At 37.7% G+C, this 62910-nt stretch overlaps 3 protein-coding genes across 3 annotated transcripts; 2 read left to right on the forward strand and 1 right to left on the reverse strand.

The window, feature by feature from the left end:
• The first annotated feature begins 18738 nt into the window (after positions 1-18738).
• LOC126694630 (uncharacterized) lies at positions 18739-19317 on the forward strand. The gene is made up of 2 exons (XM_050391006.1): positions 18739-18905; positions 19008-19317. Exons 1-2 carry the CDS (start codon positions 18739-18741, stop codon positions 19315-19317), a joined length of 477 nt encoding a protein of 158 aa, XP_050246963.1.
• Positions 19318-19392: 75 nt separating this feature from the next.
• Positions 19393-19944, forward strand: LOC126694634 (uncharacterized). The gene has a single exon (XM_050391011.1). It carries the CDS (start codon positions 19393-19395, stop codon positions 19942-19944), a length of 552 nt encoding a protein of 183 aa, XP_050246968.1.
• A 24889-nt stretch (positions 19945-44833) lies between these two features.
• LOC126712282 (probable jasmonic acid carboxyl methyltransferase 2) lies at positions 44834-48236 on the reverse strand. Its single transcript, XM_050411550.1, has 4 exons — positions 48036-48236; positions 47267-47671; positions 45584-45856; positions 44834-45317 (listed from the first exon to the last, which is right to left on the reverse strand). The coding sequence occupies exons 1-4, from the start codon at positions 48108-48110 to the stop codon at positions 44958-44960; spliced, it is 1113 nt and encodes a 370-aa protein (XP_050267507.1). The 5' UTR covers positions 48111-48236; the 3' UTR covers positions 44834-44957.
• Positions 48237-62910: the final 14674 nt, after the last annotated feature.

Here is a 62910-nt window from a genome sequence, read left to right on the forward strand (position 1 = left end):
GAGTAAATGTGTGCAAACAAATGATAAAATTACTCTAAGCCATCTTCATCAAATATCAACAATAAATGAAAGATTAAAGAGTAGGGAAGAAGGATGCAAACACAAGATAACATCGAGATGTGTCATTGAAAAGGAAACCGAAGAACCCGACTAAAAACCTCTTTGCCGCCCTCCAAGTGGTAAATCGATCTACTAAAGAATAAGTTAGAGTACACAAATAATAAAAGACTCTCCAAGCCTAGTCTACCCCATGTACTTGAGCCCTCCAAGCTCTTGCTACCAACTTGTTTGACGAAGCCTTATCTTCTTTAACTTTCTCGGATCACGCAATTCAACCTGATTGCATCCGCCAATGATTGGCTTCTTCCAAAGCTTCCCAGCAGCACCAAAACCTCACTTTACACTCAAATTGGGTGTGGTAAGTGTTTGGGCTATCAACCTCTCAAGGATGTGGATATGGAGAGGTAGGAGTAGAAGAAAACCATATGGGATTGTGTAGATGATTGTGAGTATAACAATCTCTAATTCTTAAGTATGTATGCTAGGGTTTTGTCTCTGAAAAACACTCCTTCCAATATGTGGGTAATGAGGGTATATATAGTGCGGGTAAAGACTTGGTAGAGCAGAAATGAAAAAATAGCAAAATAGAATGTTTCACGAGTATTTCGCGGGAAGGCCTTACCAGCAAAACACTCACGAAAACCAGGCTGTCATGACTCTTCACATTCCAATCATGTGCTCAACACATGGCTACTTCGTGGGTTAGCTTCTCACGAGCTTCTCGCAAGCTTCTTGCGAAATCCACTTGATCTTCAATATAAGCTTGAGTTTTCACACTCTCTCTCACACACAACCCTTACAATAAAAATCCCATATAAATACAGGGAAAAATGATTGAACAGAATTACAATCAAATTTGGCATGGAATTAAAGCCAACACAAAATAGTTGTAAATAACAACTTTACATTTACATTATATGATTATATCTTTTATTTCACCAAGCTATAATTAAAGAGCCAGTGGCTTATGGACCTAAGGCCTTACTCAAGGGAAAGGGTCCTCTAAGGGCTCTAGTTTCCTTTTGGTGCATTATGGGCTCTAGTTGGAAGTCCAATAAGTGGGCAAGAGACATAGGCAAGCATGGGCCAAAAATAAAATATAATTATTTTGTTGAGCTGGCATAATTAAACAAAGGACACAGATACAACATAATGGCAACAAATTCTACAATTATCTAACGTGACAAGTTATTAATTATAAATAATAAAGAAGTGTTAACAAAATATAATTATATTATCCAACTCACATAATTCAACAACAAGTCTAGAGATACAACATAATTATAACAATTTTCATAATTGTCTAAGGTGACAAGTTGTAAATGATAGATAATAAAGCAGCATCAGTGATGAGTCCATTTGAGAATCAATAATAACATCATCTCAACAATTGTGATTTGTTTTGTTTTTTGTTTTGTGAAAATGAACATTTGTGAAATCTTATTTTAAAAAGTTAAAAATTATTGTGTCTATAGTATTGTATCTCTAAAAATTCACATGAGGACCAATATAACGTGAGAGAGAATCATTTATATGCAAGAGTGTTAAACATGGATCAATTAATTTATCCTTTTTTTCCTGAATAATTGTTTGTTAGAACATACGTGAATCATGTGAAGAACATATGTCATTTAGAATTGGCTAATCCTTTGACAAAACACGCTTTACTTGTAATTGGGTAGATCTAAGATGTGTTTTATACTTCAGGGAACAAGAGTTCAAGTCTAAGTGTTAAAGTCATGCAAATCTGTCTAAGAATCAAGTGAAGAAGTGTTGTATTTTAAAACTCGACAGCTAGCTTGACAGATAGCATCTATCGGGTTTAAAAGGCATGTTTAGCCCGATGCTTGACAGCTACTCCATAGATACCCTATCTATCAAGATTTATGAAAATCAGTTTTTCAGATCTGATTTCACACATATCCATGTATACTTGTTTAGGCTTTCTTTTCTCACAACCCTAAACATATATAAGGATTATTTTAAGGGCCGTCACAGTTGATAAAACTTAATGCAAAGGTTTTGTTCAAGCATATTGTGACCGGAGACAATTTGCCCTAGTTCATCTTTCTCTTGAAGAAGCTGCTACGTTTGTATGCTGTAGAGTTTTGTAACCAAGGAGTGTTGCGATCTTCATTGTGTTGGTGAACTAAAGAACTTTGCAGCCAACATCCTTCTCAAGTAGGTGTGTTAGTCACGTATTTGGATCCGTGCATCGATTGGTTAGTCACATATTGGGAGCCATGCATTGAAAATGAGAGATTGTCACTATAGAACAAGTCCAATTGTGTATTGGGTAAAGGTTCAACTGTAGGTTGGTATAAGGTACTGAGATTCCTTTACTTGTAACCGCTTGTTGTGATAATAGTGGATTCTTAGGAGTGGTGACCTTAAATTCACTCGGTGGGGTTTTTGCCTTAGAGGTTTTCCCTATTCGTAAACAAATCACCGTGTTAACTTTATTTTCCGCTGCATATTAACTTAGTTGGTGATTTGTTTGTGCTGCTACGCATATTGCATGTTAATTGAATTAATTAATTAACTTGGCTAATTAATTAGTTAATTCATCATAAGGGATCAATACATTCTTGGTCTATCATTGTTTTCTCCACTTAATCAACCTTTGATTGCAATTTTACTTAATCAACCTTTGATTGCAATTTTTTTTTTATTTCTTTTGGGGTGTCAAATACCTTAAGTGCTTCATCGAGTATGACCATAGTGCTTCCATGTTCCCAGCCACTAGAAGTTTCCACCATTAGTTCATCGACCATTTTGATAAACATTGATATAGAAGTGGTGGAGAACAAATTGGTTAGATGGCCACGAATCATTTTGTGTTGTTGGAGAGATGCACATAGAAGGCTTTGATCTCCCACTAGTTCTGCAATTGACCTTATGTATTTCTTTGTGAATTTTCCCAATTCATTGTGTAGGATTACCTTTGCTGACTCTGCTCAAAACAAAAACATGCGTCTCCCTAAAGAGCTTGGTTCTAAAGCAGTTTCGGTACCTGTGTTTGAAAAAGGAAAAATCTTGACCATGTCTAAAGCAATACACAATACTTTTCTAAAAGTTATTTCACAACTTTATAAGTGTCAATAGGCTCTTATAAGTGTGCATTTGGTTCCATTTTAAGGAGCCAAAAAGCACTTTTTGAAGCTAAAATTTTATAATAAGCATTTGGTAACATAATGGAAAAGTGCTTTATGTTTTGAAATACAAAGGCTTTGCTTGTTTATGTGTGGACAACCAGCCCCAGCTATTGCAAAAGCCACAACACTTTATTAAATATTACCGTTGGAATGGTAAGATACAAAGTCTCCTCTTTCTTGTAGTAGAAAAGAAAACTCGTTATGTTAGCTCGTTGGGTAATAAAAAGTGTATGTGACTTCTAGGATTTTTAATTTCGTGCTCTAATTTTTAGTGGTTGTTTGACTAGAGTTTATAAGTTCAGCCTTTAACTTTTTATGTACAGTTTTTTAACACTTCATTTTTTTCTCACTTTTTTAAAATACAAATATATTTTAGCACACTTTTAACAAAAAACTAAATAAGTTGTTCCTAAACAGACATTAAGACTTCTAAGAGAGAGTGGTGCAATGTCACTTTTAGACAGCCCACTATTTTTTTTTTTTTTTAATAATTTGATAAATGGGAGAGGAAGGATTTAAATCCTAAATGTATCTGTCGGAAAAAAGTTACAACACTCTTAACTTATATGACCTATCAAATTAAGCATCAATGGCAAGTCACTGACAATCACATTTATATGGGACTAGAGTACATGACAACTAGAAGAAAGAGTAAAAGCTAGTAGGAGAAGGTCAAATATCATGTTTTGAGTGTATGCACCCACCCTCTCACAACACATAGGACTAGGGACGGAGTTATTGTTGGACGGACCCCCCAATTTTTTCTAAAAAAAGCTTATATATATTTATGAATTAATTTCACCAATTTGGTTCAATAAATTACACTTGACCCCTCCTAACAATATTATTGGCACTCTAAAAGGCCATAAATTTTTTTTTTTTATGGATCTAATCTATAAAAGAAAATTTAGCAAGCCCAAACAATTTAGCACAACAACAAAAATCACAAATAGCAAAGCTAAAGAAAATTTAACCCAAACAACCAAATTTTGACAAAAACAAATAGCCCGGCCTTTCAAAAATTCAAAACAAAACTAATCTTTCATTCCATCAAAGATTTAAAAAAACACACAAACAAACAAACAAAACCCTAAGCCTAACCAAGAGACTCAGAGGCTGACTGTTGAACTAAAGCTGTGAAGGGAGAGGCAGCAGTAGCACAGTAGCAACAGAGCCGCCAGCCCCGCCCCCTAGCAGCTAGAGCAAGAGATTCAAATCATCACTAAAGGTCGAGACAATATCTCTGTAACATGCCTGATGATTAAATTGTTTAAACCTTCATTCTTAGTGCATACTCCTTTGTTCCAAATTGTTAGATCTAGTTAGAAAACCCAACTATTTAGGAGAACATCATTAAATGTCTTTTCTCTTTATATAAACTAGTCGCTAACCCGTGCGATGCACGGGATAGTTAAATAAAAATTAAAAGTATTTATTTTGCTTAAAGGTTTATGACTTGACTTATTAAAAATGTATAACTTGAAAATGAATTAAATTAAGTAATATTTTACTCAATATAATGGTTTTAAAAAATTATTTTTCTTTTATATCATTGGTTCCACATAAGCAATTAAATCTACTATCCACCACAAATCTAATCTATGTTATCTTGATAATAGATCTACAAATTACATTCTCATATCCTCCATCATTTAGAAAGTAATGACTGTATGTAATGTATAAATTTTATTATTTTACAATATAAAATTATTATGATAGATGATTAAAATAATTAAAATAAAATCTAATGTTCTGGAAATTTTTTGAAATAGAATTTTAAATTTCTTAAAACTTAGTTAATAAAGTTTCTATTTTACCTAAAAGTGAAGATAACCATAGGCCCAATTTTTATTTTATAGCATAGGATGTTATAGTTAGCTCCGTACTATGTGTAATACGTTAGTCCATTATGATAGTTCCAAATAATATCCTAGTACCTATCTGTGGGGCCCAAAATCTGAGGTCCCAGCCCACTTTACATTCGGGGCCCAAACCCCAGGCCGAGGAGCCCTATTGCCGAGGACGTATGATGAAAGCCCCGCAAAGGCCCAAGGATGTGGCCGAGGATGATCTCACGCTCAACACCTCACAAAACGTCTGAAGAAAAGGACAAACTCAGTACAGGGGCAGGACAAGGGAGAAAACTGCCAACATTGCAGTATGGAGCCCTTCATCTGACAGGCCTATACTTCAGACCATGCTGTTTAATCTTTCCCAACCACCCCCAACCACTCGGATGTACGGATGGATAGGACGAGTCTATACCTCAAAAAGCAAAACTTACACGTGGACACAAAGGGGGGAAGTAAACACTAGTATAAAAGGGAAAGAAAGCTGAGAGAGGGGGGGGGGGGGAGAAAGATCCTACAAAAAAGAAGAATGGGAAGAATGTGATGCTCCTCGGACTAAGTCCGAGGACTCAAACCCTTCAAGCTACATCGATGTAAGGCTTAGCTATTCAGGCCAAACCTACCTTTGTATGAGCTTCCATAAAATCAGGACCAGACCGTTGCCCGACGACAAAGGGCAAGCCTTTCAAGCCCACTCTCTACAAATTATATTGTTCGGGCCCATTACATACGAACCTAATATCATTCTTGGGTTGTTAAAAATCGTGTCCCTACACTATCTATATGAATTTTCTTTTTAATGATGCCATAAAGGATGGAGTTTAATGGAAATCATTTAAGATCCAACGTATCTATAATGTGTGCATCTCAACTCTAAAGTTTTTCAAGTTTGGGGGTTCTCAAAAACAAAATCGCTTCATCTAAGGCAAAGCCGCATTGCTTTATATATACATAAGAGGGAGTCCTAATAGGATTACAGGAGTCTCTCTCTTTTTCGTTAATGTGAGTATTTTTTTTAAAAGTAAATTATATATATATATATATATATATATATATATATATATATATATATATTATTTTTTAAATATTGTGTTGTGCTGACGTGGAAAATTAAATTTTATTAGAATGAAAAAAATATTTACTAAACTATCTACTTAATTATCAATCATTCTAATTATAAACTATTAAGCAACAAAATTTGAGTAGAGGATCAACATCAATACCTAGGAATTCACTTTGTTTTTTTGATAGGTTAACCTAGAAATTCACAACCCTCATCGATCTCAAGAGCTAATAACAACATGAAACATAAAACCAAATTATAGAAATGCACATATATTCCCAAATCTATAGATTGTAATCCATGACTATTCAAATAGGGAGGAAAATCCCTTTTTTAATCTCAGACATTTTGTTGAATACTTTTAATGATGATGAGGCTAGACTCTCTTCATGTGTTTATAGGCCTTAAAATTTCCAGCTATTATAGGTTTTGCGAGGGTAAATATAAAATTCAACTACAAAATTTAGATTGAAATTGTAAACTAAATAATTGAATTTAACTAAATTCATTTGATAGGAGTATGTAGACTTTGAATATATTTAAATATTTATTAATTAAAGTTTATATAAATACCTAATATACCTATCTATTAGTACTTAAATTTCAGCATTAATAATAATAAACGTGGTGATATAATCAATTGGATTTGGATGATAACAACATATAATAATAAACACATTCTTTTTGTTACCAAACGAAAGCCTTTTTCTTTTTCTTTTTTTTTTTGAGAATCACACTTTCATGAAACCAAACGAAAGGCTTGTTGTGTAAAATCGAAATTTCCAACAGTTCTACCAAAAAAAAAAAAAAAAAAAAAACGAAAAAAAAAAATCTAAAAGTTGTTTCAAGTTTCAAAACAATACAGTAAATTCACATGAGAGGTCTAGATGGCTCATAAACCAAGAGCCACATAAAACAAAAGAAAAATAAATGATGGTCCAACCAAACTACCAAAGCATAAGAAGGAGAAGAATTAGAAGAAAGGCTTGAGGAGTCGGAGAGGGAGATGGCCGGCAACGTGGGGATGACAACTGGAAACGTGATAATCACATCAATGTGAGTTCTGCCACTAATTTCTCTTTTTTTTTTTTCCACGTTTTTGTATTGCCCGATTTAGATTTTCTGATACAGTCTAGTATCAAGTGGTACGTTTTAGAGGTAATTTGCTATCAGTTCACTGGCTAGAACAAAAAATATCGGCCAGTATGGCTGGTGAATAACCGGTGAATAAGGTCCATATTGCAAGGGTAGCTAGATATTCAGGTTTTATGGGTGTGGCTGTGTACGTCTCAACTCCGAAGTTTTTCAAGTTTGGGGGTTTTCAAAAACAAAATCGCTTCATCTAAGGCAAAGTCGCATTGCTTTATGTATACATAAGAGAGAGTCCTAACAGGATTACAGGAGTCTCTTTTTTGTTAACGTGAGTATTTTTTTTTGAATAAAATTATATATATATTATTTTTTAAATATTGTATTGTGCTGACGTGGAAAATTGTGGTGTCAGTAGAGACTTCGGTTTTATATATATATATATAAATTACCCTTAAACAAATTTATATAAAATGTGAACAACCACGTATGTAAATAAAAAAATAAAAAAAATTATGCCAAGCAAATTTTAAAGTTATTGTAGATTACAAACTCAATTCGCATATGAGCAAGTGAGCAACAAGCACCAAAAAAAAAAAAAAAAAAGTCTCTTAAATTGTATGATACAAAAGACAGAGAGTTCTTTCTCTTTTTAATAGACTTAAACAATGACTTAAAAAAAAAAAATAGTAGAAGTGAGTAGTGGTGGATTGATATCCACCCACGTGTTATGCTCTATGAGTTGAATTTTGTCTTTTTGTGCTTATATGAATAGCAATTTTTTTAATGGTAAATAGTTATGTTTGTCTGTTAGTGTCTTTTTTTAAAAGTAAAAATTGAGTTTGTTTGAAACTTTGAAATTAATTGGGAGTTGAGATATAATAAAGTTAGTGAATTGTAGTGTTGTGTTGTGTACATAGTGCAACAATGAATTTTTTTTTGGGTAAATTCCACTTACATCCCCTGAGATTCGGGCTAATATCAACCAGGTCCATGAGATTTCAAAATTGACCACTTTAGTCCCTAAAGAGAATTTAATCCTAACGGAGTTAGCTTCTGTTACTCATTTTTTTTTCTCTCTCTCTCTCTCTCTCCTCTCTTAACCATCATAATTTCACATACTCCGCCACTGGATCATGCATTTGTTTAGCCAAGTTAGGTCCTCCACACCACTCTCCATTGAGCCTAACACCATAGCGACATTCTTGAAGGCGATGGTCTCTTTGATGGTTGGCAATGGTCTCAAATAATAAATCTATGGGTTGAGTTGGATTTGCAGTGGGGGTGGTTGTGGATTCCGATGGAGTGGTGGGTTTACTGCATGTCTTTTGGATGAGTTTTGTTGAAGGATTTGGATTTTGTTGCTGTGGATTTGGTTGAGTTTTGTGGCTAGTGGTGGTTGTGGGTTGAGATATGGTGGTGCTGTGGTGGGTTTGTTGGGTTTTTTTGGATTTGGGTTTTGTTTCTAAGGTGGTGGTTATGGAAAATCTAAGGTTAGATAATGGGTATGTTTGTAGTGGGGGTGGTTGTGGGTTGAGATATGGTGGTGGGTTTGCTGGGTTTTTTGGATTTGGGTTTATCTGTGCTCAGTTTGCATTTTCATAGAGAGAGAGAGAGAGAGAGAGAGAGAGAGAGATGAGCAACAACCAAGCAAAAGAAGCAGAAGATCAAAAGGGCAAAGTCAAAATCGCAGTAGTAGATTTTCCCACAAACCCAAATGACAAAATCTCCAAACTATAAAAAAATCCGATCTCGCTTTCAATCTCCTCAATTCCATTCTGGCAGGTGCAATTTTTCTCTATTTTGAAGCACACCCATTTCGATTCCTTGCTTAGTTTCTAAGTTACAATGTGTTTCCTGTATTGAGGGATGAGTGAATTGAACAGAAGAGATCTAAGGTTAGAGAGAGAGAGGGACGAAGGAGGAGAGAGTTACCGTGAAGAGAGAAAAGAGAGAAGCTAACATAGGCTAATGGTGTTTAGGGCCAAAATTGTCTTTACGGACTAAAGTGGTCAATTTTGAAATCTCATGGACCTGATTGGTATTAGCCCAAACCTCACTCTTTTACTTAACACTTGTATCACTCTTTTTGATGGGAATGACTAAAAAATCCTAAGAGAAAGGCATTAATAACCATCTCACCACTGTTGCCCGCCAATCATAATATGACACCTGTATGTTTCGGCATAGCAAAAGTGCAGTGTCAATGACATTTGTGTGCTTAGGCATAGCAAAATTGAAATGTCAAATATCATTGGGTATTTCTTTTCTTTCTCTAATATGCCTATGCATGATATGCTTAAAAGAAAAATATGCAAAGAAAAATCAAAAGCAAAAAGATAAAAAAATGCTTTAAAAATGATTGCAAACGTGTATTCTAGGAGATGTGGGAGTTATAATATGTACCTTGAAGGTTATAGTCCCCATCAAGCAGTTATGATTGTGTGTGAGTTAAAGTGATTTTCTCATATCCCAAATCGTCATAACATGTATACACTTATACAATCTTGTGATGTTTTTCACACACAACATGCAATATTCTTTGCTATTCTTGATACATGTGCAGGTACAATGTGATTTGGCCATCACAAGGTTTTACATGTGTTAATGTATGCTCACTAAACTGTCTTGATTTGTTTTTGAAATATAAAATTGGTTAGACTTGTTTAGTGTGTGTGTGTGTGTTTCTTTTTAAAAATCCATGTACTTAAAGTTTTTATTGAGATATGATTTTGAGAGCTTAATATGTTGATTGGATCATTGGTTGAGTTGCATGTTAGATTGCATACATATCTGTGTTTTTCACATCTCGAAAAATTGGTTTTAAATGCTGGCTCGACACCTCCTCGATACCTTACTATCTGTCGAGCTTCTTCAGCTTTTTCTAATCGCAATCCCGACAGCTTTTCGATACCTGGTGGATCAATCGAGAATGGTTCTACATCCTCGATAGCTTCTCGACACCTGGTGGATCGATCGAGCTTCTGTTCTTGGTTTTGTTGGGTTGTTCCTCGACACCTCCTCGATACCTCAGCTGTTGATGACCTTTTTCTCGACACCTTTCTCGACAGATATCTCGATACCTTTCGACACTTGCATCTGTCGAATTTACTGCTGGCACTATTTAAGCTCCCTATGTGATCCGAAACTCATTTCACTCGATCTCTCTCTTGATACTTCTCCGTTTTCTCTCCCAAACTTTCTCATCTCACTCCAATCTTTGTTCCTCAAGGTTTCTTCAAGCTTTTTCAAGAATTTCTTCACTTGGTAAGCTTCTAATCCTTTCACATTCATGCATTTCAAGTTTTGAAACCTAGGTTTTGGGGTTTTTCAAAATTGATGAGTTATTATTGAAATTTTGGGATGGGTTTTCACTTAAATGAGTTTAAAACCTCATACATTGCATCACATTAGCATTCTAATGGTATTGTCATGCATTTAGATGTGTGCTATCTATTTGTGTGCTGATAGGTTTGGATTAGGCTGAGCCCATGATGCAATTTCTTTTGCATGTCACATGTTCATGCATTTTCTATGCATATGTACTCTTTTTCAATATACTTGTTATATTTGAAATTGCTTGGCACTTTTCTGATTGTCTTTCTTTCTCTCCCCCTCTTTCTGTTTACGTTAGTCATGTCTATGGCACCTAAGCGTAAATCCACTCCAGCCCGGAACCGTCTTTGTTCCGGAGCTTCTTCATCATCTGATTCTACACTATCTCATATTCGGTTCCGTGATGATGATGCCTTCAAGGCATTTTCGAAGAACTTTTCTAGAGGAGGCATTCATTCGGAACGCCAAGTCATTCTGTCGGACTTTGCCAACACCAACCTTCCCTCTGTCATTCACAGTAGGGGATGGGAGTCACTGTGTGACGTCCTGGTCACCCGTCCTCTCGTGCTTATCCAGGAGTTTTACTCCAAGATGCACGGGATTGATCGGTCAGTACCTATTTTCTTCACTTGCATTCGAGGTACGCGTATTCCTATCACACCGCAACTTGTCGCGGATGTGCTTCGGGTCCCTAGGATAAAGTTTCCTGACTATCCTAGTTGTGAGCGTCTGAGGATTGTGTCCAGGGATGAGCTCATGTTTGCTTTCTGTAAACGCCCTTCTGTTTGGGGTGAGCGTCTGTTTACACCATGTAGACCTTTTGCTAAAGGTCCTAGATTCATGAACATGGTGGTGACCTTTGTTTTGCATCCACTCTCTCACTACAACTCCATTACAGAGTCTCGTGCTCGGTTTTTGTTATCTCTTCTTGAGCATCTTACTATAGATTTCCCTTATCATTTCATTTTGTCTATTATAGATGTTCATCTAGATTCGGCGTCCCGTGCTAAGCTCATCTTTCCTTCCGCTATCACGAGGATCTTACGCCATTTTTCCATTCCTTTTCCCTCTTCCGACCATTTCACCGTCATGTGTGCCATAGATTACGCTACTGTTAAATGTAGCGAGGCCCAGCTTCGGTCGTTACAGTCGGATTCAGCAGCTCCTCCCTCCCGTTCGGCTCCATCCTATTCTGCTCCATCCACATCCACTCCTCCCTCTTCTTCGGGCGATGTGACTTTAGGAGACATCATGGCGCAGCTGCAGCGCATGAATGCTCACCTAGATACACTCTCTACGGAGTTGTATCAAGTGAACGTTCATGTCGGTTGTATTGCACGGCGACAGACATCCATGGGTGGTTTTACTCCTGAAGCTACTCCTTCACCACCTTCTCCTGTGGCTTCTGATTCTGAGGATGAGAATGATGATGATGATGCTTCGGATGATGCTGATGGAGATGCTAGCTCTACCGATGAGATGTCTGCTTGATACTCTTACCGTTTGTCACTCGTGACAAAAAGGGGAAGTAGTTTTGATATGAGATTAGTCATTCTTAGGGGGAGAGTTAGTATAGGACCATTTTGTTAGGGGGAGTGTTGATATGTTTTAAGGGATGTAGTGAGGATATTATGTATCTTTTCTTTTCTTTCTTTTTAGATACATTATTCTTGTACATTAGGTCTTGTGACCATTTATAGACATACTTTGTTCTTATCTCCTTATTTATGTTGATGTATGTTTTTCTTTCACCTACCCCTTCATGTGGTGTTTCTTTTCTCCCTTAATACACATGTTTATTATACTTGTATGCAATCTATTATTTCTGTTTCACACAAAGATGCCTTGATGAGTTTTATTTAAAGTATTTCAGAAATACAGGTTGTCAAAGTCTACTTGCCATAAACTCTCTTCTTGCAAAGTTTTTCAAGAGTTTGTGTTAGGATAGATTTTATTGTATTCAACAAGTGAATATGAGTTGAATGATTTATGACTTCTCTCATATGTTCATTTGTTTGTTATGGTTTTGTCACGGATTGCCAAAGGGGGAGATTGTTAGGACATATGTGTTTCACATGTTAAGAATATATGTCATGATTTTATATAATTGGCTTATCTTTTGACAAAACGCACTTTACTTATATTTGGGTAGATTTAGGATACGTTTAAATACTTCAAGAAACCATGTTTCAAGATCAAGTGTTGAAACCTTCAAGTCTGTCCAAGAAAACAAGTTGATAGTGCAAATTCATTAAAGCTCAATAGTTGGCTCGACAGCTACATCTATCGAGCTTAAGAAAGCTGTTCAAAGCCCGGTGTGCTCGACACCTGCTCGACAATTTCTCGACATCTGCTATTTGTCGAGGTTTAAGAATTTCAAAATTCTGATTTGATTTTCTTGGGATCCGTGAATATCTCTTTCGGCTTTCTTTTCTCCTAACCCTAGACATATAAAATGATTGTTTTAAGGGCCATCAAACAGTTCACAAGTTGCACAACCTTTGAGCAAACTCTGTTCAAGCAAATTGTGACCGGAGACGAAGTTCTTACCCTAATTCATCTCTTTCTCTTGAAGAAGTTGCCGTGTATGTGCACCGTAGGGTTTTGTGACCAAGCATTTTCTTGATCTTCATCGTGTGGATGAATTGAAGAACTTTGCAACCAATAATCTTCTTAGTTGGTGATTGAAGTCGCGTACTGGGATCCGCGTAATTGGTTAGTCACGTACTTGGGAGTCGTGCATCAGAAAGGGGAACTGTCACTACAGAACAAGTCCAATTGGGTATTGGGGTAAGGGTTCAACTGTAGGTTGGTAAGGTACTTGGGATTCCTTTACTTGTAACCGCTTGTTGTGATAATAGTGGAGTTTCGGGAGTGGTGACCTGAAAATCACCCGGTGGGGTTTTTTCCGTTAGGTTTTCCCTATTCGTAAACAAATCACCGTGTTATTTATTTTTCGTTGCATAATTAGTTTATTAGTGATTTGTTTGTGCTACTATGTTTTTGCATGATAAATTGATTAATTAATAACTTGGCTAATTAATTAATTAATTTCTATCACAAGGGGTTATTCAGCTTGTGGCCTATTAATACTGTAACATTAATTCTAACTTGTTGGAGAATTTGCACCGGACCCCACCCATGTGCCACTAGTTAGTTCTCACTTTTGTCAAAGTCTAAGTTCTCTGATGGATGAATTGATGGCCTTGGTAGTCTTTGCCTAGACTTTGACTATTCCCTAACACAATGAACCATTAGAGATCAACACATTTACAATTCTTTCAAAGGATAATGGCAGACTTGTTTCTTTTACCCAAATTCTATTTCATCTCAAAATAATGCTTAGATATTAAATACATTAGGGTCAATGATATTAAGTCCATGAACAAGTCATATTAGTTTTGGCCCACGGTTTTCATTGTGGTTATATGTTAAATCCTAGGTTTGCCCATAATGTGTATTTTAGAACAAAGTTATAGTTATAGAGCCTAATTCATGTTTAAGGTTTTACTTTTGTTTAGGACATTTATTAAATCCTACAGTATTAGTTGTTGACTCTGAGTTTTGATAAATTCAAGGAAACATATTCTTGGGTAGAGATGCTTTGCATTAGTGTTATCATTTAGTTCAGTAAGTATAATTTTAGTGAGTGAGGGGTGGCAGAATTAGTGGGAAGTCAATCAACAGCTAGACAATGCATGGTGGCAGCGATTGATCATCACGTTACTAAGTTGAGTTCTTCTGAAGTGTTCCCGAAGTTGTAGCAATCACAGTTCAGGTTACCAGCATCCTTGGACAATTCAGTATCGTGCGAGGAGTTGGAGAGGGTCATTATTGGGGTAGACATAGACAGATATTTTCAAGTCGAGACTCTACTCCCAGCAAAGGACAAAGCGCAACTGATTGATTTTTTGAAGGATAATCTTGATGTTTTTGCATGGAGTGCATATGAAGCACCTAGGATTAATCCTGAATTTATCTATCATCATCTAAATGTTAACCCTAGTACAACACTGAAGAAACAATTACCTCGACGGTCATCTAAAGAACACGCTGAAGCTGTAAAAGACGAGGTCCGTAAGCTTAAATAGGTTGGAGCAATCAAAGAGATTTTCTATCCTAAATGGTTGGCCAATATGGTGGTGGTGAAGAAGAAGTCGGGAAAGTGGAGAGTATGTGTAGATTTCACGGATCACAATAAGGCCTGTCCAAAGGACCCGTTTTCAATTCCCAAAATAGATTAGTTGGTGGATGCAACATTTGGACATCCTAGGATAGTTTCCTGGACACTTTTCAATGCTACAACCAAATCCCCTTAGCATTGTCGGATCAAGAGAAAACTGCCTTTCTCACTCCAATGGGAAACTACCATTATAGAGTAATGCCATTCAGACTAAAGAACGCTAGGTCTATGTACCAAAGAATGGTGATGAGAATGTATGAGAGTCGGTTGGGAAAGAATGTGGAAGCCTATATTAATGATATGGTAGTGAAAAGTAAAGAAGAGACCGATCATCAGTCAGACCTCGATGACATTTTCACAATCTTAAGAAAACACAAGCTACGTCTAAATGCTTCAAAATGCTCTTTTAGAGTTGGGTTAGGAAATTTTTTAGGCTATATGATAACCCATCACGGGATTGAGGTTAACCCTGATCAGATTAAGGCTATTCATGGTTTGCATCCTCCCCGGAACTCGAAAGAAGTTTAGCACCTAACTAGGATGACAGCGGCTCTGAATAGGTTTATATTAAGATTTGCAAAACAGTGTAGACCATTCTTCCAACTATTGCACAAATGGCAAGATTTTACGTAGTCTGAAGAATGTGATAGGGCCTTTGCAAAGTTGAAGGCGTATCTAGCCCATCCACTAGTCTTGTCCAGGCTAAAGAAAGAAGAGGTCTTATATGCCTATATGGCCGTGGCTCAGCATGCAGTGAGTTTGGTCTTGGTACGTATAGACAAAGGAGTTCAGAAACCAGTATATTACTTTAGCAAGTCCCTCCAAGAGGCCGAAGTCAGGTATCTCCATTGAGAAGGCAATTCTTGCTATCATCCATGCCACCAAGAAGCTGCCTCATTACTTTCAAGCGCACCCCGTGGTTGTTTTGACTCAATTGCTGTTATAGGCATTGCTCTGAAAATCAAATTATATGGGAAGAGTGGCAAAATGAGGAGCCATGCTTAGAGCATTCGATGTCAAGTATATGCCCCGAACAGCCGTGAAGGGCCAAGTTCTGGCAAATTTAGTGGCGGAATTTACCGAGGAACTGGGAAACTTGGTGGAAGGGGTAAGACCTGAGGAGGCAATGCATGTGGAGATTGTAGTAGTTCAACGCACTTGGAAACTATTCGTGGATGGTGCAACCAACTAGAAGGGATCAGGAATAGGAATCATGATGATTTCACCATATGGGATTACTTTGGAGAAGTCACCCAGGCTCAGTTTTTTGGCAACAAATAATGAGGTGGAGAATGAGGCTTTATTAGCAGGATTGACTGTTGTGCAAAAACTTGGGGGTAAGACTTTATGAGCATATTGTGATTCAAGGCTCGTAGTTGGACAAGTCCAAGGTGAGTACGAGGCGAAGGATCCGAGGATGCTTTGGTACTTAAATCGAGCTAAGTTATTGTCGAGGGACTTTCATTCCTTTACGCTTAAGCAAGTCCTTCAAGGCAAGAACTCCCATGTTGATTTGCTTGCAACTCTGGCTATGGTTAGTAGGGAGAACCTGCCTTAGATCGTACTCATTGAGAGTTATGTGTTGCCTGCTTATGATGAACCGCCACTAGTAGGAGTTAATTTTCCAAGGATTGGCCCTAGTTGGCAGGACCCGTTATTTGCATTCTAGAAAGATGGGATTTTACCCAAGGACAAAGTTGAGGCGGAGAAGGTTCGTAGAAAAGCGCCATGATTTTGGCTTTCTAAAGACCAAAAATTGTACAAACACTCATATTCAGGACGATGCTTGTTATGTGTTCATCCCAAAGTAGTAGAGATGTTGCTGGAAGAACTACATGAGGGAATTTGTGGTAGCTATTCGGGAGGCAAGTCACTTGCTCACAGAGCTTTGACAAAAGGATATTGGTGGTTGAGCATGCAGAAAAGCTCGTAGGATTATGTCAAGAAATGTGACCAATCTCAAAGGTATGCTCCTAACATTCATCAGCTAGGAGGACTATTGAATCCACTAAGTAGCCCTTGGCGGCCTTTTGCCCAATGGGGTTTGGACATTGTTGGACCTTTCCCTAGAGCCACAGGGAATCATAGGTACATCCTTGTTGCAACTGACTATTTCAATAAGTGGGTGGAGGCTGAACCACTGGCAAACATCCGAGATCAAGATGTGAAAAGGTTTATTTGGCAGAATATCGTCAAAAGATTTGGGGTCCCGAGCACTCTTATTTTGTATAACAGACTTCAATTCAACAGCAAAACCTTTTAGAGGTACTGTTGTGATTTAGGAATAAAGAACAGATACTCTACTCCATCATATCCCCAGAGTAATGGGCAAGCAGAGGCCACAAATAAAGTTATTGTGGATGGTTTGAAGAAAAGATTGGAAGAAACAAAGGGAAAGTAGGTGGACGAGCTACCTTATGTTCTGTGGACCTACTGCAAGACACCCAGAATATCAACGGGTGAGACCCCTTTTTCCATGACCTATGGATCCGAAGCGGTTATTCCTACAGAAACAGGATTCCCAACTCTAAGGTCCGACCAACCTCTTGGTGACGACAACGAGCAATTCCTAGCCCATAACCCTGATTTAACTAAGGAACTAAGGGAAGTTGCTGCAGTTAGATTGTCGCAGTACCAACAAAAGCCAAGGCGGGGGTTTGAGTAAAGGGTAAAAGTTAGGACTTTCATTCCAAGAGATCTAGTCTTGCGAAAGGTTGTTGGAAGTGCAAGGAATCCCTCTTGGGGAAAATTGGGCTAAATTGGGAGAGGCCTTATCAAGTAACTTCAGTAGCAGGAGTGGGGGCTTATCGACTAGAAGATTTGGATGGACTTGTTGTACCTCGTTTATGGAATGTGAATTGTACAGCACCGAGGTTCCCAGACCCAACTGGGCCCTAGGTTCAGGCCCAATAGCACGGCCCCATTACTTTAAATTCTACTTAAAACTACCTTCACAAACTACGAGTTTTAAATCTCGACCCCTAACCAATGCTCGGCATAAATTTCCCGAACAAGTAAGAAAGTCTTGTCCAGACGTACCATAGGGTGCTCGACAGTTCCAGGAAACATCACTACCGAGCATATTAATCTGAGTTGGAACCAAGTTTCAAAGCCATAATCTCAGCATTCCATTCTCACCTAAACACCCACTTACAACAGATAATATTGGACCTTTGATTGCACTAACAATGGTAGTAATCATGACCTTCCCACTAACTTAGATCTATAAATAGTAGAAGTTGGGGAAGAAATGGGGGTAAAAAAACGGAGGGAGAAAAAACAAGAGAAAGAGAGAGAGAGAAGGAAAATTACTTTGAGTCTCTGTACTGAGAACGACTCAAAGTAGGAAATCCACAAACCCACCTCATAAATAAGTTGTGAGCCCAAGTGAAGTTAGATCCAATAATTTCATTTCTGGCGCACACAATTGACGCCCACCGTGGGGCCATCCTACGAAGCTATGGTTCGACTAAGACTCAAACGAGGGAAATGTCCGAGGGGCGTTCGGGAGGGCATGCCGAGAGCGGTTCGATAGGATCTTCTTGGGGTTCCACATGGCGGGAAAGAAGACAAAAAAGGCGTGAGGATAGGGAGCGTTTGCGAGGAGAAGAAGAATCTGGCCTAGGAGAGGGATCGGACCAGACTCACCAAACGATGTCTAGTGCCTCGGGACACGGGCAGTGTGATAATAGGGATCGAGAGCTGGAGTGGTTGCGCAGACTGGTAATGGATCTAGAGTTGGAAGCAAGGGGTCGGCGCCAGGGAAGGAACCGAGACCACCGACAAAGGAGAGATGATAGCATGGGAAATCGAGGAGAAGAGAGCTCTAGCCAGTCCGATCCCCAACGATTCCAGGATCGGTCATTCTCCTGAGAATCACGCCGACATAGGAACCACTCACACTCCTGAGAGACACGTCATCATTGGAATCGTTCACGTTCACGTGGATACGACGACCGAGGCTCGGATTCACCAGAGGAACGGCGAACCCACAATGCTGCCATGGACGCCATGAGCCGGGCCTTACGAAGAGCTGCTCGGTCACCATTCTCCAATGAAATTGAACAGGCCCCTATGCTGAGTCGATTTACACGACCACCATTCAATTCCTACGATGGGAAAACGGACCCTGTGAAGCATGTCAGTCATTATATCCACATGATGTCCTTGTATGCACACAATGATGCGCTGATGTGTAAGGTATTCCCCTCTAGTATCGGCTCCATGGCCCTGAGAAGGTTCAATGGGTTATGAAAAGGTTCCATTCGCAGCTTCACCGAGCTGATCCAAGAGTTTGGTAGTAGATTCGTGACATGCAGCCGAGTGCCGCAACCAATGGATGCGCTACTTTCCATAAAAATGAGGGTCGGTGAAACCCTTCGGAGTTACGCCAGTCGATATTGGGAACTATATAACGAGATCGGTAGGGGAAATGAGAAGATAGCAGCAAGCACCTTCAGGATGGGGTTTCCCGAGGATTCTGAACTACGGGAGTTGCTGACGAAAAGACCTCCCGAGGATATGAGGCAACTTATAAGGTGCATTGAGGAGTATAAGCGTCTCGAAGATGATCGGCTGTAGAATAAGGGGAAGGCCCCATTGCTCAGCAGATCTCTGCAGGGCATTATTTCGGCAAGACCAAAAAAGGATTTCAGGATGCAGGAATCAGAAGCGCAAATTTTAGGAGTGAATGTGGCGTTTAAAGAGCCGGTGCACAAAATTCTGGATTGGATTAAGAACGAATCGTTCTTCAGGTGGTCGAACAAGATGGGGGGTGACCCATCTCGAAGGAATCAAAATTTGTACTGCACATACCACAGGGATAAAGGGCACACCATCGAGCAGTGTTGGGTATTAAAAGATCATCTGGGGCAACTAGTAAAAGCAGGGTATCTAAAAGAGTTCATAATGGATTCTATAGACCGAGATGTCGGCCAGGGTGTTCAACAGAAAAGGAATCCCCTCCCACCACCACTGGGAGTGATCGAAGTCATCCACGCTACCCCGAGAGGTGCGGCCACAGTTAAGGGAGCATTGACAGTGGCCTGCGCGGAGGGAGAATCACCCCAGAAAAGGATGAAAGTTGGTTGGCTGACGATCTCTTTTGACGAGGAAGATTTGGAGGGGACGATCCAACCTCATGATGATGCATTGGTAGTAACAGCACGGATAAGCGAGTTCTTGGTGAAAAGAGTGATGATAGACTAGGGAAGCGGAGCTGACGTGATGTACCCAGATTTGTTCGAGGGGCTCGAATTGAAGAGCCAGGACTTGGTGAAATATGATACGCTGCTAGTCTCGTTTGACGGAAGAGTCGTGATCCCCGAAGGTCAAATTTATCTTTCTGTGGACATGGAAGGCAAGGAAGTAATGGTGACCTTCATAGTAGTCAGATTGTTCTCGCCATACACTGCAATCCTGGGAAGGCCGTTGATTCACGCAATGAAGGCTGTTCCGTCCACCCTGCACGTGAAAGTTAAATTTCCCACCGAGTATGGAGTCGCCATGGTACGGGGGAACCAACGAGTGGCTAGGTAGTGTCTTGTCGCCGCGGTCAGGTGGAAGGGTGAACAGGTTGGACAAACATAAACCACCGAAAGAGAAACTTTATAGCAATTATAGAAGCTCTGAGGAGAAACAGGGGCGGATGGTGCTGAGGAGGTTTTGAAGGTTAGAATCTTTCCAGATATTGACAGGTATTTCCGAATAGGCACGAGCATGAATGATCGAGAGAAGATAGAGATGTTGTTATTCCTTTTGTAGAATGTGGATGTTTTTGCTTGGAGTCCGTACGAAGTGCCCTGCGTAGATCCTGAGTTCATTGTCCATAAGCTTAACGTGGATGCATCATTCCCCTCAAAAAAGCAAAAACCGAGAAGAGCATCGAAGGAGCATGTTGACGCAGTAAACTTGGAAGTCCAGAGGTTGAAGGAAGCAGGAGTGATAAGAGAAGTGTTCTTCCCAGAATGGTTAGCAAACACATTGGTAGTAAAGAAAAAGAACGGTAAATTGAGGGTTTGTGTGGATTTCACAAACTTAAATCGAGCATGTCCTAAAGATCCGTTCCCAATACCCAAGATTGATCAATTAGTAGATGCCACATATGGGCACCCGAGGATGAGCTTCTTGGATGCTTTCCAGGGGTATCACTAGATCGCCTTGTCGCCCGAGGACCGAGAAAAGACAGCATTTATCTCCTCGGGTGCAAACTATCACTATGAAGTCATGCCATTTGGGTTGAAGAATGCCGAAGCCACTTACCAGCGAATGATGACAAGGACGTTTCGAGAGAAAATTGGGTGCACGGTAGAAGTATACATTGACGATATGGTGGTAAAGAGTAGACAGGAATTACAACATACGGAAGATCTCTTGGGAGTGTTCGAGATACTTCGGCAGCATAAGTTGCACCTGAACGCCGAGAAGTGTACTTTCAGTGTGAGGGCTGGTAAGTTCTTGGGGTATCTGATCTCTACTCGAGGGATAGAGGCCAATCCCGACTAGATAGAGGCCATGAATCGTCTCAAACCGCCAAGCAATCCCAAGGAAGTACAAGTGCTAACTAGGATGTTAGCCGCCCTAAATCGATTCATCTCCAAATTTGCTGATCATTGCAGACCATTTTATTAACTTTTAAAGAAGTGGAAGGGGTTTCAGTGGGACGAGGAATGTGACAAGGCCTTTTGAGACTTGAAGGAGTACTTGGCGCAAGCGCCCATGTTAACGACCCCGGAGTCCAAAGAGGATTTGTTTATATACCTCTCAGTGTCCAACCACGCCGTGAGTGTTGTGTTGCTAAGGTATCGAGGAGTGCAGCAGCCGATGTATTACATAAGCAAAACCTTAGTAGATGCTGAGACAAGATATCTGCCCTTGGAGAAGTTAGTGTTGGCTCTGGTGCACGCCACGAGGAAGCTGCCGCATTACTTTCAGGCTCATACTGTGTTCGTCCTCACCGAGTATCCCTTGCAGTCATTGTTAAAAAGATTAGACTTCACGGGCCGAATAGCCAAGTGGGGAACTCGGTTGGGTTCATTCGACATAAGGTACCGGTCGCGAAACTTGGTGAAAGGACAAGTTCTTGCTGATTTCATTGCAAAATTCACTCCTAAGAATGATGGGAAGATAATCTGTAATGTAGAAAGTCGCTCGTGGAAGGTATTTGTGGACGACGCTTCGAATGCTATGGGGGCCGGAGCCGGTATTGTCATAACCATCCTGGAGGGCATACGACTAGAGCATTCCTTCAAATTGGGATTCAAAGCCTCTAACAATGAAGCCGAATACGAGGCCTTTCTAGCCGGATTGAGGGCCGTATTGCACCTGGGCATGAAGGATGTGGATATTTATTCAAATTCTCGGCTGGTTGTTTATCAAATCCTAGGAAGCTTTGAAGCTCGGGACTCTCGGATGAAAGCTTATCTGAGCACAGCTAAGCAAATCCTTAGCAAGTTTGGGACAGTGAAGGTGGCTCAGGTAGGTTGGGCACAAAACAGACACGCTGACTCGCTAGCCACGTTGGCCTCGTCGATTACCGAGGAGATTTCTCGGCTCATCAAAATAGAACTTATAAGGGAGCCAAGTATCAATATGAAAGATAATTGTAACTCGGCCGGGGTTGAGGTGGCCATGGTATCAATAGCCAATCCGTGTTGGATGAACCCAATCATAGATTTCCTAGCCGAGGATAAAGTTAGGGACGATGAAAAAAAGGCTAAAAATATTCGTTGAGTGGCTCCTCGGTATTGGCTGTCGGCAGATCGCAAATTGTATCGGAGGTCTTCCGCAGGCCTGTACCTTTTATGCCTACATCCCGAGAAAGTAAATGAACTTCTGACCGAGCTGCATGACCAAGTGTGTGGTGGCCATGTTTGGGGGCGATCTTTAGCACACAGGGCGATGACTTAGGGGTTTTGGTGGCCACAGATGCAGAAGGATGCCGCGGAATATGTCTGGAGGTGTGAACAATCCCAAAAACATGCCCCTCTAATCCATCAGCCGGCAGGTCGTCTAAACCCCGTTAGCAGTCCATGGCCGTTTGCACAATGGGGGTTGGACATCCTCCGCCCTTTTTCTCGAGCAACAGGTAACCGCCGGTTCGTGTTGGTGACAGTTGATTATTTCACAAAATGGGCGGAAGCTGAGGCCTTGGCCAATATCCGGGATATTGACGTGAAAAAGTTTATATGGAAAAACATAGTCACAAGGTTTGGGGTGCCGGACTCACTGATATCAGACAATGGGCTACAATTTGATAGCAAAGGTTTCCGGACCTTTTGCAGTGATCTCGGCATTAAGAACAAATATTCTACTCCGGCGTAGCCTCAAAGCAATGGCCAAGTTGAGGCAGTGAACAAGACGATTTTGAACGGGTTGAAGAGAAGGTTGGACGGGGCAAAGGGGAGGTGGGCCAAAGAGTTACCTAACGTTTTGTGGGCTTACCGTACAACTCCCAGAAGATCCACGGGTGAGACCCCTTTCTCCTTGACATATGGGACAGAGGCCGTGATACCGACTAAAGTGAGTCTATGCAATGCACCGGTTGCAGGATTTGACCCCGTCCAAAACGCCGATTTAATGATAGAGCACTTGGACTGGTTAGAAGAATGCCGGGAGGCAGCAACCATACGGCTCGCGAAGTATCAACAGAGACTTGCCCAAAGATACAACCGAGATATAAAGGGTAGGGAATTCAGTGCGGGGGACTTGGTGTTGAGAAAGGTCGTGGGAAACATGCGGGACGTAGCTACAGGGAAGCTAGCTCAAACGTGGGAGGGACTGTACAGAGTTACCGCCATTGCAGGCGCGGGGGCTTACTACCTGGAAGACCTTGACGAGAGGCCACTCCCCCGGCCATGGAATGTCCACAACCTAAAGAAGTTTTATCCGTGACCATCCATACACAGGAATGTAAGTCCAAATCTTGTACTTTGCTAAAATCAAGTTAATGATAAAGTTACTTGTCTAAGCTGTTTTCGATTCCATTATTGCACTTTAAGTAAATTGCATATTTTGTACGAATAAAAAAAATAAATAAAAAAAACAAAAAAAAAAAACTCTAAGGATAGAAACCTCATTCTCGGTTCAATCAAAATTGCCGAGCAGGTGGAAACCTTATCGTTACAAAAAAAAAAAAAAAAAAAAAAACCTCTAAGGATAGAAACCTCATTCTCGATTCGATCGAAATCGCCGAGCAAGTGGAAACCTTATCATTAAAAAAAAAAAAAAAAAAAACACTCTAAGGACAGAAACCTCATTCTTAGTTTGATCAAAATCGCCGAGCAGGTGGAAACCTTATTGTTACAAAAAAAAAAAAAAAAACTCTAAGGACAGAAACCTCATTCTCGATTTGATCAAAATCGCCGAGCAGGTGGAAACCTTATTGTTAAAAAAAAAAACAAAAAAAACAAACAAAAAAACTTTAACGAAAGAAACCTCATTTTCGATTCGATCAAAATCGCCGAGCAGGTGGAAACCTTATCACCCTTACAAAGACTAACGTCTGGAATTTCATTCTCGGTTCGTCCAAAATCGCCGAGTAGGTGAGAACTGTGCGCCAGGTTTTGGGGCACCATGCCATTTACACTCTCAGGAAAACGAACACATGTTGTATAAATGGGATATATTGGGGCATGATTTAACCCATTGTGCAGGCAGCTCCCTGCCAAACATGCGACAGAATAAATAGCAACGAAAAAAATAGATAAAGAAAGACAACACCGAAGGTCAAAGTAAAGCGCTCGCAGACATGATCCAAACAAACACACAATGAATAGATGGTCATTCAAAAAAGTTAAAAGCAGAATTAATGTCTCATCGCCAAAACTCGACAACTGTTTACGGGTCATCCCTGCGAAATAAGAAAATTGTTCAGTCACCACAACCCGGTGACGTAGGCAAATTTACCAATTTAAAAAAAGAGAGAGAAAAAATGAAGTAAAAAGAAGTAAAAGCATAAAAAAAGCAGTACGGCAAGTAACTTAGTCAGGTGGAGGGTCTAGTCTGATCTGCTGCTTCAGGCTACTGCTAGTCAACCATGGGAAAATGCAGGTCCCTACCGAGCAGGTCTTGTGCATTTGGGATGCTGGTGGTTCCATTTCATCTGGCTCTGCAAGAGCATCAATCTGTTCCATCAGCTTCCTCATACTTACTGTTTCTTCCTCCTCAACGGGCACTAGGGGATCCTGTATAGCAGTAACAGGGCTCGGAAAGGGAATCTGGCCGGGGTCTTTCAGGGGGGAATCCTCGGGAACACCTAAAGCTTGCAGAGTGGCAAACCACCAAGCCTCAAAACCCAGCCTTTGAGCTTGGTTCACCACCGGTTCTGCAGAATTCTCGGCATCGGCAAACCCTTCATTATACCATTTATCCTCACAGGCCTCCAAAGCCGCCCTCAGGTCGGTGAGTTCCTCAGCTTGGGCTATGTTTAGGCTAATTATTTCAGCTAGCTTGACGTCTGTTTCATTCTGCTTAGCCAGGAGCTCCATGCACCTCTTCTCCGCCAAAGCTCTATTCTTCTCCGTAGCAGCAGCCTTCTTCTCGATAGAATCAGCTGCCTTCAGTTTTTCCTTCGCCGTTTTGGCAGCTGCCTCCCATGCCTCCCTTTCATGATCAACCTCCTCAGCAACATCCTTTGCACGGCCAACCAGAATATGGGCCAATTGAGCAGCCTGACAGACATAGAAATTAGTACGAAAACAAAAAGAAAGGAATGGTAAGTAATTGATAAATAGAGAGTTATCGCGATAGTATGCCACTCTAACCGGCACCCCACGGACTCCTTCGACCCGTCTTTAAAGGCATGTACTTCATCGGGAAGAAGAAGACACGTAGCCAGGGTCTGAACAATGCGACCCCCCTCACCTTTCTCCCACATCCGCACACAGGCAGTTAAGGGCAGAGGCTTGCCGTCCAGCAGAAACTTAGGCTTCCACACTGGCGTGGCTTGGGAGGAGGACACAACACCCGGCCCAACCTGGGTTTGCAGCTCGTGAATAACGATACCTCCTGTTGGCCGGGGAGGAGTCTGAGTGGCTACATCTCCCGGACCTGTGGACGGTTGATCGGTAGCCCTCTGCCTTTTCCGGGCTCGTCCAGCTTGAGGAGGGGGTGGAGGGGGAGATGCCTGGGTTTGACTCTGAAAGGGTAGGGGCTGAGTGGCCTGCCATGCACTGGGCACGAAACGATCAATGGTCATGGTCTTCCTGGTCACCATGTCTTCGCCGAGAAGGGGATCGGTGGCCGACAAGTTGGTTACTTCAACCGCAAGATGCTCGGCTTCCGCAACAGGGGCCTCGGGTTTAACAGGGTTCTCGAGGTGAGCGGGTCCTTGAACAAGAGCTTCTTCTTGGATAGCCTCGTGAGCTAACTCTCGAAGACGCCGAGACACGCACTCCGCACTTTCCGAACTCCCTCGCCTCGCCGGTCGTAAGCTTTGGCGGTAGAAAATTTGCATACCGAACGTCTATATATGACAAAAGTGGGCTATCAACTAACAGCGTCTGTTTAAAGGACTGCCAGGTAGAATAAATGGGTCCTACTCCGAGGATCAGGTGTGAAGCTCGGAGCTGTCCATCCCAGTGCACGAATATCTCAGAACGAAGGATAAAATTTAAGTCTTTGACGTGGACTGTTCTAATGTCTGGGACAAACACTTTGCCGTCTGCAAAAGAACGAAACGCAATATCAACAGCCAGTAATGAAAAGCTACTTCAATAAAAAGAAAAAAAAAAGAAAGGGAGAAACGGTTAAGTCAGAGATTGGTATGAACCCACTTCATGCTGTGAAAGGGGGCAGGGGACCTCCTCGACAAACCAGTTGCTGTGCACTCGGACAAACTCCCCGGCCGAGTTCCTATTCGAATCAAGTAGGCATGATATCAGCCGTAACCGATTATCCCTAGTTTTTAAGTAATAGTTGGAAGTTTTGTTCCCACAGAGACTATACATGTGGTTAATGTCATGGTGATCTAACTGTAAATCAAAGGTGTGATTCAACCTACTAACGTAGCTAACTACCCGGTAAAAGTTGGGAGGGAGCTGGTCGGGACACAACCCGTAGTACCTAAGTGTGTTAGTCAAAAGGGGATCCACGGGGAACCTAACCCCACCCTCTAGAATTGCCATTAAAAGAAAAAAAGCTGTACCACACCCTCTGTGGAGAGCAATTTCGCTCTCGTGGCAGTAAGCCACTTCCACGTCATCGGGGTTATCAAACTTCTGCCTAAAGGTGGCCAAAGCTACCGGGCCTTCCAAGAGATAAGAGTAACCCATTTTTGAAATTTAATACTGTGAGAGGGAACTCATAGAAAGAAGTTGAAGGAATAGGAAAGGGAAGAGAACTTACTTTGGGCTCTAAGGAAGAAAGGAACTCTGGGCTGGTGAGTAAGCGCTCAAAGGAGTGATCGGTAAAGAATATGCTCAAGAAATTAGAGGTGAAAAAGTGAAAGAATGTTCTAAAGAGAACTATTTATAGGTGCAGAAGAGGGCATAGGAATGTTTAATCAGCATTAAATGGGCACGATTCACAAAAGACCCTACGAATGCCAAAGATAACCGACACGCACGCCGCTTCGGTTCACGAACCATCAGGCAATAATGACAACTGAACCTGGTGCTCCGGAATAGCGCATCTTTTGAGAAGAGCATTAATGGGAAGCCATAACCGCATGAGTCTCTAGCCATAGGGCTTTCGAAACCAAAAGGCTTGGTCGGTTCCTTGATTCTCCCCGGCAGCCGGGCATGAATCAAGGGGGGGCTAATGTACGGCACCGAGGTTCCTAGACCCAATTGGGCCCTGGGTTCAAGCCCAATAGCACGGCCCCATTACTTTAAATTCTGCTTAAAACTACCTTCACAAACTACGAGTTTTAAATCTCGACCCCTAACCGATGGTCGGCATAAATTTCCCGAACAAGTAAGAAAGTCTTGTCCAGACGTACCATAGGGTGCTCGGCAGTTCTAGGAAACATCACTACCGAGCATATTAACCTGAGTTGGAATCAAGTTCCGAAGCCATAATCTCAGCATTCCACCCTCACCTAAACACCCACTTACAACAGATAATATTGGACCTTTGATTGCACTAACAATGGCAGTAATCATGACCTTCCCACTAACTTAGATCTATAAATAGTAGAAGTTGGGGAAGAAATGGGGGTCAGAAAACGGAGGGAGAAAAAACAAGAGAGAGAGAGAGAGAAGGAAAATTACTTTGAGTCTCTGTGCCGAGAACGACCTAAAGTAGGAAATCCACAAACCCACCTCATAAATAAGTTGTGAGCCCAAGTGAAGTTAGGTCCAATAATTTCATTTCCGGCGTGCACATGAACAATTTACGAAAGTATTATTTCTAGTTCTAAAGTATTGTAAGGAATCATATATTATATGCAGTCAGATGTATTTTCATGACTTTTGTTGTATTCCTTAGATTATTTTTTATGTTGAACAAAACCTCGGCCAGGTTCGATTCCTTGGATCACCTGCCTTGGGTAAATTAACACATAGATTATTTGTTATGTTAAACAGAACCTCGGCCAGGTTCGATTCCTCGGATCACCTGCCTTGGGTAAATTAACACTTAGATTATTTTTTATGTTAAACAGAACCTCGGCCAAGTTCGATTCCTCGGATCACCTGCCTTGGGTAAATTAACACTTAGATTATTTTTTTATGTTAAACAGAACCTCGGCCAAGTTCGATTCCTCAGATCACCTGTCTTGGCTAAATTAACACTTAGATTATTTTTTATGTTAAACAAAACCTGGGCCAGGTTCGACTCCTCGGATCACCTGCCTTGGGTAAATTAACACTTAAACTATGTTTAATGTTCAACATAACCTTGGTTAGGTTCGATTTCTCTTAGCATCTACCTCGGGTAAATTAACACTTAGGCATATCTGAACATTTAACTATGTATGAATCAGTACCAAGTTTATTATCTGTATATGGGTATGGTAAACAAATATGAAATCATAAAATATGAGTATATTTGAATAAAGCGAAGTCCTAGCAAAAGTTCTTCATTGAATAAAGTTCAGATGAGTACATAAAAAAAATAAAAAAAATAAAAAAAGATAAAATGGCCCCCAACAATAAATAATAATAAAAAAGTAACAACGTAGACTAGCTATTACTCTCCCTAGGCCTCGGGAGTCTTCTGCTTCCCTACTTCCTTGGAGGGTTGTGTCTCGTTAGTTGGAGTCAGAATAGGAGGAACCGCTTTAATTGCGGAGGAACTTTCTTCCACTAGAGATGTCTTGGTCGCCACCTCAGAGCTTTGGGGAGCAATTGCACTAGGCTTTGAGGCAGGCTACTTGATTGATTTGGGTTTAGCTAGGGCAGTGGTGCTGGACTTAGGTGGAGGGTTCTCGACAGAGCTAGCCTGTGTTGGAGTAGTAGTGTTGGCAGGGGGCTAAGTGGCTGGGCGCGCCCTAATTGCTAGGGGATAGAACACCTTTTTCGGATTCCTTAGCTTGGAAGAAGGGTCTACTCCTACAGTGTTAAGGGCCTCAACCCAGGTCTGAAGGCAAAAACTACAACATACCACTGGGATTTAAAACTTAAGATGGGACTCTGTCTCCTTTTTCCCTTGCTCGTAAGCAGCTTGCTTGACCTTACTCACTTCCTTATTCTTCTGATTTAGTTCTTTCTTCAACTCGAAAATGTTCGTTTGAGCAATCACAAGCTGGCTCTTTGCCTCCTTAAGATGTTGGAGTTGCTCTCGAGCCCGCCTCTCTATACTCTCTATTAAGGCCTCAGCACTCTTCCTAGCTTTGTCGCATTCTGACAGTTTAAGGAGAGTCTCTTTAACTTCTTGTCAGTTTGGGTGAGAGATTTCTGTGCAGCGTAATGTTTGGATTCTCCTTCCTTTTGCTCACAAAGGGCTTGGTCAACCCATTCCTCTACTATATGTGGCGCTTGGGTGGCCTATGCACATATAATTAAGATAGGAATCGATAAGTTAAGTATATGAAAAACTGTCAAGACCATGGTAATGAGGTTGTTAAAATAAAAGAACAAGTAGAATGAGGTCTTACTAGAGCTAAGTCCCTCTTTATGGATAGGAATAGTTCATGCTTCTTCCAGTTACAGAGTTCATCCATGTCTTTATGAAGAAGAAGTGCTTGCTCCACTGAATTGGCCACATAGCCCGCTCTCCCATTGTCAAAGTTATGGATTGAAGAATCCTCAAGGAGAGGCGAGCCATCCAACACAAAAGAGGGGTTCCAGCTTGGAACTTGATATCAGTGCTCGAAAACTGCTTCCAAACTCTCCCCACCCCTCCTTTGTTGGGCTTGAGTCGGCTTAGCCACCTTGGTTGGCTCAGGAGGAGTATTCTCCTGGACTTCGCCCTCCTCGATAGAGCCTTTCCCTCCTTTTTTGTCCCTTTTCCTTTTTTCTCGATCGGTTCAGATTGTGGAAGAGGACGAGGAATTGGTGTGGGGGGTCTAGGAACCACTAGAATTTCAGAGGTAGTAGTCCCAGCATGGGACTCTAACAAAGAAAGTAAATCTGGCAACCTCTTTTCTATCACCATTGCTTCAGGTACTTCAGTTGCCTCTTGGTTCTCACTAACGAGGGCTGCAGCTAGATGCGAGCTAGATGCTTCCTCCTCAGTCTCGTCTTTACGGTACAAAACCTCGAAATCTTCGTCTCAGACGAGGCTTTTAGTACTTTCTTTTGAAGTATTATCCTCGGATTCTGTCTCAGCTTCTTCATCTAAAGATGTAATTTCTTCAACAATTGGCTGAGGGTCCTTGAACGTAGGAAGCTCGACTAATTGCATTCCTGCTAGAAGAGGTTTACTAATGATGTTTGAAAAACACATGTTTGTATCGCATACAAATCATACGTAGCGGAAAATTAACGGGCCTACTTCACAGAATATAAGAACAAGAGAGTGTACCTTGGTGCAATGAAATTCAAAATCAAAGATTAGAAGTACTTAAGAACACTTTTAATCTTCACTCCAATTCCACTAGTGCCCAAGAACTATGGTCTCTCAATCAATTTATATGAATGTGTTCAAGGGAGAAGAAAAGAGTGTCCAACACTCACATACAAACCATTTCTCTTACAAAATTTTGTATGTTTCTCTCCTTATAACAGATTATCTAATTGGGCTAGCCTTTTGGGCCTTTCCAATTGGGCTTTAGTATATGACTTGGAGTGGGACCAAAAGGGAACAAATAAGACACTAGCTCCAATGAGCCTTGGGCTTTTCTGTCAACTCTTGACAAGTCCAAAGTTACCATTAATTATATTTAATACCACTATATAAATATAATTTCACTCTAGACCTAATTAATAAATTATATCCCAAGACTTTATTATACATTCAACCCCTTTATAAAATATTCGTAGTAATACAAAGTCATGAATGTAGACTGCCACTTTGAAGATTACTACATCTTAATCCTTGAGGACCCGGTTTAATCTTTTAAGTTATTCATCATATATTTATGAAATCCAATTTCATAAATATATACTTTAGTAACTCCTTACTAAAATGATTAAGTCTAACACTCTGAATAACCGAAACCGTTAAATTTATCTCAATGAAATATTTTATATCTCCGCTAAGAGATTATGAATTCCATCTTGAGAATATATGTTCCATCAACACTAAATGTGGCTGCCCAACATACTGAGGTTTTGATCGTGACTTTAGAACTCACTCCTAATATATCAAAGCAACCTACACTTCATGATCAAGTCCATTATTCTCTCAGGATTAAGAGTTCATGTAAATAAAAGTCGTGAGATTTATTATTCATTTGACAGTCGTTAGGAGAATAATAAATCTCACAGCGGTCTAGTTCAATATGTCTTAAGTCTTAACACATATCAACTAGAAGTCTCCAGTTCCATGATGAAGACAAATCATCTTAGTTGATATGTTATAGTCTTCACAGATGAAATGCCCAATTTCATCACCGATTACGAACTAAAATTCTGAATTTATAAAGAACTTGTAACTTATATCTTCTATACCTAAATCACATACTATGCATCTCATAGACTATATGATAATGTTCAAATATTCATGTTACCATTATTTTAGATAATAATAAAACAACTTTATTAATCACAACATTAAGTCATACATAAAGTCATACATAGCATCATACAATAGGATTTAAGGGCACATATCCTAACAAATGAATCCCTCAAAGGCCATGTCAACTCAAACAAGACGAGAATCTCGAGCCTTGATCACGTGCTTGGACACTTGGAAGCGATTGGAGATAAGCTTGAAGTCCAAAACAATGTGAGCTACAGGGAGTTAACTGTCCCGGTGTAGGAAGATCTCAGACCTCAAAACTCGATTCAGTAAGTTGAAGTTCACCAAACTTCGTCTCTTGGCAATAGCTTTTTTCTCTAAAGAAGATAAATTTAGAATTCATGTTAGTCTTTAGGCCGAATGAAATCAAGTTTTAATAATAATAAAAATTGGCTTGCATGTAAGTAAACTATTTGTAGTATTTCCTAAGTTAGCACAGAGTCTTTTAAGTGTCCTTAAGCCATCCCTCCTAGAGTTCAATCAATGGTAGGGCAATGGAATCTATCAAGCCATTCCCCTGAAACAATGAGAAAGTCCTCGTCCATGCCCTTGTTCGTCTCGGGGAGGCAAGAGATTAGCCTAACGACGAGAACCCTAGTTTTTAAGTAGTACCTTTACATCGTGATGGGTGAGGTATATACCCAACCTTTCATTCATTGCATCTACACTAACTAATATCCTAAACATGTTTAGGGTGCATTGGGTGGGGCAAAGTCTAAAAAGATTAAAAAAATCCCTAGTGACTCTACCCATGGGAATCCTCATGCCCCCTTTAATGAAGGCAATCATGGGAATTACAATAGCTTCAGTTGGCCTTTTTTCATGCCATTCACCTAAATTACAATGTTGTATTGACACATTGCTGGGAATCCTATAGTATCTCTTAAACTCCTTTCGATGTTTGGGAGTATCAACCAAACTAAAGAATCTACCCATTTAGGAAAAAGGAAAAATCTACTAGTATGAAAGAATAAGGGAAGAATCCTCTTAATAAAAATGCACACTTACGAATTTGGGGAAGAAGGGCTTCTCAGGCGAAGTTACCAGGAGTGAGGAGTGTATTTGTATTCTTTTTTGCTTCTAGGGAAGTGAAATGGAGATAAGAACCCCCCATTTCTCTATATATAGGACGTAAAAAAAGGGAGCGGTAACTCTCCCGCCTCTTTGGTGGGGGATTGAGAGCCGTTCAATTGTGATCTCACCGTGGAACGTAGGGGACAGCGACCCACCTGTTGCATTTATTATGGAGTTGTGGATTCCAAAGCAACAACAACCTATTGCAGTAAGTTGAAAGGATGCACTCATGTGGGAACCTCTTGCAAGCATATTACAACAGACATCCTTTATTAACCAAAACCTCACTTTTCTAAGTCAAGGACAAAAAATGAGGTTCTGGGGGGCTATTGTGGGGGGACGAGGATCCAAAACAAGTAAACATGTGGTCAAAGTTATTTCCGAGGAGCTAAAATCCAAAAAAATGATCTAGGGAGGTGATCTCATGATTTGAAGCGAGGTTGGGGTAACTTACATGATGAGGATTTAGAGGACATACTTCAGACCTAAGAGGGACGAGCAATAGTTATATAAAGGACACAGAGCTAAACCGCCAGAAAGGAAAGAAAATCGACTTGACACGGAGTACGAGAAAGATGAAGAAATAGGGATATAGAAGTCATCCCCTCTGCATTAAATACAAGACAACCACTTTTCTAACTGCATTAATGAGGAAGTGACTATAAACAGTGGTGACATAGCTAAGATTTCAGTGTAAAGTTTGCTGGTATATTCTGGATGGGACAAGAATTCTAGGAGTGTGATCCCAACCCTCCAAGTGTAGAATCCAAATACATTTAAGCTGGATATATAAAGCAAGAAAAAGATTTGGAGGAGGGGACAGAAAGAAATAGTGCAAAAAAAGAAAGAAAGAGAATTCATCCATTTTGTAATATCTTCCTCGAATTAGACCCGAGGATCAACACTTGTGTTTTTCTTTAATCAGCTTTCAAACTGAACATCAATGAAATAAATACCATCTCTCTTTTAATTCAATGACATAAGCCTTACTAATATTTGCATTGGGTATCATAAAATAGACTTGACTTCCCATCTCTAAAGAAATTAATTGTGATAGCAAATAGCAAGAATTATCATTTAAGACATAAAGCTGTTTCTTTGCTTTTTGCTTGCCACAATACTATTCATGGATCTCACTGTACTATTTTAACTAACTTTTACCTTTATCTACAGTACTTTTGGCAAAGAGAGATGCTATGTCCACAACATTTTCACAACAAATTATAGGTGGTTAGTTATTACTGGTTCAAATTTGAACCTAATACTAAGATTACTTTTTTGCCCCAACATTAACAACCTGCCACTTATGATTTGTTGTAAAAATGTTGTGGACATATCATTTTTCTCTAGCAAAATAAGTGAATCCCAAATGGACACTTAGACACTTCATTTTACTCAACAATCTGAAATTGGCAATATCGCCATTTTATATATTTTGGAGGATGGACATATCTACCTTATAGACATTATAGACATGCAACTGTGTCAAATATGTTCATTTTATATATATAAGATTTATGGGTTCCAGTTAGCTCAACTAGTAAAATCTCTTGATTTGGAATTCGATCCCCCAATTACACAAAAAACTAATTAATGTCTTTATCTGATAATAAAAAAACAATTATGCCCCTAGGATCCCAAATTCCAAACCTCCATTTGCTCAAGCTTCTAAACAAAGCAATAAATAATCTGCTTTATAGCCACTTTTGTCTATATGAATGCTTATCTGAATCAATTTATCTATTTATAGTGGCTTCAAACTTCAAAGGCACAAAGAGTTTCTCAGCAATTTAGAAAAAAAAAAAAAAAAGGCACAAAGAGTGTTAGTTTAAGATAGCTTGACCCCGGTTAACTAATTCAATTACTCAAGTTGATTAATTAGGTTCAATTGCATGCAAATCGTGAAGGCACCAACAAATCACCAAAAATACTAAATGCAGCGAAAAATAAATTTGACACGGTGATTTGTTGACAAATAGGGAAAACCTCATAAGGTAAAAACCCCACCAGGTGATTTTAAGGTCACCATTCCCAAGAATCAACTAATCAATAATCAAGCGGTTACAAGTATAAAGAATCTTACCAACTAACCTGGTCTATCCCAAAATACCAACCTACAATTAAACCTTTGCTCCAATGCCCAATTGGACTTGATCTTGTAATAGTCTTCTTTCCCTTGATGCACAAACCTCCAATTTGTGACTATCTCTTTGCACGGATCTCATGTACGTGACTAACTCCAGTCTCTAGCAACTTGAACAGATGTTGTTGGCTGCAAAGTTCTTCACTTCATCAACAATGAAGATCTAGAAGCACTCGGTTACAAAACCCTATGGCATACAAACGCAATAGCTTTACACAAAGAAAATAAGTCTCTTGATCTCTGTATCCGTGTGTAACAACTCTTAAAAATAAGTATTATATATGTCTAGGGTTATGAGAAAAGAAACCCTAAACAATTGTACAAGCCTGGGCTAAATTTCTATTAGGTTCTAAATGTTTAGAACAATTGGCAAATCGTGAACACAAACTTGTCTAGGTATAGATCTTAGAGTCTATAGGTATTATTAGACAATGCTCAAGGTGATTCAAGTCAAGATTTAAGAACATACAAGCTACAGGAAGAAGATTTCATAATCTGTCTGGTTCGATTGATCGAAAGACAGGCTCGATCGATCGAAAGTCGTATCTACAGAATTTTAATTAAACCCAAACAACAGTTCAAGCCCATTTAGGATTAGGATTTCTAATCTACTTCTCCCAGTATATAAAGGAAACCCTAAGCACGTTTTTATGTGGCTTTTCAGAAAGAAAAGAGTGTGCCTATTTTGTATTTAGGGTTTTGTTCCTAAAAAGCTCTCTTATGTCTTCTACCGGTGTTATTCCTTGAATAATCTCAAGATCCGGTATTGTAGAAGTTGCTGCCTTCTCTTGTCATCAAAGGTGTTGATGATCTAAACCTTCAAGGGTGGTCTTGGAGTCACAAACAGGAGAGTTTGTGTTGCTAAACCTTTGAGTGGGATCTCAAAGTCATAAACGGGGGTGTTTGTGTTTTGTAAAGGCCAAAGAAAGAAAGAGTCCGTGGATTCGGAGCTTGCACGTGGTCGTGTCAGTAAGTTCTACTGGTTGGTAGCAATAAGAAGTCGAGCGTGGGGGCTTGTAAGTCTTATTGTATGAACTTCGATTCTTTCTAGTGGATTTGCTTTTTACTTTGAGGATAGTTAGGTTAAATCCTCCCCAGGTTTTTTACCAGTTTGGTTTTCCTGGGTGATCATATCATTGTCTTATTTATTTTCCGCTGCTATGCATGATATGATTGTTTGATTGTGATAACCTAGACTTGGAATTTTGACTAATTAACAACTTGGCTAATTAACTAGGTTAATCCAATTGTATTTTAAGGGGTCTAAAAACTATCAAGTGGTATCAGAGCGGGTAACTCTTTTGTTGTTGATCCTTTGATCACTGAGCTGATCCTTGACCCCTGAGCTGATCCTTGACCCCTGTTGTCATGAAACACGGACATTCTCTAGTTATTCCTTCTCACTTTGATGAGAATAATTATGCTTATTGGAAAGTAAGGATGAAAGCATTCTTGAAATCCATTGATGAGAGGGTGTGGAACTCTGTTGAATATGGATGGGAGAAGCCCACTACTCATGTTAGTGAGTGGGAAACTTCTCAAAAAGAAGTAGCTACATTTAATAGCAAGGCTATGAATGCGATCTTTAACGCTGTTTCTATGGAGGAATTTAAGAAAATCTCTAATGTTGAGGTTGCTCATACTGCTTAGAATATCCTCCAGACTGTGCATGAAGGCACAAAGGTTGTCAAAATAAATAAATTGCAGCAATTGACTTCTAAATTTGAAAGCATTAGGATGTCTAATGATGAATCTTTTGATAAATTCTATGCTAAATTGAATGATATTGTTAATTCTGCTTTTAACTTGGGTGAAATCTATGATCAACCTAAAATTGTTAGGAAGATTCTTAGATTTTTAACTGAAGACTTTAGACCCAAAGTGACTACCATTACTGAAAGTAAGGATGTGGACTCCATCCCTGTTGATGAACTTGTAGGATCTCTTCAATCTTATGAGTTAGATCTACCCAAAACTACCAAATCCAAATCAATGGCTCTTAAGTCAATTGATGATGTTGAAGGTGGTGGATTTGATGATGAGCTCTTTGCTACAGAAATTGCCTACCTTGTCAAGAACTTTAGAAACTTTCTCAAGAATAGTAATAGAAAGGCAAGAGACACAAACACTGCTGAACCTAGAAACTTTAAGAAGCATGATCCCACTAAGGTTAACAATAATGATAAACCTAGAGAAAGCGTAGGTCAATCTTTCAATAATTCCTTGGGCTCTCAGTGTTTTGGATGTCAAGGGTATGGACACATGAAATCTGAATGTCCTACCTATTTGAAATCTACGAGTAAGGCTATGGCTGTAACCCTTAGTGATGGTGAAGTTTCTGATAATGAGTCTAATTGTGATGAGGATGGAAACTTCATTGCTTTCACCGCTACTGCTGTAGTTGATGAGAGCATATCTGTTGAAGAGAACCCTTCTGATGGGGAACTCTCTGAAGATGCAGATCTTCAAGAGGCCTATAATAAACTTTGCAAAGTTGCTGCAAAGGATGCTATGAATGTTGAACTTGGCCTGAAGAAAATTGAATCTCTTGAGCTTGAAAAGAAAAATTTGCTTGTTAAACTGTTTAATGCTAATAACCTTTTGAACAATGTGAAAATTGAAAATATGCTTTTGCTTGATAAAGTTAAATATTTGGAACTTGATTTATCTGCTGCTAGATCTGCTAGTTCTAAACTTGATCAAATGCTAAGTGTTCAAAAGTCTTCTTCTGACAAAACTGGATTAGGTTATGTTGAAAGCATCTCTGTGTCTGCTCCCCATTCCACAAAGTTTGTTCCTTCATCTTCTTCTTCTGAACCTTCCGTAAGTGAGATAGTGAGTGAAACTGTCAAACTCCCTATGAGTGAGGTTGTTAAACCCTTAGAAAGTTCATCATCTAGGAAGATTAGAGTTGATCTGAAAGAGTCTAAGTCTAAGAAGCCTACCCTATCTAAGGACAAGACATATGATAAGCCTGCATGGGTTTGTCATTTTTGTGGAAAGTCTGGACACATTCGTCCAAACTGTTACAAGCTGCAAGCTGCAAGCTGCAAAGAGAGCAAACAAACCAAAAGTACCTGTGCCTCAAGCACTTGATCCTATGGTACTTATTGGTGATTTGGTAAAGGCTTTAAACCTTTATTCCAATCCTAGAGTTGGTAATCATTCTCATGTGAATAAGAACTTCAATGCTCATGGTGCATCTAAAAGGTTTTGGATGCAAAAGACTCAAACTAACTGAGTCTTTCTGACATGGTCCTTGTGCTTCATTGCTCTACCCTTTGTGACCATTGTTCTTTGGTTGTGTTTTTGTTTTTTTTTTTGTTTTTTTTTTTTTTCTAGGATTTGCATTGCATAACATTCATGCATTTCATTCTAGGTGTTTTTTTTTTAATTAAAAAAAAAAAAAAAGGAAGCAAATTTTGTTTTGTACTATTCTTCTTGGTTTTTGAGAACAAGGTTGGTCAATTTATGTTCACATAACATGTCTTTTGTACCTTGTTTAGCTTTGATGAGCTTACTTATTACACTTTACTAGTTGAAGTTTTGTAGTGCATATTGTGTGGGAAAGATGTTTATGGTTTTTGATTATTCTGTCTTAATCTTGAAGTCACATGCTTTTAAATATTTGACTTGAACTTTTAGAGAAAGGCATAAATAACCATCTCACCACTGTTCACTAGCCAATCATGAACACTTTAATGCATATCGTAAGATTTTGTACTCGAGAAAGTGTAGCACATGCACAAAAAGTACATAAGGTATAGCCTCGGTTTAATTGCTTAATACTTAAAATTGGTGTGTACTATTAGGCTTGATGCCAAATCACATAATTAAAATTGTGTGTATATTATGAGGCATAAAATCAAGAAACTTACATGATTGCAAGCTTGTTTTCTAGGAGATGTGGGAGTTATATGATGTAACTCTTTTAGTGATAGTCTCTTTCAAATTCTATGTGATGAATTTTGTAGACTTTGTGATTGATTTCTATTTATATATCACCTCACATATATCTCAAACTTTTGCTAGTTACACACACTACACAAGTTATTCTTTGCTAAACTTGGTACATTATATTGTGTGTGATCTTGTTGTGGCCATCCAAGATTAAAAATTCCTTGATTTTAATGCAAAATGTGTTTATGTTTGCGCTTTGAGGACAAATTGATTGAAAATCTTAATTTTGGAAGATCTGAGTTGAATTTAAGTGTTTTTGAAAAACTTTTCATCTCATACTCATGCATTTTTTTTATATAAAACAATGTGCTTTGAGGAGTTTCTGCATTAAAATGCTCTGTTTTTCAAAAATCTGATTTTTCCAGATTTTCGATCGATCGAACCTGTTTTTCGATCAATCGAAATTGCGATTAAAATTTTTGGTTTGAGTTTGCCTGACTCGATTGATGTTCGATCGATTCTCAATCGATCGCAACTGAAAAATTTTCAGTTTCTATGTTTTTGACCAAAATATTTTTTCCATGCATCATTTATGTTTAGGATTCACATGCATTGCATTGTTTTCTGTATCCATCTTGCAGTTTTACAGTCATGTCTCTCATTTTTTTCACACGTAACATGCATACACTTTGCTACATTGGGTACTCAACTTGATCAAAAAATTGATTGATTAATTTTTGAGTTATGTACTTTCTAGTATATGCCTTTTTTATGTGTGAACTGTAGAAAATATTTTTCTTAAGAGATATGATGGATAATCAATGTGCAGATATTTTCTCTACTCATATAACTGTTTATGGGTCATATAGTGCCATGTTTGCATTTTATTGAAAGAGAGAATTTTTTTTCTTCATGTGTATCCTCAACTTAGTTTTTTTTAAAAACTTGGTTTGTGTCTTTTTATTTATCCCCACCCCCTTTCTTTTTTCCCAAAACTTGTTTTGTTTTTCCTATTTTTATAGGGGGAGAAATTTCTTTTGACCTTTGTGGTTCTTAGAGGGAGTTGTTGCTCTTCATAGGGGGAGCTGTCTTTATTTTCTCTTACTCTGTTGCGTATGTTTTCTGTCTACCTTCTGATTAGGTAGACTTTGTCAATATGAGACAAAAAGGGGGAGATGAAATGTGAGAATATGTGGGAATCCTGTTTGTTTTGTTTTGGGGGAGATAAAATAGTTTTTCAAAGGGGGAGAATATAAAAACTTTTTGATGTATCTAACTTAGGGGGAGAGTTAGAATTTACTTTTGTTTTTTATATTCTGTTTCATATTATTGTTTATATGTCTTTCTTTCCACACATGCGGTGATGTGTTTGTTAAGTGTTTCAGGAAAGGCAAGTATATTCTGATCAAGACCTTCTACCTCTTATTGGCAACTTCTAGGTTAGGAGTCTTAGATTGGGATTTGTGATGTAATTGGGCATTGTATTGTATTGGGTTGTTCTTGTATTTGAGCATTTCACTTTGTATGAAAGTTTTGTCACAAATTGTCAAAAGGGGAGTTTGTTAGGTTCTAAATGTTTAGAACAATTGGCAAATCGTGAACACAAACCTGTCTAGGTATAGATCTTAGAGTCTATAGGTATTATTAGACAATGTTCAAGGTGATTCAAGTCAAGATTCAAGAACATACAAGCTGCAGGAAGAAGATTTCATAATCTGTCTGGTTCGATCGATCGAAAGTCGTATTTGCAGAATTTTAATTAAACCCAAACAGCAGTTCAAGCCCATTTAGGATTAGGGTTTCTAATCTACTTCTCCCAGTATATAAAGGAAACCTTAAGCACGATTTTATGTGGCTTTTCAGAGAGAAAAGAGTGTGCCTCTTTTGTATTTAGGGTTTTGTTCCTAAAAAGCTCTCTTATGTCTTCTACCGGTGTTATTCCTTGAAGAATCTCAAGATCCAGTATTGTAGAAGTTGCTGTCTTCTCTTGTCATCAAAGGTGTTGATGATCTAAACTTTCAAGGGTGGTCTTGGAGTCACAAACAGGAGAGTTTGTGTTGCTAAACCTTTAAGTGGGATCTCAAAGTCACAAACGGAGGTGTTTGTGTTTTGCAAAGGCCAAAGAAAGAAGGAGTCCGTGGATTCGGAGCTTGCACGTGGTCGTGTCAGTAAGTTCTACTGGTTGGTAGCAATAAGAAGTTAAGCGTGGGGGCTTGTAAGTCTTATTGTATGAACTTTGATTTTTTCTAGTGGATTTGCTTTTTACCTTGAGGATAGCTAGGTTAAATCCTCCCCAGGTTTTTTACTGGTTTGGTTTTCTTGGGTGATCATATCATTGTCTTATTTATTTTCCGCTGCTATGCATGATATGATTGTTTGATTGTGATAACCTAGACTTGGAATTTGGACTAATTAACAACTTGACTAATTAACTAGGTTAATCCAATTGTGTTTTAAGGGGTCTAAAAACTATCAATTTCAAATCTGGAAAACAGAAAATCGTAAGTCTTGATAGATCAAGTTGCTGTCGAGCTATCTATCAAGTTTCACATTAAATCTCAATAGCAGGTATTTGTCGAGATATCTGTCAAAACATAATTATAAGTAAAGTACATTTTGTCAAAGGATAAACCAATTACAATAAAATATGTTCCTAACAAAGAGTTTGTACAATATAAATATATATATATATATATATATATATATTTCATCATAAAAGAGTTTGTACGACACAATTAATAATAATAATAAAAAAAGCCATAAAGTTCAATATTTTGTTTCACTATTCATTTAACTATATCTGACAAGAAAGTTAAATCTTTTAGAGCATTAGCATTGAAGAATGCTAATGTCATATCTAAGGTCTTTTTGGCATTTCATAGCTCAAAAACATTTGCATCAAAAAATGGTATACCTCACTATTGCAAAAAATTTTGCAATAGTGCTACAGTACAATTCTAAACTTAGAATTGTACTGTAGCACTATTCTAAAATATATATATATATATATATTTTATTCCACCCCTTTGCTAAAAAAAAGTGATAATGTGAAAGAAATAATAAAAAAAGATTAAAAGAAAGATTAAAAAATAATATTTTAATGAAAAAATAAAATAATAGAGTTTTGGGATGTAGAGTGTATTGTAAAATGGTATGGTATAATTGATAAAGTAGTTTTTTGGGATGATAAAATAGGATAGAGTAGCATTCTTCAATGTTGATGCTCTGGAAGTCCAGAATAAAACTGTTATAAACCTTGAAGTACGTCAGAGAATAAAGGTAGCTTCTTTAGCATCTGCAGAAAGAGTATGACATTATACAATGATCTATTTGGCCGAGCACAATCCATCCTTTATCTTGAAATAAAGAAATTACATATGATCTATTCAACGTTGAAATAAAGAATTGTTCAAGGATTTTAGTAAATATTTGAAATTACTAGCATTCTTGCACATTATGTTACCTTTTTTTTTTTTCAAAAGAATGTACAATGTAGTCTCCTCACGAAAGCTGATAAAGATAGTTTTGATCATGTCTTCCACAATTTCTTCAATGATTCCACTTGTACGTAATAAATTGTTCTACACGTTACTAATTTTAGAGGGTCCAAATTGGAATTGATCTTTTTATAATTAAATTTGTTTAAACAAAGAAAGATCTACTGAAGCTAGAAGCTACTTAATTAGTTCTACACAAATGAGGATCGGCATTGCACTAGATGACTGTAAGTCCTTCCTTAGACCAAGCTGTGACTGCAGACTTGACCGTGGAGGCCCCAGTATCTAAGTTAGTGAGACAACATGAGAGAACAATGTTTAGAGAGTGAAAGAGAGTTGGACAAGTGAAGGGAGCTGTACTTCCTGAGAGAGAGAGTCCCTTGTCCAAATAGTATTTCTTCCTTTTATAGAGAAACTAGACTCATCGCACGCGCTTTGTTATTTTGGATTTAGTAAAATAATGTTTAAAAATGAGATAGAGATGGTGTCCTAATTTTTAAGATCTTTCTCAATGTGAAATTTAATAAAAGTTTAAAAGGCTAATACTTAGAAACTTTTTAAAAAATAGTCAATTACTCTATTGATATGTTTGTATTTTTAAATTTAAAATTATTTAATTAAAAAATAGAGATATTTTAGAAAGTTTAAGAATTTGTATGAGAATATTTTAATATGCAAAATGATGAAATCCAAACAGCGAATCATGTTATTAATAGTATAGATGAGTGGTTGTAGGTACTCAGAGAAATGGGTGGTTGCAGGTGATTTAGTGTTGAACGGCACACCTCTTACACTAATGTTTCAAGGGATCCTCAGTATTTGCTAACGTCTTCTTTCCAAATTATCCCTAATTGAAAAAGGGAAAAAGAAAATTCCTTGTTATTGAACACCTTCACACAGTCACTAAAAGTTAATACTCACATGCTCCAAAGAATAGGTATTAGATGCTGCTTAAAAACAAAGGCAAGGATATTATTCGTGAAGCAAAAGAATTGAAGCAGCATTTTGTTATCTAATCATACACTGTCATAGGGCGCATGATAATGAAATGTCAAAGCAATGGATATTAGGAAGAAGGAGATGGGTCACATTCTACTATTCTACTCTACAAAATACCCCCAAAAAAAAAAAAAAATGGCACTCACTTGTGTACTGTGATAAAGCAATGGAGCAGATATATGAAATACCATCTCGTGATAGTAGATATATGGTGCTACTGTCGTTCTGCTTTTGATATGGTGCAGTGTACAAATGGTGTTGTCTTTAGGGTTGATAACAAATCGTACAACTATGACTATAATTAAAGGATTTTACTAATGTGTGTCCTAAGGGTACACATTAATCTCCATTTTTTGAAATAATTTTCTCAAGAATTGAAAAATTAATGACAGCTTTTTCAATTCCCGAGAAAATATTTCTAAAAATAAAAAACTTAATGTGTGCCCTTAGGGCACACATTAACCGGACTCATAATTAAATACACTGAGTTGCTTTTAAACATCTCGAACTCAGTTTGGAAAAAAAGTTATTTATTAGTAAATTAGTTAAACTTACACTCAAGTTTATAGGCTCAATTATTAAATGAGTCAATCTCAAAGATAATAATGTGCTTGTAAATAAAGTTGTTAGTATAAGTTTCAAATTAAGTATATATAATATTATATGTTATATATGTGTGGATAAAGATATATTTATATAAACTTGATATTGGATTATATTAACTTTTAAATAAATTCATAAGATATCAAATTATTATTTATAATTTATTGTAGTAAAAATTATTTATAAATTTTAACAATACAAGATTGGTGAATTTAATTTTTATAAGCTTATAGACGGAAATCATCTTTCTAATTAACTCAAATCATTAATTTCTAACATTTAAAAAATCATTAATTTCAATCACAATTTAGTTTCTCTAATTAATACCTTATATTTGTAAAGAAATAAAAAATTCTAGTTGCAATATTAGATTGTTTGATAAGAAAATTAACCTAACTTAAACATATAATTTTGTTTATTGATGGGCTCAAAGCTCAACTTGTATTCAAAATAAAAGTAAATGACTAATCATAAACTTCTGGTGCATCAATTTAATTGACCAAACTCATTCACAGCTCTGCATCGAACATCCAAATTAAGAAAAGATATTGATTTTTACCTTTTCCACACTACTCAACCCAAAATTATATTATACTTAAAAAAAAAAAAAAAAAAAATCCATTCCTAGAAGAATAAGGGTTTTTTTGGTAAGGATTTTCAATAAATAACAAAGAGGATTGAGCTTTTCTTTGACCTTCAATTTCTAATTGATTTTACAACAAATAGTACATATGCTAATAGTGTACAAATTGTCGCATATTGAACATTTTAAAATTTATTATATTTAATTTTAACTATAAAATTAATCAATTTCAAATAGAGATAAACGAGATAATTTCATTATTCTACGGACTGTTGACATAATAAAACTTAGTTAATTTAGGACATTAAGTCCAAATCACATATAAGATATAATGTGATTCCATAGGCCTTTACATTTTTCAACCCTTTCTTACAAGGTGAATGACCAAGTTTGTGTACTTGGTTCTAGTTTTTGCCAAGTGCTTGTCCACTAAATCAGCATGTCTCTGAAATAAATCATCCATTATATCTCTTCCAAAATGAGTTTCCAGCATTGACTCAATCACAGCCCTTATGGTCTTGGCCACTCGCTGCCCACTTGAAAGTGTCCCATTAATTGTGTTTGGCATGTCTTCACCTCCATCCCAATCAATCTCAAACGCTTCCAGCCGATCCATAATGAATGATCCTTCTTTTTGTACCTCTAATTCTAGCTCTTCGGCACATGGACCATAATAGGGTGCATTGAATGTGTCTACCTTTTCCTCTGGGATTAGACCCTTCAATTAATCAAAGAAATAATTAGCCTGCAAGAAAAGTTTTTTTTTTTTTTTTTTAATACAAGATAGAATTTCTACTCTAGTTTAATCTAAGTGTATATATGTGTGAAGCTCACTACTTCTATATTATGGGACCGGTTAGATCTGATTCTCTTGTCACGTGTTTGCATCCTAACTGGTCTATTGCTCCTGTACACTGGACCGATCGTTGCTTCTATGTTATTAGCTTACAAGAAATTATTGTGGATTATCAATACAACGTGTACCTCTGGGACCATGTTCATCAATGCCTGGGCGAGCAGTTCCCATTGATGGCAACTTTCTATGGCAGTAGGGTCCATAGATTTCCTGCCCGTGAACGACAAGACCATGCACCCTCCCGGTACTATTTCATCCGAACGTGATTTGAGGAATAGTGAAAAATCCTTCTGGAATTGCAGCATGTATGAATCTAAGACGCTTTGTGGGCTGGTCTTGGATATGTATATCCTCCCCTTGTTTATGGCTGGGCTAGCCTTGCGGTCCAGCCCAGGAGGAACCTGTACGTAAAACAATCAATTGCTTGTGAGTCATATTGAAAAGAACTTGACAACATCAATGTACTACAAAACTCTTTAACTTATCAATGAACCTGTACGTAAAACAATCAATTGCTTGTGAAACCGTTCCTGAAGTCTGGTATTGTGGTCCAGTTTCGTCGTTATGCACTAATGAGATTGTGGCTACTAATTAACATCACCAATTTAATAATTGTCCAGATTCATTTTGAGCTAATATTGGGTATGAGTGGTCTAATACCACAAATAGTTTTTTTGGATAATTGGCCAGTTCATGTAAAAAAAGGAAAAAGAAAAGAAGATAATTGGCAAGTCTCAAAACATTTACTGGAATAATATAATATAAGAAAATGTTAGACTTACTAGTATCAATTTTAACGTAAAAGTCTTCCAACATCATGAATTAGATTAGTCCCACATTGACAATATAATTTAAAAAAAATACTAACTACATTTTTATTCTATCTTTAAAAGTTAACACATTTGTTATAAGATTTATGTAATAAAATTTATAATATGATTCTATAACTATATGAAAAATAATAAAGTTACCACCAATTTTATAAGAGGGCATACAAACCACAATAAGTGTGATTAGTTTCACTCCAATAAGATAATAAACAAATATCTTAAATAATTTTATATGATTTATGACACATCAATTTGTAAGATTTTTATATAATATATTACACATCAATTTGTAAAGTTTTGGTTGCAAAAATTCATTCTCTACCCAAAATAAGATAGTCAAATTTGTATTATGTATTCCTAGCCTTATTCTATCTACATTATCAAAGACAAAATTAACTCCAATTAATATTTAATTACATAGCTTTCTTACATTATACTTCCAAAAGACAAGTTGTTAGAACAAATATGTACTAAAAAAAGGATTGTTAGAAAAAGTATAGATGCTAATTTACATTAAACTCAAAAGGACAAGCCTTGAGTTGTTAACATTTTCACGATTAATGCGGGTCCTATTATCCTATGTCATAAAGTTGGATTAATGTTTTGACAAAGTTTGTTTCATACCATATGCACCATGTTTTAAAACTGAAAAAATGACTCACGTTTTTAATTAATTATATAAAATATACACAATTTTTAAGTAGTCTTAAAGCAGTGTTTCGGTTCTCACATAAGAGTTTCTTGTACGTGGGATTTACTTCTTATGTGAAAACTTGAAGCATTGCTCGAGACTATTTGTGTTATTTTTTTTTCTTTTTTTCTTTTTATTTTGGTAAAACACTGCAAACCAGCTTGCAAATCACGCACGGTCATATTTCATGTCAACCCTGTTAATTGACCGCTAACGTTGTCCATTCTTTTGCTTAATTCGTATCCTTACATATGAACATGATGACAAGAATAATGGAAACACATACAAACCTGAGAGAGCCAGTGGAGGCTGGAAGAAGAGTGCACAAAGTGCATGCTTTTTCTCGGAAACAATCTACCATAGAAAGAACCAGGCACACCTGTAATGAAACACTGCCCAAAATCCGTACCCTTCTCTTCCTTCAGTTTGTTGTAGAAAGCTGGTAATGACCCAAATACATCATTGAAATCGTTGCTATAAAGATCATTCAAGCAGATTCTAAATTCTGGAGTTGGGCAGCCTAGGTTGCTGCATTTGGAATATATGATATCTATTATCTCTGAGATCACAGTTAAGGTGTTGGGTCCCGATGAGCAACCCAAGTCAGCAATGCCCATGCTCTCCGGCAAATTTTTGCACAATAGTTCAATTATGGCTTCCTCGGTTACAGTCTTTGTGATAGATATTATCTTGCTCTACCAAAACAATATATATATATATATATATGAATATGAATTAGTCCCCCCCATTATAGTTAGTACACAAAACTTATTGATTTTCAATTTTATAGTTTTATTTGCTTATGTAAAGCTTTTTATTTTCTAATCGCATTCTAATAGTAATAAGTTTTAAGCAAAAAACTGCATCTAAACAAACAATAAATAGCTAAAATATGTGAATTGTGAAGTGAAAAACATAGGCATGATATTTCCAACATTTTAATTGAATGATAAAGGTTTTGCTATTTGTTTTTCATACTTTCGAAGATAAAATTTACTTGAAGATCAAATTCATATTGAATATGTAATGATTCAGATATAGGAAGCCGATTAGCCGAACCTGAACTTTTGAGTTCTTAGCATAGCTAGTTTCGCCTGCCCCCTTGTTCATGTGAAGTACTTCCATGACTTCCATCTCTCTCTTTCAATTCAAAACCAAGTGAATCTCAGACAATAATCCCTGAAACCTAAGACAGGTTAATTGCCAAATTTTTTTATATCTAGTCGTAGAAGAGCTACACAAAACTTCCTAGTGAGGAATCCAAGATTAGTGGAGCACTCTATATATAGACAAAAATTTCTTGTCAGTGGTAGGTACAGTATAACCACGTGGATATTTGTGACACTGGATTCTTTTGCTATCTGATCTAATGTTATGAATACCGTTTCGGAACTCGTTTCGATTTGTTAATTGGAATGAAATATTTCGGTACTAGATTGGTACCGGACTATTTCGGTGTACTATTTCGGAGTTACTACAAATAAATAAATATATATATACATATATATCATTCATATATATAAAAAGTAAAAAATTCAATATATTAGTTTTTTGTACTATTTGGAGGGTGAACAGTTACATTTACCTTTTGTCTACTTATTTTTTCAAATATACTTTCTAACAGACTCTATCCTTTTTCTATCTCATTTAAATATTATTTCTTTACTATTTCTTTAATCTTTTTTTAGACTTTTCTTCTTTTTTTAATTTTTTTTCCTCTTTTTTTTTTTTTTTTTTTGAGAAGTGTTATGTTTATAATATTTTCACAACAAATTTTAGATTATAAGTTGTTACTGGTTTTTATTTGAACTCACTACTTAAATTATTTTTTTCTAGTAATTATCAATAATAACTTATCATTTAGAATTTTTTGTGAAATATTATAAAAATATTGTGACATAATATTTCTCCTTTTTTTTAGTAATTTTTTTCCTTTTTTTTTTCATCCACACATTTCACTTTCTAGAATTATCTCTATCTTCTTTTTTTTCTTTTTCTTTTTTCCTTCTTGTTTTTTCTCCTCCACACACATACCCACTCTTCTCCTATGTATCTACTTTTTTGTTTCTTCTCCTCTTCTGTGCTTACCTTTTTGTTTTTATTCTCTTTCCTCTTCGGCTCACTTCACACACACACAACCAACCATGATCTTTTGACTTCTTCTCTGTGTTTTCATTTTTGTTTTTTATTTTCTTTCTTCTTCATCTCACTTCACTCACACACACAGGCAGCAAAGAGAGTCGGCCTTTGTCTATCTTTGTTTTCTAATGAGAAGAGAGAGAGTTTTTTTTTTTTTATGAGAAGCGAAAGAGAGAGTAAGGAAGAAAGAGAAAAAAAATTAGTTTTTATTCAACCAGGTGATTATTTTAATAGATAAAATTTTTTGAAGATGCTACAGTAAACGCTACAGTATTTTCTATTTCAAGAGAGGTGCTGTAGCAACTCCATTCCATATAGAGATAGAGAAATTGTTGGAGTGAATTTTTGGTGTGTTTGCTCTTCAAAATTGGCTTTAGAGAGCCTATTGGAGATGATCTAAACATATTTGCATATGGTTATTTTTATAAATAAATAAAAAATCATTTATGGCATTTTTGTAAATAAAGCCAACATTTTGAGTAATTAAAGACAAAGAACCTTCTTGAAATTCACTTTCTCATTTCCCAAACCCACCCACGTGAACCAATCTTTCTCACCTACCCAATTTATTTCAATGGTCTCTCACACTTTTCAATATTCTTTTCAAAGTTTCAGACGACTGGACACCATCACACCAGTGCATTCTCTCTTTCTCAGTCTCTCATCTTATTCTTCTTATTTTCTTTTCTCAATTTTTCTTGTTGCTGCTATATCGTTTTGTATTTTTTTTCTTCAATGTTTTAAACTAAGACGAAGACAGTCATAGTAGATCAAAAAAAAAAAATTTCTAGAAAAGGTGTGATTTAGTTCATACATCAGACTCAGGGAAAAAAAGTTCAAAACTCATACCGGGCAAATCTTCAATTTCGGCCGGTATTGACTAAAACATACAGAAACAACTGGAATGGGCTGAAATTCTACTCGAAGTGGAACAGAGGGGGGTCACCATTCGGGTTTGCATACCAATACAAGATATTCCGGCCGAAACGGAATGGAACGGAATTCATAACAATACTTTAAACAGGAAAAAAAATCCTCTATATTTGCTTTAATATTAGTTAGAAACACTTCTCTATAAATAAATAATAGAAAATCAATTAGAAATACTTCTCTATTAGAATGGCTTTTTATTCTCTAAAAAGTTATCTCATTTTTTTTTTAATTTTCGGTAACAACTTTACAATGAGTTGAAAAGTTATCTTTTAAGTTATTTTGTTTAGCTTGCTACTAGATAAAATTGTTTAGAGAAAAATCCATGGGAAGCTAAATGAAATAGTTGAAAACAACTCAATGTCATGCTAAGCTAAATAAGGGAAGTCAAGAAATAGTTTTTTTTTTTTTTTTCCCCCCACTTACTACACAAGAAAAAGTAAAAAATTGTCTTCACATAAATTTCTTCATAAAAACAAACGGAGTGTAACTATCACATGGCAATATACCACATATGTATATCGTCACTCTATGTTAATTTGGTTCAGTTGAAAAGGGAGAGGATGAAAAAGAGGGGAAGGGAAGTTGGAGAAAAATACAAGTTTTCACTATTTGGTTGATGAAAGAAAATGAAGGGGAAGGAATATGGAGTGGGTGATTTTCCACATGAGATAATACAAATTTCAATCCCCCAAATCGGAAGAGAAAAGAGGATGAAAAATGTGAAAAAAAATGCAATTACTATTTTGCCCTTTAAACCGTATCACTTTCTCTTCCTTTCCTACCATTTCTCCACAACCAAACACAAATTACACATAAAATTTCAAATTAATTTCATGAACTTTACTCATAGAGATAGGTTGGTGTTACATCGAACACTTAACCTTGATGGTGTAAATGGATTATTGTCACTTTATTAATACTATATCTTAAGTCCTTGAGTCCCCAATTTAATCTCTAGATTATTCTTATTTTCTTGGAATCTAATTCCAAGGAATATAAATTTAAGTAACTCCTTACTAAAATAATCAAGTATGATATTTTGAATAATTAATTATCATTAATTTGTCTCAAGAGGATGTTTCTTATCTCTTATTAAAATTATGGGTTTCATCTTGAGGAATAATGTTCTCACAATGCTAGCGCTACATGTGATTGCCCAACATACTGAAATATTAACTATACAAGATCTCACTTCCGCATACATCAAAGTAACATGCATTTCACATTTGAGTCCACAATAGGATTGAGAGTTAATGTGTTTAGCAGTTAGGAGATCTTTTTGTAAGTGATAGTAGTTTATAGAATAACAATTCACAACAATCTAGTTCAAAGTATTCCAAATACACCAACATATTAATCAAAAGTCTCCACTTCCATGATCAAGATAGATCATTATCACTGACATGTTATGCTATTATAATATGAAATGCTCAATTTTATCACCAACTACAAACTAAGATTTATGAGTTTACGTGGAACTGTGATTTAGATTTTTTGTATGCAAATTTCATTCTCATATTAAATCACATACAATACATCTCATGGCCTATACATAATTTCCAATGTTCATATAATTATTAGATAACAATACACTATTATTTATTATTTATTTTTTTTAAATGTCATACAAATTAGATTTTAGGGTATAAATCCTAGAAAAGTCATACATGTAAATAATTTTTTGTGTAAGGAAGGATATATAGGTGCTCGTTAACAGCAAAATTTGTGTCATAATTTTTGTCTTTATGTTAGTATTTTGTCAATTTTATAAGCTTTAGGATCAATTTTATACAATTTCTCCCAACTATTCAATTTTTTCATTAAGTGAGACCAACATTATTTTAACCTTAACAAGCACTACACGATGCTTGTTAATATTTGTCTATATTTATATGGGAAAATTTTATTGCATGTCAATGTGACACAAACACACAAGTATGCAACAACTGAAAAAGACGGGAGTTGAAGGCATAGTTTCTAACTTAAAATTGTGTCTTCAATGCACGTTTTTAGTTGTTTGTAGACAGGGGCGGCGCTATATATAATTAAGGGTGGTCACAGGACCACCCTCAAACTTGAAAAATAAATAAATTTTATACCTAAAAAATAAAAGAAATTCTAGATTAATATGGATTGTTGACCACCCTAAAAAAAAAATTAACCACCCTAAAAAAAACTTGAACATCCTAAATAAAAATTTGTCCATTAAAAATAAAATTTGACTTCTCCAAAATTTTGGTCCATTGAAGATTGAACCAAAAAATTGCGAGAAGCGCTATGTTCACAACATGTCCTCAACACTTTTATAATAAATCTTAAGTGGCAGATTGTTACCAGTAGAAAATAAAATAAAAAATTTAATTATATGTAAATTAAAACTAGTAACAATTGCTAACTAGGATTTGTTGTGAAAATATTGTGAACTTAGCATTTCTCAAAAAATTTCCAAACAAACAAATTAGCCTAAAAGCCCAAATCAAATGTTTAATTGTGATATTTTAAATTATGTTTACAAAAGAAATATTTTAAAATTGCTATTTTTTTTATAATAAAAAAAATGCATATTTTCCGATAGTTAGTTAGTTAGTACTTGCTTTAGTCTTTAGATGAATTTATTGGATTTATGTGATACATCTTGTACATACACATATACACTAAAATAATATCTCAATATTTTATTGAACATGATTAATGTATCGGTTTAATGCCTAAGTTGAATACATTGAATGAACTTGTAACTTACCCTTTATTTTTTTGTTATCACTATGGACAAACTTCTTATAAGGAAATCACTTTTATTACAAAATTTATCTTCTAAGCAAATTTGTATTCACTTGAATAATCTTCTTTTAGATCCTAGGCTATGAGAAAAGTTCTTGTTAGGACATATGTGATTCACTTGTGAGGAACATATGTCATTATTTTATGTAATTAGCTAATCCTTTGACAAAACGCACTTTACTTATATTTGGGTAGATCTAGGGTGTGTTTAATACTTCAAGAAACCTTGTTTCAAGATCAAGTGTTAAAGTCATGCAAGTCTGTTCAAGATTCAAGTGTGAAAAGTGTTGTTCATTAAAGCTCGACAACTAGCTATCTATCGAGACCTGTAGAGTTGTTGAAGCCCGTGGCTCGATAGCAGTTCGACAGATAGGGCATCTGTCGAGGTTTATGAAGTGCAGTTTTTCAAGACTGTTTTGACTCCAATCTGTGATTGTATGTTTGGGCTTTCTTTTCTCACAACCCTAGACAGATAAAATGATTATTTTAAGGCCCATCAAAGGTGACACAAATTGCACAAGTGTTGAGCAAAGTTTGTTCAAGCAAATTGTGACTGGAGACAGAATTTGCCCTAGTTCATCATTCTTGTGAAGAAGTTGCGTGTTTGTGCACCGTTGGGTTTTGTGACCAAACATCTTCTTGATCTTCATCATTTGGGTGAATTGAAGAACTTTGCAGCCAACAACCTTCTCTAGTTGGTGATTGAAATCGCATACTGGGATCCACACAATTGGTTAGTCACGTACTGGGAGCTGTACATTACAAGGAGAGATTGTCACTACAGAACAAGTCCAATTGGGTATTGGGGTAAGGGTTCAACTGTAGGTTGGTATAAGATACTGGAATTCCTTTACTTGTAACTGTATGTTATGATAATAGTAGATTCTCGGGAGTAGTAACCTTAAAATCACTCGATGGGATTTTTGCCATGTTGGTTTTCTCCATTCGTAAACAAATCACCGTGTCAATTTATTTTATGTTGCATACTTAGTTTAATTGGTGATTTGTTTGTGCTATCACGCGTTTGCATGTTAATTTGATCAATTAATTCTAATTAATCAATTAATTCATCACAAGGGGTCAATACATTTTTGGCTTATCAAGTGGTATCAAAGCAGGCACACTCTGATTAGGTTTTAATTTTTATTGTGTGATCCATTGACCCCTATTTGTCATGGATAGAGGACAGTCTCTTATTATACCTCCTTTATTTGATGACACTAACAATGCATACTGGAAAGTACGCATGAGAGTTTTCTTGCAATCTTTAGATGAGAAGGTGTGGTAAGCTGTAGAGATTGGCTGGACCAAGCCAAAGGAAGCGCCGGTCGATTGGGATAATGCCAAGATCAAGGCGGAAAATTTCAACAACAGGGCATTAAATGCTTTGTTCAGTGCAGTCACTAATGAGGAATTCAATAAGATATCCTCCACTGAAACTGCAAAGGAAGCATGGACCATTCTCCAGACAACCTATGAAGGAACTAAGGTTGTCAAGGATTCGAAGCTTCAGAGGCTCACTACAAGCTTCGAAGAGATCAAGATAGAGGAGGATGAGTCGTTCAATGAGTTCTATGCCAAACTCAAGGACATAGTGAACTCAGCTTTCAATCTTGGGGAAACCATTCTTGAACCTAAGATTGTGAGAAAGGTGCTCAGATCTCTACCCGAGAGATTCCATGCCAAGATTACTGCTATTGAGGAATCAAAGGATATCGACAAGATTCCTTTGACAGAGCTGGTTGGTAATTTGCAAACCTATGAGTTAGGTTTAACAAGAATTGGCAAATCGGGTAGGGGCAAGAGCATGGCATTGAAGGCCAAAAGCAATGATACTGATGAGTCTTCAAACGATAAGAATTCTAAGATGAAGTTCTACATTACGAGGCAATTCAAGAAGTTCATGAAAAATGCCAATGGGAAGAGCTTCGACAAGGACCGTAGGCAATCCAATTTCTCTCAGTTTAAGAGCCAAGATAAAGGGAAGAAGGATGCTAAGGATAGCGGTCAATACACTGTTCCCTCAAGACTGAAGTGCTTCGGGTGTCAAGGCTTTGGACACATGAAACAAGAGTGCCCCACATATCTCAAAACCATTGGGAAAAGCAAGGCACTAGCTGCTACATTGAGCGACACTGAGCCTAAAGATGATTCCGACAATAAGGATGACAGAATTCAACCTTCACTGCCACTGTGAATCCTATTAAAGGGATTGTTGAAGATGTGGATGAAGAAGAGGAATTGGTGGAGTCCAAGTTTGAGAAGATGGATGAACAAGATGACATCCACACAACCTATGCAAAGGTATACAAGGTCTCAGAAAAACATGAGAAATTGTATAGGTTGACAACCAAGAAGCTTAGTGATGTGGAACTTGAGCGTGAAGAGTTTTCCACAAAGTTTGATGAATCCAATCAAACTATTGGAGTACTGAGGTTTGAGAATAACTTCTTGGCTGAGAAGATCAAGAAGCTTGAGGCAGAACTGTTCCAAGTCAGAGCTCAACTGGAAAGAACTTCAAGCGCTAAGCTCGATGAAATGCTTAGTTTTCAAAAATCTGCTTCCGATCGAACCGAATTAGGGTATGATTTCTCTTCTCCTAGTATTGCTTCTACTAGTTCTACTGTTTTTGTTCCTCCTACTAATAATGTTGCAATTGAGAACAACTAATGTCAAAACTGATTTAGCTAGTGAGAACATAGATAAGGGTAAATCTATCTGTACGGCACCTAAACGCCCAAGTTCATACTGGGCCTTGGACCATGAATCAATGATATGGGCCAAGGATCTAATCTTCACATCAACAATGGCCCCAGCCCAGACCCACGAATAGCCACCAACGTGGACTGAGTATTGTCAGGACACTTAGAAAGCGGATCGCATACGCCCTGCTCACAGGATGCTCGGGAAACCATTCCCGGTATTTATGTACATGCTCGGTCACATCGCTCGAACACATCACCGTTTACGTGCCCGGCAGAACCTTAGGAAACTCCACTGCCGAACACATTAATTGAAGTGGGAACCATTTCCAAGGCCACTCGTACCTAAAAACCCACTTAAGCCCATCGACATTGGACCCTTCTTTGCACTAAGGGAGAAGATCACGTACCCGGCAGAACCTTAGGAAACTCCGCTGCCGAACATATTAACTGAAGTGGGAACCATTTCCAAGGCCACTCATACCTAAAAACCCACTTAAGCCCATTGACATTGGACCCTTCTTTGCACTAAGGGAGAAGATTACGATGATCATCCCATTAACGAAGGCTATAAATAGGAGAAACGAATGGATAGTGGGGGATGCAATTCTGAGAGTAAGAAAGAGAGAAAGAGAAAGGAGTTAACGTTGAGAAAAATTGAGAAAAGTGTTTGCATTGGGTCCCTTAGCCTAGGACTACCCAAGGTAGGATACTCAGACCCACCAAATAAATAGATTGTGAGCCCAAATAGTGGTTTGGCCCATCAAGCCCGTCCTTAGAGCTTACACTATCTTAGGAGCACCCCCTAAGCAGGATAAGAAAGAAGTTAAAAACCCTAGGGCTGAGAAGACTAACTCTCAAAAGCCTAAATAGAAGAAGCAGCATCTTTGTCATCATTGTGGAGTAGCCGGTCATACTTGACCCAATTGCTATAAGTGGTTAGCCACTCAACAGAGCTACGACATGATAGCATTGGGAAACCAAAATCAATTTCCATCCTCTTTTTCTCCTCTCGGAGATTTTCTCAAAGCCCTCATGTTCCTTTCGAACTTGAATGGTTTTAATTCTTCCCCCTCACCGTCGGATCAAGGGTTTGCTAGACGGAAAGATTCTTCTGTGTGGAAGGAAAAGGGCTCTAAGTGATTCTGTCACTTTTTCTCTCTCTCTCTCCCTTCTTGTTTTTGTTTGCATTACCTGTGTGTTTTGCTTTACCATTTTGAATCAGTCTAGTTTTTATGCTTTACTTTGTTTAACATGTTTTTTGTTTGTTTTCAGTTTTGTTTATTTTATTTTTCATATAAAAATAAAAAATAAAAAAATTGAAAAATCATAAAAATACAAAAACAGTGTGTGTTTTGTGTACATTGGTACTTGTGTACCTTGGATGGCCATTGAAACAAAATTTTCTAAATTTTGTATCTCTTGTAGCTTAGATGAACATCTCTATGCACAACTAAGAAAGTGAGCTTTGTGGCTCGTGTTTGTGATGAGTAAGATTAAGCTATCTCTTGTACTTAACACTCGTATCACTCTTTTTGACGGGAAGAACTAGAAAATCCTAAGAGAAAGATGTGAGAGTGCTTTTTTCTTTAGCACACAGGCCCAAGGATCCTGGGCCAAATAGTTGTGTTTTGGTGGACTGGGCTTGGTTCACCGCAGCTAAATGAGGGCTGATTATGAACCAAGTTGTGCGCAAGTCACATAAATCTCCTCAAGGCAAAAATGCAATTCCTCCCCGGGCGTACTGTCGTGGGATCCTGGGGTGTATTAGGCTTGTAAGAACCCAGAATCTCTGGTTCTGTGCACTATACAATCTTTCTCCATGCTTGTTATGCAATGAAATTTTGTCCTTTCCTTTTACCTTTATAGGTCCTACACAAGAACAACTATACAATGCACATATCTTCAAATAATTGTTAGTTTCTTAGATTAGGATATATATATATATATATATATATATATATATATATGTATATATATTAATACATATACATATATGTAAATGAATTTCATAAGAATGATTCAGCCACGAGGATCCTGACCCCAATTCTCACAGACTTATGCTTTTGCACAAGACTTGTGGGATTTGGAACTCAAGTCTGAGTGGCTTTGCTTGGGCAGTGACTCAGCTTTACAAGCAAGAATATATATGTATTGAGCAGCAAGAAGCAGTAAAGATATATGCAAAGTAATTGTTAGAAATTCTCAAATCAATATGAGATATTTCATTATTTTTCTTGATTGTGGATTACAAATGTGCTCACTAAGACGTGATACAAGGTTCAAATAAGCTCAAAAATTACAGACTTTGATGGCTATTCAAGCCTCTAAGACTTGCAAAGTTTGAATCCTTTTGAATCCAAGTATGTGCTATAGTGGCTGTTTCTGGGATACCGGGAGACATTCCTCTGTTTTTCTTAAATTTTACAGAGTTCTAATGACTCTGTTATGATATTCTTCCTACTGAAAATCCTCCCCCCTTTCAACATGGGTTTTCTCTTCCTTTTATAGTGTGTTTTCTAGGGCTCCATGGTACTAGTGATTTCTCTCTTTTGCCCATCAGAGCTCGTGCTGTGACAGTTGCTCAAGGGCTGGTCTCTTCCCTTTTTTTCTCATAGTTTTCATCTTTTATTGCTGTTTCTCTAAAAGTCATTTGCTGACTTTCCATTCCGGGGCGTCCTCAGCAATTAGCCTTCAATCTCTCTTCTTTCAAGGTTTCTCATTTTTCAAACTTAGCTGTCGGTGTTATTTCCTTGTTGTCATTATTCCCAAATAATTGGAATCTTTTACTGCTGGGTTGAAAGTTCTCTTCCAGTTGCTTCTACGTATGATTTTCTCATTCTTGGTTCCTTGTGGTACAGCTCCTTTGTTCATGAATGTTTGCTTTATACTTTCTGATTCTTTGCTGCACCAGTGGGTACTTGAGAAGGACATCTCTGTTCTTCATTTCTTGTATTTCGTGGTACCTTTCTTGAGTTGTCTCAATCCTACAGTAGTTGTCCTGCATTACCTGAGGATCCCGGGTGTCTGGCAGCCTCTGGGTATCCCGGCCCAGTTCTTTCACTGAATTTTGCTAGACTTTTTAATGACTTTTTTGCTGGAAATCTGAACATAAATAGGGCCTTAATGTTGATTCTTCTTGCTGCTTGAATTGGGCCTTCTTTACTTTTCATGGAATGTGAAATTTTAGCATTCAACAAAAGGCATAACTAACCATCGCACCACTATTGCCCGCTAATCATGAATGACATTTGTGTGCTTCGGCATAGCAAAATTGGAATGTTAAATACTTGACATCATTGGGTATTTCTTTTCTATCTCTTATATGCCCATGCATGATTTGCTTAAAAGAAAAAAATATGCAAAGAAAAATAAAAGCAAAAAGATCAAAATGCTTTATGTATGATTGCAAACGTGTATTCTAGGAGATGTGGTAGTTATAGGATGTACCTCGAAGGTGATAGTCTCCATCAAACAGTTATGATTGTGTGTGAGTTAAAGTGATTTTCTCATATCTCAAATTGTCATAACATGTTTATACTTATACAATCTTGCAATGTTTTTCACACACAACACGCAATATTTTTTGCCACTCTTGATACATGTGCAGGTACAATGTGATTTGGCCATCACAAGGTTTGCATGTGTTAATGTATGCTCACTAAACTATCTTGACTTATTTTGAAATATAAAATTGGTTAGACTTGTTTAGTATGTGTATGTGTGTGTGTGTGTGTGTTTGGTATCTATGTGCTTAAAATTTTTGTTGAGAGATGATTTTGAGAGTTCAAAATGTTAATTGGATCCTTGGTTGAGTTGCATACTTGATTACATTCATATCTGTGTTTTTCCCTTCTTTGAAAAACTATTTTTAAGCAATCTCGATACCTCTTCGACACCTCTCAATACCTGGCTTATCTATCGAGCTCATCTGTTGTTTTTCATTGCAATCTTGACACCTCTCGATAGCTAGGTGGATCAATCAAGAAATCTCTTATCTCCTCGATAGCACCTCAATAGCTCCTCGATCCATTGAGCTTATTTTGCTGTGGACACCTCTCGATAGCTTCATTTGTCAAAGCTTTTAAAGCTCGACACCTGTCTCGATACCTCTCAACACCTCCATTTATTGAGAATTACTAAACACCTATATAAGGGTTTAAACGCAATCCGATCCTCATTTTCTCGATCTTTCTCGATCTGTCCATGTCTTTTTACCTCCCAAACCTCTCTCACTCACTCCTAACCTCTTAAGCAATTTTCAAGCTTATTCAAGTTTTCTTCACTTGGTAAGTTTCTAATCCCTCATTTTCATGCATTTCATGCTTTGTAACCTAAGTTTTTGGGTTTTCTATAAAAATTAGGGTTTTTCAAAATCAAAGAGGTTTTTGTGAAATTTTTGTGATGGGTCTTGAAGATTTGATCTTAAAAACTTCATGCATTGCATTACATGCGTATTATAACTATATTTTCCTGCATTTAATTGTGTGTTATATATGTTAAATTGTTTGTGTACTAGTAGGTTTGGATTGAGCTGAGCCCATGATAATATTATTGTTGCATGTCACATGCTCATGCATATTCATGCATACATCCTTTCCATTCAATATATTATTGTATATTTGAACTGTTTGGGACTTTTCTGAGTATTTCTTTCTTCCTCCTCACTCTCTAGTTTATGTTAGTGCATCAATGGTACCAAAACGTAAGTCTGCTCCGTCTCGAAACCCTTTTCGTTTCGGGGCATCGTCTTCTTCTTATCTAACCCCCTCTTTGGTTCAGTTCCATGATGAGGATGCCCGAAAGGACTTCTCAAAGAACTTTTCTCTATGAGGTGTTCATTCGGAACGCCAAGTCATCTTGTCAGACTTCTCCGACACTGACCTACCCACTGTCATTCATAGTCGGGGTTGGGAGTCACTGTGTGACGTCCCGGTCACCTGTCCATCTGTGCTGATCCAGGAGTTTTACTCCAACTTGCATGGACTTGATTCTTCAGTACCTTTCTTTCATACTCGCGTTCAAGGTACGTGCATAGTTGTCACATCGGAGTTGGTGTCCGATGTGCTCCGTGTTCCAAAGGTAGAGCATCTTGACTACCTTGGTTATGAGCTTCTGCGAAATGTGTCCAAAGACGAGATGATTTTCGCTTTCTGCGGGCGTCCTTCTGATTGGGGTAATCGTCAGTTTACACCATGTTCGACCTTTGCTAAAGGTTCTAGATTCATGGACATGGTGATGACTTTTGTTTTACACCCTCTTTCTCACTATAACTCTATCACAGAGCCTCGTGCTCAATTTTTGCTTTCCTTTCTTAAGCATCTCACTATAGATTTTCATTCACATTTTATTCTTTCTATTATAGATGTGTATAGAGATACGGCAACCTGTGATAAGCTCATCTTCCCTTCAGCTATCACGCGGATTTTATGCCATTTTTCTGTTCCTTTTCCCTCGTCCAACCACTTCCCCGTTATGTGTGCCATTGACTATGCTACCGTTAAACGAAGCAAGGTGCAATTTCGATCGAGGCGGTCTGATACAGCAACTCCTCCCACTCCTTCAACTCCATCCACCTCCGCTCCCTCTACTTCAGCGGAAGGTGTGACTCTAGATGCTATCATGGCGCAGCTTTAACGTATGGATGCTTGCCATGATACACTCTCTACTGAGTTGTATCAGGTGAACACCCGTGTCGGCCGTATTGCTAGACGGCAGGCTCGCCTTGGTGGTTTTGTGGAGTCTCCCTCTCCTCCTCCAGAGGCACCTGAGGCATTCGAGGACGATAATGACTCCGACGATGATGATGATGGTGAGGATGGAGATGCTAGCTCTTCCAGCTCTAACGAGATGTTTACTTGGCACTCTTACCCTTTGTCACTCATGACAAAAAGGGAGAGTAGTTTTGGTTATGAGAGAAGTCATAGTTAGGGGAAGGGTTAGTATAGGAGATTTTTGTTAGGGGGAGAGTGCACATTGAGGGATGTAGTGATGATTTTATGTGTCTTTTCTTTTCTTTCTATTTTAGATACATTGTTCATGTACCTTAGATCTTGTGATCATATTGTGATAGCAAACTTTGTACTTGTCTATATATATATACATTTGAGGTTGTTATTATAGTTCTTTCACCTATCTCTCCATGTGTTGTTTCTTTTCTTTCTTTATACACATGTTTCTTATGCTTGTATGCAATCTATTATTTCTATTTCACACAAAGATGCCTTGATGAGTTTTGTTTAAAGTGTTTTAGAAATATAGGTTGTTAAAGTCTTTCTTGCCATAGACTCTCTTCTTGCAAAGTTTTTCAAGAGTTTGTGTTATGATAGATTTTATTGTATTCAACAAGTGAATATGAGTTGAGTGATTTATGACTTCTCTCATATGCTCATTTGTTTGTTGTGGTTTTGTCACGGATTGCCAAAGGGAGAGATTGTTAGGACATATGTGATTCACTTGTTAGGAACATATGTCATTATTTTATGTAATTGGTTAATCCTTTGAAAAAACGCACTTTACTTATATTTGGGTAGATCTAAGATGTGTTTAATACTTCGAGAAACCTTGTTTCAAGATCAAGTGTTAAAGCCATGCAAGTTTGTTCAAAATTCAAGTGTGAAAATTGCTGTTCATTAAAGCTCGACAGCTAGCTATCTATCGAGATCGGTAGAGTTGTTGAAGCTCGTGGCTCGACAGCAACTCAACAAATAGGGCATCTGTCGAGGTTTATGAAGTGCAATTTTTCAGAACTGTTTTGACTCTAATCTGTGATTGTATGTTTGGGCTTTCTTTTCTCACAACCCTAGACATATAAAAGGATTATTTTAAGGCCTGTTAAAGGTGACACAAGTTGCACAAGTGCTGAGTAAAGTTTGTTCAAGCAAATTATGACTGGAGACAAAATTTGCCCTAATTCATCATTCTTGTGAAGAAATTGCTGTATTTGTGCACCGTTGGGTTTTGTGACCAAGCATCTTCTTGATCTTCATCGTTTGGATGAACTGAAGAACTTTGTAGCCAACAACTTTCTCTAGTTGGTGATTGAAGTCGCGTACTGGGATCCACGCAATTGGTTAATCATGTACTAGGAGCCATGCATTACAAGGAGAGATTGTCACTACAGAACAAGTCCAATTGGGTATTGGGGTAAGGGTTCAACTATAGGTTGGTATAAGGTACTGGAATTCCTTTACTTGTAACCGCTTGTTGTGATAATAGTGGATTCTCGGGAGTGGTGACCTTAAAATCATCCAGTGGGGTTTTTACAGTATTGGTTTTCCCCATTCGTAAACAAATTACCATGTCAATTTATTTTCCACTACATACTTAGTTTAATTGGTGGTTTGTTTGTGCTACCACGCGTTTGCATGTTAATTTGA

This window comes from Quercus robur, chromosome 2, assembly GCF_932294415.1.
Source record: "Quercus robur chromosome 2, dhQueRobu3.1, whole genome shotgun sequence".
In the NCBI taxonomy this organism is placed as follows: domain Eukaryota; kingdom Viridiplantae; phylum Streptophyta; class Magnoliopsida; order Fagales; family Fagaceae; genus Quercus; species Quercus robur.

Coding starts and splice junctions, on each gene's coding strand:
- LOC126694630 (XM_050391006.1), top strand. CDS start 18,739: ATGGACGCCATGAGCCGGGCCTTACGAAGAGCTGCTCGGTCACCATTC. Junction 18,906..19,007: donor TATATCCACATGATGTCCTT/GTATGCACACAA, acceptor TTCCATTCGCAG/CTTCACCGAGCTGATCCAAG.
- LOC126694634 (XM_050391011.1), top strand. CDS start 19,393: ATGCAGGAATCAGAAGCGCAAATTTTAGGAGTGAATGTGGCGTTTAAA.
- LOC126712282 (XM_050411550.1), bottom strand. CDS start 48,110: ATGGAAGTCATGGAAGTACTTCACATGAACAAGGGGGCAGGCGAAACT. Junction 47,672..48,035: donor CTAAGAACTCAAAAGTTCAG/GTTCGGCTAATC, acceptor TTGTTTTGGTAG/AGCAAGATAATATCTATCAC. Junction 45,857..47,266: donor GCCTCCACTGGCTCTCTCAG/GTTTGTATGTGT, acceptor TTTTACGTACAG/GTTCCTCCTGGGCTGGACCG.